The 67,800-nt window shown below is 39.0% G+C and overlaps 1 protein-coding gene across 9 annotated transcripts; it reads right to left on the bottom strand.

Annotated features, from left to right (window-relative positions):
- Positions 1–9,464: 9,464 nt before the first annotated feature.
- CAPRIN2 (caprin family member 2) lies at positions 9,465–50,964 on the bottom strand. Of its 9 annotated transcripts, none has more exons than XM_046679972.1 (19): positions 50,787–50,964; positions 49,375–49,640; positions 47,363–47,425; positions 38,807–38,893; positions 34,397–34,635; positions 33,069–33,151; positions 30,829–30,996; positions 29,745–29,788; positions 28,158–28,835; positions 25,312–25,434; positions 24,148–24,229; positions 23,009–23,064; positions 20,214–20,318; positions 18,785–18,931; positions 16,136–16,304; positions 14,364–14,546; positions 13,505–13,605; positions 11,562–11,625; positions 9,465–10,381 (listed from the first exon to the last, which is right to left on the bottom strand). In XM_046679972.1, the coding sequence occupies exons 2-19, from the start codon at positions 49,624–49,626 to the stop codon at positions 9,813–9,815; spliced, it is 3,213 nt and encodes a 1,070-aa protein (XP_046535928.1). In that variant the 5' UTR covers positions 49,627–49,640; positions 50,787–50,964; the 3' UTR covers positions 9,465–9,812. The 9 variants fall into 9 exon arrangements, with proteins under 9 accessions (XP_046535928.1, XP_046535901.1, XP_046535891.1 ...); XM_046679945.1 differs by having other exon boundaries at positions 9,465–10,378; positions 50,787–50,918; XM_046679935.1 differs by having other exon boundaries at positions 14,364–14,543; positions 50,787–50,918.
- Between the last annotated feature and the right edge of the window lie 16,836 nt (positions 50,965–67,800).

Here is a 67,800-nt window from a genome sequence, read left to right as displayed (position 1 = left end):
GCACCCCTTCAGGGTCTTTTGAAACATAGTGCCTTTCATCTCCACACTATTTCATTACACTCTCTAATTTAATACTCCTTAACTTCTGAAATCTTAACTCCTATATATATATGTTGGTGAGGAAGATTCTTGCTAATATCTGTGCCAATGTTCCTCTACTTTGTACGTGGGATGCCACCACAGCACAGTTTCATGAATGGTGTGTAGGTCCACACGTGGGATCCAGGCCTGTGAACCCTGGTCCACCAAAGCAGAGCACATGAACTTAACCACTACGCCACTGGGCCAGCCCCACCAATATCTTCTTTTTAAGTTAGGGTATATTCTTCCATCTCTCTCTCAATAATTCTACACCTATTTTCCAACTCAACCACTTTTTCAGTTCTCCTTAGTCTATCCATTCCTGACTACACTTCCTTCTCTGCTATTAAACTCCCAATTCAACTTCTCAAGTCTATCCTTGACCCATTGGACAAACTGATGCCACTAAAAATGTGTGTTCTTTTCTCAGACTCAGTTCTATTCCTTGTCTTTGATCAGCACTATCTTCCATTCCTTCAGCGACTGTTCCAACCCTCAAGACTCTTCTCAAACTCCCTACCCCTTCTCGCAGAGCCCTGCAAAGATGAGCAAAGCCAACAGGCTCAACTCACTCAAACACAAATTAATCTCTGCTTCCCCCCTTCACTTCCTTCCCTCCAGTCGGAACCCAGTCCTCTCCCATCTCCTCTGGGACCTTGCTCCACAAATCTCTCTCCTCTCTTCTTTATATTTTTTCATTAAAATAAATTTTAGGTATTATTACATGCTCATTGTTGACAATTTGTAAAACTTTGTCATATATTTTCAGCCTCTTTCTCTCCAATGATTCATCCTCGGCCTAAAAACATTTCCCCCAGTTAAAAAACAATCTTTCTTCAGTAATGCCCTCTAATTATTGTTCTTTCTTTTTCACTCCAAAGAATGGTCATTGTCTCTACTTCCTTACTTCCTATTCATGCTTCAATCAGCCATCCCCAGGCTTTTGCCTTCATTTCCCCCACTGAGATTGCCAAGCAAAAATCAACACTGACCCTCAGACACCAAAGGCAAGAGACATTTTCAGTTCTCATTTCAAAATGTCTCTGATATCTGACACTGTATAATATGCTTTATTAAAAATACCTCTTTCCTTGTTTTCTCTTAAAGAGTATATTCCTAACCCTTTGATGACTCACTTGATCAGCCAACTCTTAAACATCGGTGCTTCTCAGGACTCTGTCCTCAGCCCTCTTCTCTTTCTCCTCCATCCATTCTGCTTTAGTAATTTCATCTACTTGTATAACTATAGCCATCAACTCAACAGGGACAACTTACAAAATTGCTTCTAGCTAAGATCTCTTTTCTTAAACTAGACGTATCCAAATTTCTACTTGGATGTACCCAAATCCTTTAAGGCATATGTCTAAACTGAACTCTGGTAGCACTAAGGATGGTTTGGAGTAGGGACAGACTTGATGCAGTCATTCCAATAATGTAAAAGGAGAGAAGAGATGTACAAAATAGTGACACCACCAAATGCTGGCGAGGATGCAGAGAAACGGGAGCACTCACATATTGCTGGTAGGAGTGTGAAATGGTACACCCTCTCTGGAAAACAGCAGTTAAACAAACTGTGGCACATGTGTAACCATGGACTTCTACTGATCAATAAAAAGGAATGATACATGCAACAACCTGGATAAGTCTTCAGAGAATTATGCTAAGTGAAAAATGCCAATCCCAAAAGGTCACATACTATCATTCCATTTATATAACATTCTTAAACTGACAGATTATAGAAAGAACAGGTCAGTGGTTGTGAGGGGTTAAAGTGGGGGTGGGGATAACAGGGAAGTGACTATAAAAGGGCAACATGAGGGATCCCTGTGTGATGGAAATGTTCTGTATCTTGACTGTATCAGTGTCAATATCCTCGTTGTGATATTGTACTATAGTTTCGCAAGATGTTACCACTGAGGGAAATTGGATAAAGGGTACACAGGATCCATCTGTATTATTTCTTACAAGTGCATGACAATCGACAATTATCTCGAAGGAAAAATTTTAACAACAAAATGTGTAATTAAAAAGAGAGTTGATATTCCCATGCAAACTTCACATGCTTTGGAAAGACTTAGTGAAAACAAGTGACTAAAAAATAATGCTGTCAAATTTCCAGTTGTCTCGGACACTGCTAAACACCTATAAGCATCTATGATTCTGCTCTCAGATTTCTTACGTTTTAAAATAGCTTTCCCTAAACTATGTTATGTTTAATTCATATATTGTTGTTTGAGTCTCCTTTTTTATTACTGTGCATAATATGAGAGGATGTCTATACTTATTGATATTCTCACCTTGTTTAAGGTAGAATTTGAGCCAGCTATGTTGTCTTGTATTACCATGGTTGGCATATACCTCACCTCTCTGTGCCTGTTCCCTCATCTGCTTCCAAAAGCTGTTGTGAAGACTAAATGAGATAAGCACATTGCTCATGCTACAGGCTCAATACTAACTATTATCATTGTATTCTATTTAAAAGAGACAAGAGAGACGTTACTCAACTTTTGATGGAATGTGACATAGAACAACACAGTCTCCCACTATGCCTGGCACATAATAAGCAATAAATAAGTACTGGTGGGATGAATAAATGAATGCATGTGACAGAAAATAAGGGGTCTGCAATAGGATACCCACAGTAGGAATAACGAAGACAGATATGAGACATTTCACAGGTTGAATCAACAAGAATTTGTGATTGATTAAATACATAAAGTAACAAAGAGCAGTCAAGAATGATTCTAAAGTTTCAGGCTTTGAATACCTATGGAAGTCATTAGCCAGGGAAAATGCAAGGCAGATTAGATTTTGGAAGGACGAGTTTGCCTTTGGAAATGTTGAACTAGAAGTGCTTATGAGTTATACAACTAGAGATTCCCAGTGACAATTGGAAATCCACATCTGGCACTCACAAAAGAGGTGGGTGAAAAGGCAGGAAGTACGGCAGGGGAAAGAAGGAGTAAAGGGATGGAGTTAGAGAATTGTGAGTCATCTGTGTACCATGTAGGTTAGTTGACACCATAGAAGTGGATGACATTACCCTAGAAATATAGCATAGAGAATAACCAGCATGATTACAGCTCAAGTTACAGAACGTAATTTCTTACTCCAAGCACTGCCTCCGTGGCCTTTTTTGAGATTTAACATTTTAGTCTTCTAAATGCAATATCACACAGCTGTCCTTCCATCTGTTGGACCCAGCTCATCTGCTGGTCTGTTAGTAGGCTTGAATCTAGTCCATACAGTTAAGAGAAAATGGAAGCTACAACCCAATGCACAAAAATCCGAATCTGAAAGTTTAACAATACATCTTTTAAACTATGTTAAATAATCCATAAGAGAATACTGTAAAGCTTATGATTAAACACCTCTACTTCACACGTATCTATACTGGCAGAGCTCTATATCATACACCTGAAATATATCAAGAGTATATGCATATATCTTGCAAATGTAAGCTCTTTAGTATTTTGTTAATATAATAGAAATCAGGAGTAATCTTTAAAACGTCACATGTAACCAAAAGCCCTGAGACTTTTCTAAAAGAATGTGACAGACCTCTCAGTTAAAGAGAAATAAAAATTTTTAAAAATCAGTTATATACAAGCAAAGTGATAGGTGCTTAGGAAGTTTCTGAACAAAAGTCAGAAACTTCATTCTCCAAGAGGCCAAAATGGTAGTGTTGGGGGGTTGGGGGAGAGAGAGCAGCGAAAGATAGTAGTATTAGCTAGGACTAAAGAAATATTTACTTTCTAATCAGTTTTTTTCCTCAAAATGTTCTGTTTCTTCCTCAGGCTTTCCACATTTCGCACTGGAAAAGGAGTTATTTTGCCTCAACTTCAGGACCTGTGAGAAACTAAAACTTAAGACAGCCTCCCAGGAGTCCAGTTGGTCCAGTTCATAAAGCATTTAGTCTGCCACAGCAAAGCTTAGCAGTGCACCGATCATATGTGTGCTGTTACAAAACAGCGATGAAAAATATAAAGGCAACAGCACCTGAGAACTAAAGAAGAGGAAAAAGTACTGCAGAAAATGCCATGCCGTACTTGGACTCGTGCGAGCCCAGCCTGGCTCAGGCACTTCTGCTCGTGGCCTTAGAAAGTCAATCTCCAGAAAGTCTCAATTTTCTTATCCCTTAAAACAGTATCTACCCCTCCAGGGCCATTGTGAGGATCAAATAAGATGACATAGATGAGAGTACTCTGTAAATTATGAGGGGAAATGTAAATATCAGCAAAAGGTGGAAGGTATTTAGGTTTTTATGGTAAAACTTTCGCATATGTTATCCAAGGCTTAACGATAATTAAACCCTCAAACTCTGTCCAAGGAAAGACAAGGCAGGGTAAGTACACTTCAGGTTCTACAGTAAGATTCAGAATGTAAAGTAAAAATCTTCCTCCCTCCTACTACAACCCCCTTGGCCTTAAAGCCAACACTATCAAATTTCTTGTACATACCACCAGAAAAAAATGACTCAAGTAATCACATACACATGCTTTTACAAATTGTTACATAAATGACACTGCACACTCTGCTCTGTATCTTCTGACTTAAACAATTCCCTAGTGAGAGGCATCTAAGTTGTTTCTCATTTTTGCTAGTATAACTGATGCTATACAAAATTGCTCTATGTGTCTATCTCAGCATAATTCCATAACTATTTGTTAATTCCTAGCAGTGGAATTTCTGGGTCAAAAAGCGTGTACTTTATCTTGATAGTTACTGCCAATTTACTCTCCAAAAATGTACCAATTTTATTCCCATCTACACTGTGAGTGCCCATTTCCCCACATGCTTGTCAAAATGTGCACTTTAAAACGTTACATATGCTTATTGATCTTTTTTTTTGTATTATGAACTGCCTCTTCACATCTGTTGCCCTTTGTTTGGCCATCATTTTCTTACAGATTTCCTCCCACTGCAGGTGGTCATTTGTCTTTCGACATTATTTCCCCTAAATAGAAGTTCTAGGGGGATAAAAGTCAATGTGTCAAATTTATCCACCCTTTACGGCTTCTGGGTTTTGTGTCCCACTTAGAAAGCTCTTCCATACTCCCACATTGATGTTCTCCCTACCAAAAAAATCACGCCGCCATGAAGGCCAAAGTGAACCAGTCCCGCCTCCACATTCAAAGTTTCCAGTCACTTTTTTACTGCTCCATTCTTAAATATGAACAGTCAACCAATTATCACAAGATTGTGAGCAAATATAACAATACAGATAAGAGATCAGAACAAAGGGGGGAAAGTGTAAGAAATAGACTACAGAGGGAAGAAAACTTCAAAAAAAAATACTTTATCCTTAGAATTAGAAAATAATGCAATCACGAAACAAGAACAGAATACATATACGTAGGGAATGTTCAGATAACAGAAATGTACTTATAAATTTTAAATGTCGCAGAAACTTAAAACTCTGTAAAAAGGTAGGAGGATAAAATAAATCTCCCAGAAAGTCAAACTTAGAAACAAAAGATGAGAAAATTAAATTACTGGTCCAAGGAAGTTTAGCTTCTGAATAGCAGATGTTCCAGATATAAAACAGAAAAAATAGGGGTGTGCTAGAAATCAAAGAAATAACTCAAGAAGAGATTTTCTCTCAGCAGATAAAATTGATATGCCCGATGTGTCTAAATATCTGAACATCACCCATCTTTGCAGCCTCAGAGCCAGGTACAAATTAGCTAACTCACATATTTGAAAGACTAATTATTGATTGCAAGGTATGAGGCCTTTGAAATAAAAGGAGTAAAGGAATAAGGCTTGATGGGAAACTTAGAATTTGTGAGCCTAAGGCCTCTTGGTATTGACAATAGGTAACGATATTTTACAATCTGGCATTCAACGCCTTGCACTGGTAGCTAGTGAGCTATACCTAGCAGTTGTCAACACCTACCCAAAAGCTGAAAAATGAGGACAAAGCTATTGCCCTAATCATTAAAGTGGTGATTAAGATAGCCCTGAGATAGATTAGCAGGTAGAGGACCGAGAGAGACAAACCTAAATTTTTTTCATCAAAATAAAGTGTTTGGCAGGGGAGCAGAGTGGAGTTCATATGGAAAAACTTCGATGTCTATATGCCAGCTATTATTTCACCTTATAAAATATCATCCTAGTTTTATCACAAGGATCACAACAGAACATCAGTCATTAAAGCTAAGGAATTAAAACTTTGCAAACAGGAAAAATTAAAAGATAAAAACACAGTATGTGATGTCAAAGCACTGTAAAAACACAGCTATTATGGAGTTGAGAAAGTTAAACAAAAAAATGGGATAGTTGACAGATCCCTGTTACAGGAGACAGGTGAGCAACCTCTCAAAAAACATTTCCTGCCTTAAACACCTGCATTTACTTACTAAATCATTTTAGAGGAGATAAGAGACAGCAGCTCAGAATTCTTGCAGGGAGAACTGAATTAAAAGACTAATAGATTTAAAGTGAAAGAAAAAAACTCAAAGAATTTAGTAAATAGGAAAAGCTACGTCACCCTCCCCCATCTCCACCTCCAGAAAGACACAACTAGGTATCTACATATTCAGGGACTACACTGTAATTATATGGAATGTCTTTCCACTTTGGTCATATCTACAACAAGATCTTCCCAATAAAATATAAGTTCTTTACACAAGACCCATAAATGGGCTTTACATATCTATGGATCCCTCCCCCCCCCCATCTCTAGCAAATGTATCTAAAATCTGTGCATGTATATATCTTTCTGTAAAGACATCTGGACTTTTACTAAAAGCCTTCAGAACTGTTTTCAAAAAGTTATATTGCTCTGAATGAAAAACCTTCTCCATTCATTCTCCTACGTCTAAGAATAGTTAATTTCTATTGTCTTTACCCTTAGGAAAACAGTATTTCATTTAAAGTACTCTTCTACAGAAAAGGAAACCCTTATACACTGTTGGTGGGAGTGCAAACTGGTGCAGCCACTATGGAAAACAGTATGGAGATTCCTCAAAAAATTCAAAATAAAAATACCATAAGACCCAACTATCCCACTACTTGGTCTTTATCCAAAGAACATGACATCAACAATTCAAAGAAATTTATGCACCCCTATGTTCACTGCAGCATTATTCACAATAGCCAAGATGTGGAAGCAACCCAAGTGCCCATCAACAGATGAATGGATAACAATGTGGTATATATATACAATGGAATACTACTCAGGCATAAAAAAAAAAGAAAATCATGCCATTTTGACCAGGCAGAAAAAAAAGAAAATCACACCACTTTTGACAACATGGATGGACCCTGAGGGTACTACACTAAGCAAAATAAGTCGAAGACAGACAAATATTGTATGATTTCACTCATATGTGTAAGATAAATAAACACATGGATAAAGAGAATAGATTAGTGGTTACTAAATGGCAAGGGGGTAGGGGGAGGGTAAAAGGGGTAAAGGGGCATATAAGTATGGTGATGGATAAAAACTAGACTATTGGCGGTGAATATGATGCAATCTATACAGAAACTGATATGATAACGTACACCTGAAATTTACACAATGTTATAAGACAATACGACCTTGATTTTTAAAAAAGACATATATAAATCAAGGAAATAGAATTCAGAGTCCAGAAATTTTTTTAAAAAATATTCTCCTAAAACACGACTATTGTCAGGAGGGGTACTCTTGTCGTTGGACGCTTACCTTAGAAAACAAAGAATCACTTAAAATACTTAAACATTGATTGTGTGCAGGGGAAAAGACTAAGCTAAAGATCCTAAGGCAGCAGAAAATATAATGGCTACAAAAGGCCTCCTTGAACCTGCTAACGACTTTCTTAAACATCAAGTTTTCCCCTCAATCGTTTAATCATCTCTCTGCTTTTCTGCATACATTGTAGTTTGTGTTCTGGCCATAAAAGCTATGAACTAATTTATTTAACTGGAATACTAACATCCCTACCCCACAAAGTACCTACCATGAGTTGAAGAAGTTCTGTGAAACAGGGAATCACATTACATCCTCTATCTTGAGAACACTATACCAACATTTAACATCACAGAGAGTTAAACATGGCTTCCAGGTTTACTGCTAAACCCACACTCAACTCAAAAATATTAACTATAATAACTTAATGTTCTATACCATCTTCCTGAGTTTAACAACTCAAAGTGAGACAAGGACCAAAACAAGAACTTTCTGCCTTAGTAAGTGACTTGCCTTGGTTGCAGAGGAAGAATGCCCTTCTCCAACCCTTAATATATTCCAGAATATTGCAACCAAAATGCTTACTTTTAAAAACTGTCCCTTAACGTAACCGAGCAACAAAATATTTATTAAGTTTTTATTAATGAGAAACATATGCAAGCTTAAATTGTGAAGTGTGAGAAAATGATGTATGTCTAGAATGGATACTAAACTCTAGCAGTGCCTGCTATACTGCATAAGACAGTATACACACACACATAGAACCCTTAAGTTTTCAGCATGAGAAAAAACCATCAAGCATCTAACACTTCTTACATGCTTATGTGCCAGGCACTGTGTTAACTCTTTTAGATACATTGTTTTGTTTCTTTGTGAGGAAGACTGGCCCTGAGCTAACATCTGTGTGCATCTTCCTCTATTTTATGTGGGATGCTGCCATAGCATGGCTTGACAAGCAGTGCTAGGTCCAAGCCCGGGATCCGAACCTGCAAACCCCAGGCCACCGAAGTGGACCACATGAAGTTAACCACTATGCCACTGGGCCAGCCCTAGATATAGTCTCAGTTGAACTTCACAACTGCCCTCTGAGGTTGATCTATCATCATCGCCAATTTACATTTGGGGAAACAGTCTTAAAAAAAAAAAACAACAACAGTGATCTTAGAGGTAAGATAACTTGCCCAAGATCAGTTACTAAATAGAGATCTTAGAGGTAAAATAATTTGCCAGGAGCAGAACAAGGACTCAGACACAGCATTGCCTGACCACAGAACTATGCTTTCCAATGATTAAACATTTTGCCCACTCAAATTAAATTGAGAATCCACTACAAAATGTAAGACTTACTGATGGCGGACCAGTAGTACTACCTGTGTATCTCTTATTGTATCCTATATTATTACACATGTGGTAGGTACTTGAAGACAGCTAACTAAAGGACAGCACATGCCCTACCACAAAACAGCTTCAAGGAGAATATGTGATTTGGCTAATTGAAAACAGATGAAATCGCCTGATGAATGACATGTAAATATCAGAGAAAAGTAACTCTAAAAGGAGCTGTTATATATAAAAGGCTTATTTTAAAATAATAGCATGAACTCATGAATAAATACCCATTCAAGAGTTATCAGTGATGACTACTGTAAATTAGATATTTTACCTCTCAACTAAACGTTTAATCAAATAAGAACACTGAAGGTGCAGATAACTTTTTTATTGAGGCACAACAAGGCATTATAACTTGCCCGAACTTGAGGCAGTCAGTTTAGTAAGCTGAACGTTAATACAGTTAAGGGTTAAGTGCAAACAATATACATTCACAGCTTGACTAGCGAGGCTACATCACAATTTATAAAGTGCCAGATTAGTGCTAATGGTCATTCAGCTTGAAATTTTTCACCTTGGGGAGGAAAACAAAAAAGTAAGGACCTTCTCCTTCCTCTAGGAATGAAAATATTTTCCTAAACCAATCAGTTGCAAGGGCAAGGACTACTTTTTCTTTAATCCCACTAATTAGAACACCATCCTTTTATTGTCAATTCTGAACTGACTTTCAATCTTGATAAAGAAGATAGCCTGAAAACGTAGAGTATTTCCAACTACTTCCATAAATGGCTCCCCTGTGCAAACGTAACCATATCTGGTCTCCCTGGAAGAGCTGAAGAATCGCATGATTGCTAGCAGTTTCGTGGTCTGGAGCACCATCATTGGCATAGGCAGATACCAAGACCTCTTCATTCTTCATGAGGTTGACATACAGTGGCACATTCACTGCCAGCTTTAGCATGTGAAAAATGAAAACATAAGTGCCATTCACCGGACAATTAAATCTACCAAGCTGAAGATCGAAAGTTTCTCCCAAGTTGTTCAGAAGAAGATCAAACACAATAGGTTGGTCTAAAGTTCCAGGAGCGAGATTAGAGGTTCTGGCTGCTGAGAAGGCAACTCGCATCTGCTGAGGCAGGGGATAGACGTGTACTGGCAGTATGGTGGCTGCTGGATTTGTCACTGGCACATCCACAGGGGTCATGCTACGGGAGTCTCCTTGTCCAGAGTCACCACTGTTAAAGGTTTCGTTGTCTCTTTCTGGGCTGCTCACCTGAGAAGAATCACTCCACCCTGCTGTTTTATTAGCAACAGTGAGTTTCTCATAATGAAGCAGTTAGCTTTGAACACAATATTTAACATTAGTCGGCTACTGAAACACAGATAAAGGTACATTTTATAGTAAATTCCAAAAAAAAAAACAATAAAGTATAGCTGCAGTACACTCTTCTAGATTTTTCTGGTAAAAGGCTTTTCTATTACTATTCTAAAGGCAGAAGGGACCTAGATGATCTTGTCTAGTAGCCTTTTTTTTAAGATTAAGAAAATGAGGGCTCCAAAGTTTGGATAACTTACCACTAGTTAAGGTTAGCAAAGTCTAAAGCCCAGGTTTGAACTCTCTTTTTATTTATCTTTCTCCCATAGTTCTCACTCAGTTCTTAATTCCTCAGTGATAAATCTACTCAAAGTATCTAATGTAGAAGGACTCAAGAAAACTGAGGTAACATAAAAGAACCAACTTTTAGAACTACTAGCCACTAGCCATTCAAAGACCTCTCCCCATGATGAATGCTTGTTCTTTATTTCCAAGTTAATGTGATGCCATGACATTTTAATGCTTTCAGTACTGTTCAAAAACACTGCTCATATATATACGAGCATATATATATATGAGTATATACATATATATATATGCAATATAAAGCAAAGGCAATGAGAATATTGGTGACTTTCTTAAAATGAAAAAAATTCTGTTTTCCTGTGACAAAGCTAATCTTCGGTAATTCTTGATTTTCTCAGTTACCCTGAATCTTTTAGTAGTTACATTTTAAGAAGTACTACAAGTATCCTGCTTTTGTTTCAAGTCATTGTGTCTTAATTGTTGCTTATTCCTATCTATCAATGTCATGACACTGGAGTATCTAGAAGTGCCCATTATTACAAAAACCATAATCCTGAAACATCACATGAAACTATTTGAAGTCAGCATAATATGTCTCAGGTCAAATTATGCTCCAGTGTCAAGCAAATTTTTAAAAACACACACACACACTTCTAATTAAATTGACAAGTGATTTGCACAGCCTCTCTCGTAGTCTAATACCTTCCTCAGATCTTCAGTACTACACTGAAGCAACTGAACACCTCAAAAGATAAATGCTGCAAACAACGTACTTCGGGGAGAACGTGACAGAAGATGAAGAAAGATCTAGAGGTATGTTCTGGGTAGGTAAACTACTCAGTTAATTATCCTCACCTCTTGAATTTGCCCGAGGACCGCCAGATGTCCCTCCTCGCTTGTAACACTGCTGAAAATTATCCTAAAATGAACACATAATATTTACCTTGGCATCAAACATGCAAGACAATAATTAGTTATTACCCAGAATTACTGGCTGGTAAATTTGTAAGATTAAAGTCCACTTAGCCCTTTATTTGGCTTCTCCAGCAGCAAAGAAGCTCAGATGTCTCCAAACACCAGGAAAAACAAAGCAAAGGCAACAACAGCAATACTTGATTCATCTGTTAATTAACTTAACCATTTAGATATGTTAATACTTGCAAAAACAATAAAGCATCTAGACAACACTATACAAAAGATACAATGCCAGAGAGTGATAGAAATTCAGAAATGTGCCATGGTCCTCTGTCATCTCAATACAAAAGGAGGGAATAAAGCAAGAACACAGACTTTTTCAATCTTGCTCAATTTTAAACCAAACTGTGGAGACAATTACAAACTATGTTAGGGTTTGGTTTGGTTTGGTTTTGACAGAGGACTTGATAAGAATTATATAGTATGAATGCATTATTGCCTGGAAATGTAATCTAAGATCTTCAAGAAAAAATCTTCAAGAGGCAACGTTTCAAACTGACTCCCAAGTGTGGTGAAAGTCAGCCTCCATACAACTCATGAAAAGAATTATTAGTGTAATTAGATTAATACATGTAATAAAAGATTTAAACAGAACAAGTATGCAATAAATATAATAAAGTCTCCTAGCTCAGATGCCTAGCCCTCTTCCCAACAGCTACCACTGTTATTAGGATCTTCTATTTCCTCAGGAAGAAATTTAAAGGAGCACACAAAAACACCAGCACATTGGTGTTAAGGACAGATAGCTCCACTACTGAAGTCTCTATTAATCAATGCACTGCCTGCACACTCGGTACCTGAGGACCATGTACTAACAGCTAGTATTAGCATGCTTGATAGACATCTGGCATCATGGTGCTCAGCACTTATACGTATTAGTTCATTTAATCCTCAGAATATCTCAGAAAGTAATCCTCACAACACTTCAGAGTAAGATGAGTAACTTTAACAGATGAGTCTTCATCTAACAGATGAGGAACTAGAGCTCAGAAAGTTTAAGTAATATGTCCAAGGTCACACAACAAGAGAAGTGGTGAAATCAGGAGTCAAACCCGAGTCATACAGGTGACTTGGTGTGGTCTCCAAGGTGTATCCTTCACCCCTTTTCAATACTGCCTCTATACAGACGTCTATCTTACCTCATGTAACTAAGCTCTTCAAGTACAGGTAACTTTATACGTTACTAACAGAACTCAGTATGATGCCATATATATATTTAAATGCTTGTAAAACTTCAAAACTGAAAATGCTGATGCAGTATAAATTCATATCCACACGTGACCAATGACAGGGAGTTCCCAAGGTTTTGTTACAGTGGAATGTCTAACATCCTCCTATTGGTCTTCTATCATACGTAGTTAAGAAAATCTGCTGAGCCATTCAAATCAGAATAGACATAAATTAAACTTATAAAAAAGGGCTTTGCTGTACTCCTATCTAGAAAAGTTAAATTGAAGGCAATATAGAAGAGTTAGGATCACGGGCTCTGGAGTTAAGAAACTTGCATCTAACTTAGTTCTACCATTTACTTGCTGAATGACCTTAGACACGTTATTTAACTTATTTCTGAACCCCAGTTTCTTTTATGGGGGGAGGTAATTGAGTTAACGCGAACAACTTCATTAATACAGTCCTTAAGACCTTCAAAGTTCTGTATAAAGGGTAGTTATCATTTATCCTCCTTGAGTTATTGGAAAAGCTTCCAACTCAACTCTCTATAGTACTTACAAGCAGTTCTAAAACTATGAGTGCCTTATACAAAACAAATTATGACTCTGCTAAAGTTTAATCCCCAGCTTAACAACTGTGACAAATATTCTTACCCTTTGGGAATAAGATGTTCCAGGATACTCTCTAGCTTGGAACTGTAGCTGGCTATAATTCCCATTGGAGATCGAAGGAGGTCCTCTATAATTATCAAAACCTAATAAACAAACAACTTAGATAAAATTATGGGCAAAATTATACTAAACTTTTAAATAGTTAATTCTATACCACTTTAAAATTTAAATTGATCCCATAATATCATTAGATTTCTGCCTTCTTTAAACAAACTCTACTAATATCGCTTCCACAATAAAACAAACATTTGTAAAATATCACTAACACATGTAGAATATTTTAGAAATTTCTATGCAGAAATTCACTATTGCTGGGATGCAGGTGGGTGTGGGAGGGGCGGTGGGAGGGCAGTGAGGCAGTCAAGGCCTCTGTCTTGAGTACTTTTGCTGATACCAAGTAGTGATGAGAATACTGGAACCATATCTAAAATTTAAGACTAACACAATTATAGTCTCAAAGTTTATGTTTTCATCTGGGATACACTCTTATAGACAGATAACTAGAAAATGGGCATTGTCTCATTATAACATATTTTAAGCAGTCAAGTCAATTAACAAAAGAAAGAAATTCTTCAAATATGAAAACCAAAATTCATCCCTGGAAAAACAAGACACTCAACTTTTCACTTCAATAAGTCACAGGATCAATGTGTTTTTCATACAAAAAAGTTCCTTTATTATAGATGATAAGTATACTAAAAATACTGTATTTTGCAGAAATAGGGAATTCTCTACTACATTATAAATGGCAACTACAAAAAGGAACAAAGCAAAAATACTTTGAGTCAAGTAAATATATAGACAAAATAATTCAGTATAATTAAATTTATTCAAAGCATACCTTTATAACCACCAGGGGACCGATACGAATTGGTTAGTAATCTCCCACCACGAGTACATCCTCTAACAGATCCCCGGCTATTGACAAATGGTTGAGAGGGTCTGGGAAATACATTCGTCTGTGCTGGGTAAAAGGCAAGGCTACCATTGCTTACTTGAATAGTTCCATCAGGATAACTTGCTGCTTAAGGAAACAGTTTTAGAGTCCAAGAGTTAAATGGTAATAAATATTATTTATACTTAAAAGTCAGTGTATAGCAAAACCTTTAATATAATTTTCTCCCTTTAGAAAGAAAACAGGTGCTATGTATATGTATGTATACACAGAGAGAGAGGTTAGACCCAGACCCAGATCCACATCTCTCTCTATATAAGTAATAGATTATCATAAAAAGGAAGGAAATTCTGACACACGCTACAACATGGATGAGACTTGAAGACATTTTGCTGAGTGAAATAGGCTAGTCACAAAAGGACAAATATTATATGATTCCACTTACATAAGGTAAGTACAGTCATGTGTTGCTTAACAATGGGGACGCATTCTGAGAAATGCATTGTTAGGCAATTTCCTCGTGCCAACATCATGGAGTGCACTTACACAAACCTAGATGGTATAGCCTACTACACCGCTAGGCTATATGGCACTAATCTAGGTGGTCCGTCGTTGGCCAAAATGTGGTTCGTTATGCAGCACTTGACTGTACCTAGAGTCATCAAATTCTTAGAGACAGAGTAGAAGTGGTTGCCCAGGGTTGGAGAGAGAGGGGAATGGGGAGTTAGTTTTAAATGGTTAGAGTTTCAGTTCGGGAAGACAAAAAAAGTCCCAGAAATGGATAGTGGTGATGGCCGCACAACAATCTGGATGAATGTAATGCCACAAAACCGTACACATAAAAATGGTTAAAATGGTAAATTTTATGCTATGCATATTTTACCACAATTAAAGAAAAAAAGAGGCTAAATATTCCAGATCAAGGAGTAAAAGATAATGAATTTTAATTAATACTATAATTGAGAAGGCATATGACAAAAATATTCTTTATGTAAATCACCTGCCTTATGTTTTCACAGTACAGGTGAGAACAGAATGAGGTCACTTGTGGCGAGCTCCAGAGATTTACATTTACTACCTCTTGGGAATAACCAAGTACCCAGAACGCTCAATTCATCTGCTCAGGATTAAATTTTAGAAAACTCAACAGGGGTCTGAAACAACAACACTAAAAATCTACAAGCGCTTCTTAAATTAGGAAATAACTATAAAATTCCCTATTCTTTCATGTATTAGAATAGCAAGAGAGAACAAAATAGTCTCCCATCTCTAAGCAAACAGCGGAATAAGCACCCTAGTTCTATCTTCTCATTAATCACTGCTTTTGTTGTAAGAGGGAAGAAAAGAGAAAAAGCCAGATAGCCACCTGTCTGTACTAAACGACTTAACAGAATGGTTTCACAACCTTCATAAAAGCAGCCAGATAGCGCCCTGTCTACCTTTATCACCATCAATGGGAACCAAAGTGATCAGATTTAAAATATGAGCCTACTTTAAGGTTAAATCAACCATCTAAGTTCTACCCCTACAGAAGTTAAAATTAATAAGTGAACTTAACTAAACAGAGGAAAGGGCATTAAGTATTTCTTAACACTTGAACATGTGAAGAGACAATGCTAACTATTCAGGAGAGAACCTCTAAAAGTGTCACTACAGGCTAGCTTTGCATTCAATTAGCTGTCGTCTAGGTCTTCAAAATACCGTATGAAAGATCTTACCAGACTCTTGAGAAAGGACAGTCTGTTCTACGTGTATAGCTGGCAGTTGGCACTGGGGTGGTGTTTGTGTACTTGCTGTAGTAAAACTTTGATTGTAGCCAGATGAATAAGGGGATTCTTTTACTTCCTGTTCTTTCCGTGGAGGCAGAGGTGCATTAACATTAAATACCTTAAAAGACAAGGGTTCACTGAGTCATTTGTGCAGTTTCATAGAAAATGATTAAGGGTAACATCCTGCAAAACTCTGCAACATTCAAAAACTTCTATTTGATGGGCAAAGGACTTGAACAGACATTTCTCCAAAGAAGATAAATGGGCAATAAGCACATGAAAAGATGTTCAACATCATTAGTCATTAAGGAAATATAAACCAAAACCACAATGAGATATTACTTCATACCCATTAGGATGGCTATTATCAAAAAACAGAAAACCTAAGTGTTGGTGAGGATGTGGTGAAACTGGAACCTCGTGCATTGCTGGTAGCAATGTAAAACGGTGCAGACACTACAGAAAACAGTATAGCAGTTCCTCAAAGAGCTAAACATAGAATTACCATATGATCCAGCAATCCCACCACTAGGTATACACCCAAAACAACTGACAGCAGAGGCTCCAATAAATATTTGTACACCAACGTTCAAAGCAGCATTATTCATAATAGCCAAAAGGTGAAAACAACCCAAGTGTTCATCAACAGATGAATGGATAAACAAAATATGACATATAAGTACAACAGAATATTATTTAGCCATAAAAGGAACGAAATTGTGATCCACACTACCACATGGATGAACCTTGAAAACATTATGCTAAGTGAAACAAGCCAGACACAAACAGACAAATATTGTCATTCTGCTTATATGAGGTACCTAGAATAGGTAAATTCAGAGACAAAAAGTAGAAGAGAGCCTGCCAAGGGCTGGGAGAGGGAGGGACGAGGAGTTATTGTTTAACGGGTACAGAGTTTCTGTTCAGGAACTTTCACAGAAAAAGTTCTATAAACAGATGGTGGTGATGGTTGTAGAACGCTGTGGATGTACTTAATGCCGCTGAACTATACACTTAAAAATGGTTAAAATGGTAAATTTTATATTATACATATCTTACCACAGTGAAAAGAAAATTTCCATTTGATTTCTGACAGAATTCAAACCCAAGTACAAAAATTCATCTTGCTGCTATTATGCTACCATAATAATGCTTACTGAGAAGGAAAGCTAAATAAGGGAAGAGGGCACTTTTTCAAAAACTAAACATGAATGAAAAAATTTGCCATTTACTGAATTTCTACTATATGGTAGGCAAATGACCTGTCCAGAGCCTGGCCACTGTCTATCAAATAGCACTTCTATTACTCTCTAGCCCCCTTATCCTACTTCATTTTTCTTCACAACACATAGCACTTGATGTATTACATCTATAAATATTTTTCTCTCTAGCCCTCCTCCCTCTATAACAAAACATAAGCTTCTTGAGCAGAAAGACTGATCTCTTTTTCATTGCTACAACCCCACTGATTAAGAATAGCACCTGGCTTCCTAGCTACCTGTTGAATGAATGAATGAACGAACAAACAAGAACCGATTTGTACTGGACAGGATTCAACCAGGTAGAGAAGACTAGAATGAGCAAAAAAGGTATTATGATAAGATTGTACAAGGCAAGCCCAGGAGACTTGTCTGGCAGTTTATACCAAACTTCAAAAGTTATTGTCAGGCAAAGTACTTTCAATTTCACTTAATGGACTACTGTTTGCTTTTAATTAGGAATAAGAAAAAGTTAGCAAAACCAATGTGGCAATACTGTGCAGGATTGCCAAAAAAGAGGGAAAGAGCCAGGAAACTAAGCTGTTTTAAGTGGCCAAGCAGGAAGTGACGAGATGAGTGAATGCAGGTGTCTGAATTCACCAGCTTGTCTCCTTGCACTGTGCCTGCTTTCCACTGCCACTCCACTGGCCCCACCATCATTCAAAAGTACCTGGAGTGGGACATTAAGCACCATTGGGAAAGGTACTTATTGGCTAAGACTTTTTGTTTTTTTTTTTTAAAGAACTGTGTTTATACTATTCTGTGTTTAGAGAAGAAATATACAAACCTAGTTGTAATATTACCTTAAAAAAAAGTTTTAAACTGCAATTTGTAGAAGAATATGTAATTCAAAATACCACACAAATCTGAACTATTCTCCAAAAACCAGCATGAGATCAAGATGAAATCAAAAGAAAGTTTCAACAATGACAGAACCACCAAGTACGTGTCCTGTATTTCAGGTCATTGATGCTATGGAACATCATTAGTGTGATATTAGTAATGTTAGTGTTACATTAAACAATTTATAGAAAATTATGTTTCTCACCCACACATTTCATTTGTTTAATATGAGTCCTCGGCTTTGCCTGCTACTAATTTTCAGAGAGGGGAAAGTGCTCTGATAATATATCCATGCAAAATTCTTGAGGCTCTGGATATAATACTCTTTTGCCACAAACAATATTTCCATTGGACAAATGCAAATTCTACCAGCCCAAATAAGAGTAACAAAAAAGGCAAATTTTTTCACATAGTACTCAAAAATGGATGTAAGAGAAACAATGGTTTTTTAACAGGAATAATGAACTGCAATCACCATTGACCGTTTCATACTCACTGTCTGCATGGCTTGAAAGGGCGCTGTGTTAATGGTTACTGAACTACTACTCGCTGGAGGTGACTGGAAGCCCTGTTCAGAGCCCTTTGACAGGGGAGGATTTGGAGAAGCTAGTGAAGACGGTTGCTTGCTTGGGGGAACTGCTGCCTGGGGAGGAGAAATGCAGCATCAGCCAACCACCTGCCATATAACAAGCAGATAACTTACACTAAACCCCAGACTGGCATCAGTCAGCAAGTTCTATAGGATGACATTTGGACACAGGAATGCAAGAGAATAGCTTTTGCTTACAATTTCAAATCTCAACTGCTGAGGATGCACACCAGCATTTGCTTTGCACAGCTTGCTGACTAAGTGAGAGAGTCTTACTATTAATCAGATGAGGGACTGAACTTTTATGAGCACCCAGTCCTTTTCAAACCATGAAATGGTATTTTCCAGTTAAGAATCTAATATCATTCCAAATTTATACAGAAGAATTAGGCTTAAGAAAAACTTTCGGTTAGTTGCTTAGTCAGTGTTAATTTTTCTCTATTTTAAAGTCTTATTAGTGGATTTCTAAGTTAGCTGCCTAAAAAAGAAAACCAAACCTGATCTATTTTAAATAATTACTATTTAAGAGAATAAGCAAGGCCTCGATATAACAGAATATAAATCCAAAGGCTTAAAAAGATAGCTAAAATCAGCGCCAATCAGATTACGAAGCAGATAGCTGTGACTCACTTGAACAGAAACACCTCCTCTTCTTGAAAGGAGGAACCAAGTAATTTCAATTCAGACCAAGTCAGCACCATAAGGACTAATGCTCATCTACATTCTTATATTTTATAATGAATACATATTCTTGCATAATAGTTAACAAAAGAGTAAAACATAACAGCTGCTAAATTAATCCAAAAAATCATTTTATCTTGCTATATCTATCTCAAGGATTTGCTCAAACTTAGCAAAAATTATCACTTTAGAATTGAAAGCACAAACATAATACTGTCAAAATGCTTTTGACAAAATTAGCCAAAAAGAGAGTGCAAGTCATTCCAATTGAGTCAGTGCTAATATTAACACTATGAAGTTACTGAGTCTTCAGCTATATGGATGAAAAGATTTTTCTTGTAATGATTCTTTCAATATAAATATAGCAAGAAACTTGACCTAACCCTACTCAGAGCTTTTCATCCTTCTTGGCATCAGCAATTTGGACGTATTTCTTGCGCTCATAAGGTAACACACTATTAAGTCTGCTTGTACGGCAAAGTCACAATAAAGTTACCCGCATAAGTTTTCGGACTACAACATCTACAGAAAGCAATACATTAGCAAAGTAGAAATGCTAAATCAGTCAACAGATCATGCCTGTAATTCATAAGATAAGCTGGTTCTGCTATTCTTTAAGACAGAAAAGAAATTAAGACAATTGGTCTCTCTTTACCTCAGGAGTCTCTGAGGTCCTAAACTCTGTTTCAGATCCCGAAGAAGCCTGATCGGTAGTAACCAAGCAAGCATTTGAGCTACAAGTAACTGGAGAAGAAGCAGCCTAGACACAGGAAGATACAAAACATTGTAAAAGGCACATTTGGTTCACTTCGTATTTCTCGGACCCTGGGCTCCTTAAAATGTTACTCTTATTGAGCACTCACTAGTGCCAAATACTATGTGAAACGCTTCACATGTATTAATACATTTAATCCTAAAAATACCCCTATGAGGTTGGTACAACTATCCCCATTTGATTGACAATCTGATAGCGGCAAAGCAAGGTTAAGTAACTGATCCAAGATCACACTAAAATTAAGTGGCAGAGCTGAGATTCAAACCCAAGCAGTCAGCTACATTGCCTTTCCCGGCCTGGTCACCAAAGCTACATATCTAATCGCATCCTCACTTATCAAGATTCTTGGCCCTGGAAACCAAGGGCCAGATTTTCCATCTGGCACCCAATACAGTTCACTGGAAGACGAGCTCAGGGTACATTTAACACTCTAGGCACAGCTCTGCCAGGGATCATAATAACTATGCTTTTACTCTAAGTGTTCTCAGTCTCTTAAAGAGGTAGGTAGAAGTAGTATAAATAGAAAGGATAACCTCCACCTAAAACACAATGGCACCAAAATTCTAACCAAAAAACGAAGCTAATAATATGTATAAATTAAAAATTGGGAGAAAGCACAGTAGGAACTAAGGCTATAACAACTGTAATCAATAAAGATTGATCAATAAGAGTGGCTAGGAAGGAATTCTGTGGCACAATATAAGAGAGAGACCCATAAAAATCAAGCAGTCAGTGAATCTACTCCTTGTATGTAAATGCTTGGATATGGTTTTCAGAGTCCAAGTGATAAAAGGGGTGAATTGGGAACTAATTAATAGTAACCAAATATCAGAGCAGTTATGTTTCAGTGACCTTCTAGAAGGGGTCATCATGATATGCCACTTCCTGGAAAGGAGACAGGGACCAAGTTAAAAAAAACAATCTTATGGGAAAAAAATTTTGAAATCCTTTAGAATATTTTATATACCTAAATAAATAGGTATAATTTAGATTTGGCCAAAATATTAGAACTATTATGAGATTGATGTGTTTCTAAAACTAGGCCTTTCTTCTGCCCCTCTAATTAAAATAATGAGACAACTGCCCAAAATAAGTGGGACTGGCTGTTGTGGGGAGTCTTGCCACAGAAAGATTCACAAATACTAAGTTCAGGCAACTCAGGCCACTTGATAGTTAAGACTTAAAAGACTTCTGAACTTTAGTTAAAAGCTTCATTTAACAACAAAAAAGATAAAGACACATTCTTTAGTATTTATCTAGAAGTTATGGTAGTTCTTGCTTCCAACTTATTGCTCTTTAAATAGACCAGCTGGAGGTGGTTTTTTTTTTTTTTTTTAAAGATTTTTTTTTAATTTTTTCCTTTTTTTTTTCTCCCCAAAAGCCCCCCGGTACATAGTTGTGTATTCTTCATTGTGGGTTCCTCTAGTTGTGGCATGTGGGACACTGCCTCAGCGTGGTCTGACGAGCAGTGCCATGTCCGCGCCCAGGATTCGAACCGACGAAACACTGGGCCGCCTGCAGCGGAGCGCGCGAACTTAACCACTCGGCCACGGGGCCAGCCCCAGCTGGAGGTGGTTTTAAGAATTGGTGAGTAAACACGATGTTGGAGACCAGCGGTTCCAAAAAACAGATGTGCAGATTCACCCAGGGAGCTTATTAAAAATATAGGTGACTAGATAACAGCCCTGGAAATTCTGAACCAACAGGTCTAAAGTGATACTTAGGAATATATATTTTTATTAAAGTAACCGAGTGATTCTGATGCAGCCATCCACAGGCCTGCTTGTACAAGTACTAAATTAGACCAGTAGCTTTTCAAAAATCATTTAACTTGTCACTTGAAAGCCTCGTGTAAATCCCTAATAGCCGAAACAGGTAAAACGGAACTTTTTAGCTACAGCAGTGAGTGGGGTGAGGGACCTTGCTCGACAAATACATTTTGAAAATTGAGCCACACCTTATCAAACTAAATATAAATCACTGTAAACAAACGGTATTTACTCAGAAGTTTTTGGAAGGGAAGGCAACAACTGTTGAACCACCTGGTCAAAATATTGAACCTACTGTCAAAGCAGCTACTGTTAAGAAAATTGCCATAAGGTTTACAGAGGGATCCTGAGCAGTTGTTTTAAAAAGGAAATGACCAGAAAACTAGCAAACTTTGAACTTACTATTGAAGGAAATGCACTGCGGCATTTAGAGAGCTCAATGAGCGAGTCCCTTTATATCTCTAGGTGTGTTCTGTGAAAATTAGTTCCTCAGAATGTTAACTATTACATGGTGGGGGTTGGGGGGCGGGGACTGGCTAACCATGGGTTAAACAAACTTAGTCTCTTTCTTTAGACCCTTTACTGCGCGGACACGCAGGGCAACTTAAGTAGCTCAATAGCAAAGTAAAATTCCCAGACAAGGTAACTGTGCATTCTTCAGGCTTGCTCTTTCCCTACTAAAGTTAGCCAACAGTCTCTATTACAACAGATATCTTCCCTCTGGTCATTAAGGAATCTTTTGAGGACCAGTTGTACTTAATCTAAGAAACCAGATAACCTTAGAACACTGTGAGTAATTCAGCAGGACATATTAGATTCACTAAGTCTGATCATTCTTGCCAAAGCAAAAGTTTCTTACCTGAAGAGCAAAGAAGAGTAAAGGAAAGATTAATTTGGAGACGTTACCTGTAATGGCTCTTGAAGAAAATCGCTTTGATTGGATACATTTTGTTCTGTAGATGCTGCAGAGAGTGAAATCAACAGTAAACAACCGAGGGAAGAGAAAAATTTATGCATATCAACTGGGCGGAAACTAAAGTTTACACTTTACAAAGAAAGCCAGGGGCTGGAAGGACGAGGTCTCAAGTCCATCAAGATCTTTCTGTGAGAGCTCTAAAAGAGTCAGGGAGGATTGTAGAAGAATAGAACACTAGTTCCATCTGTGATACATAATGATTTCTTAAGGTTAAATGGGCAAAAGCAGCATTTCAAGGTTTCCAAAAGAAAGGAACTATGACTTTCAAAAATAACTGGAAATAGTAATCTGGAAGATAAAAATCGGAGCTATCATGAATAGTAATTAACTGATATACTTAAGTTTCAAGTTTCTAAGTAAGTCTTAGCTGGCTCATCCGTCTCCTCTGTGTTTTTTTTTTCTTTGATCATGTATATTGATATACTTTTCAATTACATAGCTTCGGTTTGGTTTCTCCTTATTAATGTCTATCACTTTTGTTAAGTACTCTCTATTCTCCTTATTGCACCCAGGAATTACTGCACCAATCTTCCAGTTGGTGTATACTGCTCACTACAGCTGGACTATGGCTTTGATTACGTCACTCCTGGACCCGAGATAGACCAGCATAGAGCAAAAGCCTAAAGATTGAAGCATAAAACCAGATTCAAACCGAGGCTCCAGCGTTAGACACTGTGCTAATCAGTGTACTAAATATCACTGAGGTCATTTCACTCAGAGTTAGGATCCAAAAGCCTCAACACTAGATTTGTAGAGTCAAAAGAAGTCAAGCAAGTTCTAGTCAGAATTCACTCCAAGAAGAACAGAAAGAATTGCAAAAACAGCTCTTGCACATTTCCACTCACCCATTTGGAAACTTACTCTAAAATGCAAACAGGTCAGTTAAGTATACTAATATCCTAATGGTAATTTACCCATACATAACTCTGATAACATATAGATACCTTCAGAATAAATTAACACATAGGCATACTTTAACCCTTAAAATATTTAGAGTAAAATTATTCATAAAAGAAACAACTGTGAGACCTACAGCTGTTTGTTCCAAGTCTTAAGAATGATTACATACCTACTGGGCTACCTGGAGCAGCTGAAGGCGGCTGTGACGATGGAATTGCACTTGAAGGTTTGTCAAAATCCAGAATAGATTCCTAAGGACAAGATTTTAAATGAGTAGAAACAAAGATTATTCATTTTAAAGCTATTACCATTATTCATGATATTGCCCATTGATTATAAGCTACAGAAATCTAGCTAATAACTAACTCAAGATATTAATAACGTAATAACTTAGTCTTTACAGGAGAAGAAATTGAGTTAAAAATAAAATCTAAAGTAACTGTCAAACTGTTAAGTTGCATCATGTTAAAACTATACTCATAATTCCAAGGCCTAACTTGGAAAAGAAAACTCCAGACCTCAGGTCTTAAACACAAGCATTAATCCTCGTGTAGACTGAACTCTTATTTTATTATAACCAAGCAATGAGAGGGTCTAATTATTTTATCTCAACCACTAAACCAGCTCGTGCTCTGAAACGTTTTCATGATGAGAAGTCACTCTCTTCTCCCATCCGCCCATCTTGGTTCTCCCAGAAATGCTTCCAGCATTTTGAGTACTTCAACTACACCCTTGCAGTGATCATTTTAGTTCTTTATCTTCAAATAATCTGAAGGAGCAAGCAATTCATTCATTTTACAAATAAGTACAGAGTTGGAGGCTAAATAAATTGTCACAAATTATACAGCTGGTGAATGGTAGAAACATGATACAATGCAGGTCTAATTCCAAAGTTCAAGATCTTTTTACCACACAAAAATATCTTATTTGTCTACTTCATCCCTCAGTAATATTATACTGCTCTGAAACTCTGTAACAGAATTTCATGAATGAAATGGCACCTACCCGAATACCAAGCATAGAGCAGTGTCGCACAGTCTGAGGAGAAACTACTGAGGATCCACAGCAGTAACATTTGAGCACTTCAAGCTTTTTACATGTTTAATTCATTTCATTCCTCACCAAACATATAAGAATAGGAACTATTATCCTCATTTTTCAAAAAAGAAACAGGCAGAGAGTTAAGTACCTTCCTAAATTCTCAGAGCCAGGATTCGTACTCATTCTGGACACCAGAATCTAAGCTCTTAACAACTTCACTATAATGCTCCTGATCAGAAACTACTAGCCCCAGGAATATTATTTTTAAGACTCATTTAAGAATGACTCATACTTGCATAAAGTTACAAGTTCCTTGAATCTGGGTCATCAGATCCTGCAGTTTCTCTTTCCTCAACACTGGATCCTTTGGAAGGGCAGAGGAAGAAGCTACAGACTGATGCAGAGGCTTAGGCACCTACAAAGTAAACCCACAACGCATAAGAGTGAAGTGCGAATTCAACAGCCTACCGAGGACACTCAGACTATGACTACATCGTAATGAAATCAACACACGTAACAATGCTCATTTACCAGATTTCTCTCAGGTAAAGAATTTCCACATAAATACATTTTCTAAATAATTTAAACAAATTTTAAACACTTTTTTCCCTTCGGAACAACTTTAACGGAAATCTTTCTAAAACATCATCTTTTTAAAGGAAGATTCAGAATAACAGCACTTCCTTGATAAGAAGTTCTTTCATTATAAACATCAGTTATCACTTGTCCTCAATAAGATGCCATTGACTCTAAGACACACTAATGATTTGGTTTTTTTCTAGGGAAAAAATTATTACTATCATATTAAATATACATCCCATTTTTAAGATGTATCTATTTTCAGAAACATTAAGATGTAAAAACGTATACATATACATCCTAGAATTGAGAAAATAAACTATCATATTTTGTTATAAAGAAAGCATACTTTGGGGGGCTACTGACATTTACAAAGTGGTTAACCCTCAAGTTAAAATGCTTACGATTGCTGCCCAGCCTGAATTAGACCTAATGTTTATAACTACTTCTTACAGCTGTCAGTGTGCCCTGTCCCTATCAGCTCCTCTTCTCCACCTTCTAATTCACTGGCAAGTCATATAGCTGAGCTTGTCAAAAGTGTCATATAAAGTAAGAGTTAAGAGACCCTAAATGAAATAAGAAAAGCTCTTTTAGCAGAAAAGTACGAGCTTTAGTGATTAATTTCATGTTATCTAGTCTTTCGGCTGTGAACTCTATTTTGCCCTCGACTGTACTTAGTCATGTTTGGGACAGCTGAGACTGCAAGACAGATAAACACGGTATTATATAGAGAAGTGTCTTCTCAGTCACTGAAAGACCTTGCAACTTCAATATAATGCTGTCTGTGACATAAAAGCAAATTAAATATGAGTTCTGACCTTTCCAACTAAGCACCCCTGATTTTAAATCAACAAATAGCGTGGTATCAATATTCTGGTACCATAAAGGCTCGGCATTGCTATACCTAGCGGAATTTTAAATTGGGTTTTTTTAAACAGCTTTATTGAGGTATTCAATTGGGTTTTTAAATACAAGTTTCTCAAAACAGCTGTCATATTACAATTACTGTTGTGTGATATCTGGTTAATGAAAAAAGACTATCCATCTTCTGCAGGGTCAGGAAGAACCTAAAATTAATATTAGCACTTGAAAAAAAGAGGAAGAAAGGAAATAAATAACTCTAAAATTTTCTTCCTGTAAGGTAGAACTGAAGTAGGGGTAATTTATTTATAAAATGCAATGCTTTGACTTCCCCAAGCAAAATGTTTTTCACATTGTTAGAGGATCAAAGATTTATCAGAAGGCCTTTGGCTAAAATGGCATGGAAGTGCAAGGAACACTACTTAAGAGAGATGGAGAACACTGGGAAGATAAGAAGTTCACATTTCTTAGCAAACAAGGTGGTAACAACTTTCTATTTAAATAGTGGTAAATGATTTATAATTTAATAAAAGGAAACACTAACTAGCATTGCATCCAAGAATTATTCATTATAAGCTGCCTTTTTTTTTTTCTGAGGAAGATCATCCCTGAGCTAACATCTGTGCCCATCTTCCTCTACTTTATATGTGAGATGCCTACCACAGCATGGCTTGCCGAGCGATGCCATGTCCACACCCAGGATCCGAACTGGTGAACCCTGGGCTGCCAAAGTGGAACGTGTGCACTTAACCACTGTGCCACCCAGCTGGCCCCTAACCTGCTTTTTTTTTTTTGAGGAAGATTGGTCCTGAGCTATCATCTGCTGCCAATCCTCCTCTTTTTGCTGAGGAAGATTGGCCCTGAGCTAATATCCATGCCTATTTTCCTCTATTTATGTGTGACACGCCTGCCACAGCATGGCTTGACAAGCAGTGCATAGGTCTGCACCCAGGATCCAAACCGGGGAACCCCAGGCCACTGAATCAGAAAGTGCAAACTTAACCACTGTACCACTGGGTTGGCCCTTTTATAAGCCTTCTTATCTTCCTGAAATAGGTTATTTATCATCAACAGAATGAGGCCTTATATTTAAACTACATCTCATACTCTAAAACCTGATTACAGAATATACAACATCTATAGTTTCCATCTCCAGAAAACTCTTATTTTGAAACAGAAATAGAGAACTAATTCAGATCCTTCCCCAACTACTGGAATATCTGCAACCACCACACACCTTCTTCAAAGAGTACAGGCTAATTAGAGTGACTACAAATGAGTGAGAGGGAAGCAAGAGAATACAGAAAAATGTAACTTCTGTCAGAAAAAGTAACCCTTGTGCCAGGAGGAAGATAACGAGATACAGTGTAACACGTCCCCTACTCTGTGACATGCATTTACATTTCCCACTTGTTCACATTATGGTCTTGTCTGAACTAACCACTATTTTGAGGTCACCTATCATTAAAATTCTGGCATTAAACAATATTCCCTAATTGTGAAAATTTCATCTCAGGGTACGCTCAAAAGACAGACTAAGTCTACTTACAATTTTCTAGGAGTTAAGTGAAATACTTTATAAATTAATTTACATGGGTTTTGTTGATTTTTTTTTTAAGACAACTAACGAGTTATCATTACCACAACTCCTTATTTATGCCTACACTGACAGAAGCAGACCGACACAGATCAACTCACATCTTTGGGTTCTGTATTAAACTTCCTGGGCAGGAGCTGGTCATTTGGTATGAGGCTTGCTGTAGCTACCCCCCAGGACTTTGGAGAAATCTGTGATTGTGGTGTTAAAGGGTGTTTTTGACTCTCAACATTGTTTTCCCAGGATTTGGGAGTCTCTGGTTGTCTTGAATCCTGTTCTTCACACATGGGAGTGGTCCATGACTTGGTGATGTCTTGTTCACTCTGCATAGAAGGGGTCCAAGACTTTGGGGTTTGCTTCTTTGGATCCTGTTCTTTCTGTAGCTGAACTGGCCAGGGCTTTGGTGTCTCCTGCTTCTTCTGTTCCTCTTGAATGTATCCTGCTTTGGATTTAGGAGTTTCTTGCTTCCACTGGCTAGGAGTTGGCTTGGGTTTGGAGACGTCCTGCTTCTTCTGCTCTTCCTGCAGAGTGGACCTGAGTTTTGGAATCTCTTGTTTCCTCTGTTCTAAGGAAACTGCAGGCTTTGATACCTCCTGGTGCTTAACAGAAGACTCCCAGGACTTGAAGGACTCCTGTTTCTTCTCCTGACCATCTGGTTCAGTAGGCATATCCCAACACTTAGGGAGATTTGGTTTTCTAGCATAATCTGCTTCCCAAGATTGCTCTTCATCTTGTTTGCTTGCATAATCTACTTCCGTCATGTAGCGTCTGTTAAGAAACTAGACCAGAGAAAAAATGTGCTTGAGTCACAAAATTTGTGGAAGACCTTAAGGGGAATATGGAACTGTATTAATGTTCCTCCATCCACTGGTCTGAGTCACTGTGCTAACTTCTGTCCTTATCCTACTTGAAAAGACTGTCCTACTTTTCGTCTATTCCTTTTCCCTCAATTAATGGAAATACAAACTTCAATACTTCAAAAATAGCAATCTATGTTTGACTCACCTAAGACTTTTTTTAAGAAGTGCATGTTGTGGTGCCACATTTGCTTGATCCAGGCTCTTTTACCAAGGTTATTATTTCACCTCTGCCCGCCTTAGGACCACTCTACCCACCTGATTCCCTTAAACGTGAAGGCAGAGGATAGTTCAACTATACAAAGTTACACTGTTTAACTTTAAGCCTCATGTTTCCAGCCTTTCCTTTGTTTCCATTATATATCAATCATATTGTGGTTTTGCCTCTTTCATTCTTTTCAGCTTCTATTAATTTCAATGTGACTCAGAGAACAAATGCCCTTTTTGATTACCAATGTGAGTAAATTCTGGAGAGAGAAAAATCATACCCATCTTAAATTCTAACACAGGGGCCAAAAACAACAATAACAACTAAAATTTGAGCAGTTATTGTGGGCCAGGCCAAATTCTCAGTAATTTAGAATTTAAGTTAACTCCTTTAATCATCACAATAACCACATGAGGCGGGCATTATTATTATCATCCCCATTTTATGGATGAGGATAACAGACACAGCTGGGCTAGATATCTTGCCCAAAGTCACTAAGCCAGTAAGCTGCAGTGCCAGGCTTCAAGCTTAAGCAGTCCAGCTCCAGAGCCTCGGCTCCTAACCACAACACTATACAAAAGTCTCAAAAACCAAAATCAGCAAATTACCTTGTAGTATCTTACCTCTTGTGGTTGGATCTCTGGCTGTGCAAGTTCCATAAGAGACTCTGGGAAGATAAAAGGAATATGAAATAAAAACTAGATAAACTATAAGTTTGTAGACTGAATACAACTGTAACTCATTCTAGCAACATATTTCAGAAGAATGATAGAAAGAGAATAGTACAATTAAGTATATTCATGGCAGAAGTAATTCTCACTGTTGCTTGTTGATCACAAACAGGTAGTCTGAGGCCAACTGAAGCTAGTGGCTCTCTTTATATTAGATGCTTTTCTAAAGTCAAGTGCAGTGAAAACTTGATTTCTGACTGAAAACAAGACTCTCTCCTCTTACACACAAACACAGCTTCTTTCAAGTTGGAATTATAGCTTCAGTCCCATGGGGTAAAAATTAGTCATCTCAGCTTGAAACAGAGCCCTTACACGCTTCTCCAACAAGCCGGCTGAAGGTTGGGAGCGGGGTAATGGAGTGGAGAGACTGAAGCACTGGACTCAGTATGAAGAACTAAGAGGAGTGAACATGAAAAACGACTCGAATCTTGCTAACAGCTCCCAAAACCCTGCAGGGACTACCTCCTTAGAAGTGATAGTTCTTAAAGAAATCCAGCCTCAAACAAAAACAAAAGTGTCATTTATTCAAAGTATTTCTTCCTCAAGAAAAGTGGAATTTTGAAAAGTATATTTCCTTCACTGATTTGGGTAATTTTTTTCCTGAGTCAATATATTAACCTTAGGTTATTTACATTCTCATTCCACTACAGTATTGGATTCTACTAGAACTTACATTTTAAACAACAATTTTAAATGGAATTATCCTACTAATAGTTTAACAAAGAGGTTCATTCAAATTCCAGTGTACTATCTCGTAACAAAGAATAACCTCATGTTTCTATTAAGGTTCACTCTATAAATCACGGTAATAAAGCCTAGAGATGCTTTCTAAACCTAGACTTATCCTGCAGCAAGCAAAGATTTCCATGCAAGCAGAATCTAACAGAATAAGACAATCATTTCACAACCATTTGACTCATTCGGGTAAGTGTTAAAAATGCAACCACTGTAAAGAATTTCAGAGATCTCAACAAACCTGACTCTTTGACAGATTCAGTCTTCAATAACTGTTTTTTCTTCTCTGATTTTATTAGCATTTCTTCCTCTAATGATACTTCTTTTTCCTTAGCATTTTTTGGAACTGGGATACTTTCGAAATAGCCTGAGTTCAGCAATTTAGACAGTAGATCTTTCATGTGTTTGTCTAAGAAAGAGTGATGAAGACATAGTTATCACATAAACTAATAGTTCATGGAAAATTATTTGAAATAGAAATCCTAATATCATTTTATTCCAGTTAAAGTATGTCATTATAATATTCCACATTAGGAAGGATTCAAAGAACCAGGCAGCACCATGAAAAGTAAATATGTAGTCCATCTTTATGTCATGCTGAATCAATATAAATTTTAAAGATCAGAATCCCAAAGTTTTATATAAGTCACTTAAGTGTCTCTGGGCCTCCATTTCCACTATTTGGAAAACGACTAAAAATCAGAGACCCTAATCAAAGACTCTAATATGTTACAAAAGCACACACCTATTCCTTGAGATTGCAGAGAAGTCATTTCTCCCATCTGTCCCCAAGACATCACAACGAGCAATTACTCTATCTCCCCCAAGTAATTAAGTCTTCAGAGAAATAACAGTTCCTCAAACATAACCATCAGAAAATCCTATCTCGGACAATCTCTAAAGGATTTTTAAACTACAAAATTCCATGATTAACACGGGAGTTATGCTGTATGCCACTCCCAGTATATCATCATTTGAGAATCAAGAAAAATCTTAAAATGATGTTAAAGTCACTGCACCACAAATGGGTCTAAAGTCTATTTCATTTTTAATATCCACTAAAACCATAATTACCATGATAGAGAACATTTTCAACAACTCAAAAAGTCCCCTCATGCCCCTTCTGTAATCAATCCCCTCCCCCTATTCCCTGGCAACCACTAACCTGCTATCATTTTAGTTATGTCTTTCCTAGAATTTCATATAAATTGAATCATACAATATGTACTCCTTTTTTGTCTGGCTTCTTTCACTCAGCATAATTACTTTGAGATTCATCCATGTTGTTGCATGTATCAATAGTTCATTCCGTTTTTTATTACTGAGCAGATTCCACTGTATGGATATACCACATCTTGTTTATCAATTATCAGTTGATGTACATCTGAGCTGGGTTCACTTGAGGCTATTATGAACAAAGCCAGTGTGAACATCCATGTACAAGTACCTATGTGATATGTTTGTTTTGTTTTGGTTTGGTTTTGCTGAGGAAGATTTGTCCTGAGCTAACATCTGTAGCCAATCTTCCTCTATTTTGTATATGGGTCACTGCCACAGCATGGCTGATGAGTGGTGCAGGTCTGTGCCCAGGATCTGAGCCCACGAACCCAGGCTGCCAGAGCAGAGCGTGCTGAACTTAAGTACTACACCACTGGGCCAAACTTGTAACGTAAGCTTTCAATTCTCTTGGGTACTAGGAATGTGACTGCTCGGTTGTCCAGTAAGTGTATGCTTAATTGTATAAGAAACTGCCAAACTATCTTCCAAAGTATTTGTATTATTTTGCATTCTAACCAAGAAATAAATGTCTGTGATTTAAACTTGAAAGGACTTAGAAATTTTGAGATTATACATACTTATATATTTTTTAAAAGGAAGCAATAACTAGTAACAAAAATGTTTACCAGCTTCTAGTGAGTTTTCATTATCCTAAGCTAGCTAGTACAGAAAACTATGTACTTCATGTCCAGCCATTTGTACTTGGTCATTTGGCCAATGTCTATTTAGGAAGCCAAAAGGACTCTCTCCAGATCATTTTCAGATTGATACACAACAATGCTTCAACAGATTATATAGCCAAACATTCATATTTTCTTAGGCAGATCTGGTAGATAAGCCTTGATATTAACAATGTGTGAATTTAAGATTGTGAAATAGAATGGGTTCTACTATGCAGAATAGAGAAGTGAACCCCAAAATGGTCAAGCTAATGTTGAAGCCAGCACTAGTCCTCAGCTCTTGTTCTCAAATCATAGTGACGTGCCACTTCAAAATTCTCCCTAGGTTCTATTTTAGTGAGTATAATTATACAATAGCTGCTTTTAACAGAACTAAACAAAGAGATCATTCTCCCGATGAATACAGTATTGTCAGACATGTAAGTTCTGATGGACTGACACAGTTTCAGCCCTCAATATCATACTAAACTTCTAACATAAAGTTTAGTATTTACTGTATAAGTCCAGAGTAGAGAAAACTCACATGTCGTTCCTACCACTGCTTTCTCACTACCTTCCAAAAGGTCCCAAAAGTACAAGGATGACTGCTCCATCTGGTCTTCAACACTGACAAGGAAAAGCAGCAGCAGAACAAAGTGGCTTTAGAGGTACACGTATACATGTATTTGGAGCCGTACAATTTATACAGTATAACCCATCAACAGTCAAGACATTCAATGTTAATTTTGTCTTTTTACTCTTTGGAAATAAAAAAATGAAATTTTATAAAAGACGACTAAATGCCTATTTATGGATTTCAAATGTAAGCATTTTTCCTTAAAACAACTAAAATAAAGATTTTACCAAATACAGCTACTAAAGAATAGGCCAAAAACAGTTTAAAGTTGTCAATGCAGTATCATTCATTATCCAGTATATGTCCGAGTGAAAGAACAGTGGAATGGAAATATCAAGAAAAGAGCTGCATTTGACTTTAAAGAGAACAGCTTATTTTTCAAATTATGTTTCACTTCCATTTCACATATCAAAGTAAGCTACATTTCCTGAGTCCACTAACGTGAAGTTGGAGAAGGAAGCAACCAAATAGGTAATGACGATGGAGGAGACCATCAGAATGGGAATAAAAAAATATATATGGCTATATCTAGGTAATTGAGAGTTTTATAGGTTTCTTCCTGATACAGGGCTTATTTCTAGTAACAGCTGAAATCTGACTCTGCTTTAGCATAGCTAACAGACACAACATTGAAACAACCTGTATCTCACAAAGCAGAAGCATAGGGAGCTGTTCATTAGCTGATTTACTCCATCAAAGCAAAAACAGCAAATGGATAAGGGAAAGAAAATTGGGTAGTCTCAATTTGCTGGGTTTGTATTTTAAATTATTAAATTTGTTTCTCAGTATTTATTCACAGCATAACAACACCAAATGATTCTTACTTCGAAAGTTTAATGATATCGGCCAAGTTAAATTTTATTTGCCTCCACTTAAGTACAACAGGAGTAAGAAGGCAAAGACTCTCAGGTAATAAACAGCCTGAGATAATCACAAAAAAAATTTTTAAGAATATACCTAATTAGTATTATGGTTAATACTTGAATGAAGTTGAAATTTGATGATCAGACATTATTCTTAAAATCACTCTTACAATAAAGTATATTAATGAGGTCATTCGAACTCACTTTCTTTCTAGAAAGTCTATCAACTCTGTAAGAGTCTGGGCCAGCCAACATTTCCCACGTTGAATCAAATTAATGTTTTCTTAGTTAATTACTAAATACACATATAATTAAAAAGCTAGACTCAAGTGTTATGTGTTCTATTTTAGGAAAATATTTTTATTAGCTTACCTCAGACTTTCATTTCTTTCAGGGCAGGTCAGTTTTGAAAATTTAATGAGGTAGTCAAGTTCTTTTAAAGGCAAATACACTGCACCATTCAAGCCCCCTTTGAAGTCTTTCTGTACATGTTCCTGTGTCAAATTCTGTAATACATACTGAACTTGAAGTATAGTGCGAAGTTTTTTCTTCTCAGCCTCAAGTTTTAGCATGTGCTCCCTTCTCTGGGCCTTCTTCTGCGCTTTAAGCAGCTGTTAAAACAAACGCTAATTAAGGCTGACAACTCTCCACCATCCCATATTAGCAATTCATAGTCTACAAAAGCGTAATGCCAAAGAGGTGAAGTTAGATGACAAATCTCATATAACAACACTGACTGTGAAGCTCACAAGTTCATTGAACCCCTGCATCCTCTTTCAGATAAGTCACTGAGTAAGAAACTGGTTTGTCTCAAGTAACCAGAGCCGAGGGAGTCCTAACATCTGACTCCAACTCCAGGCTGAATCTAGCACCTGTGATAAGACCATGATGAGAAGCAAAGTACCTATCACTGATGTCCATATTAATTCCAAGGTTTTACTTTTCCATATTTATGCATATCAAGTCTTTTTAGGCCAAATATTTTAAGAAAAAGCTTTAGTTTAGTCTTGGGTTTCTTTTAAATCTCATGTTCCAGGAGAAGAATATTTAAACAAAAATGGTCAGTTTTCAACCAACCAAAGAAGACCAGCTAAGGCATACGGAATTGAAAACCAAACAGAAATAAAATATTTTACAAATGTAATGTCAAAAAACAGCCATGACAAACAGGTTTCTGGTTTGTTTGTTTTTTAAAGTAAAATTAAGAGATATTTTCATAATAGTTTGTCAGCCTGGATGGAGCTGTATCTTCCAATATGTAGCTGACAAAACACATAAGGAAAATTAGCAGAACCTAAGTTTTCCCTCAAATTAATGCATGTGTGTAAAATGAGCAGCTCTGAGTCTACTCCCAAGCTCAGAACTATAATACCTTAAAGTCTGACGTGATACATGGGTCCCAGAAGCAGCTTCCCATTTATAAAATACCAATCACTAAAACATACCATCCATTTCCACTAAGAAACCTAAAAGGTCTTTTCTCCCTATAGGTGTTTTTCTGATTGTAACGTTTCCATCATATTGGATATTTTCCAAGGTATGGAGATTAAGAGAACAAAAAAAAATCTAAAAGAAGATTTTTCCTATCAATAGGTGAAAGTACTGTGACCCATATAGCATCATATTTAAAACTCTACAATGGGGATGTTCATAAATCCTAACAGATTAAGATTGGGGGGGAGAAATGTAAGGAAAAAGATTTGTTATGGCATTATTAATTTCTTTCTAGGGGGTATGAAAGCAACTTAATAAATTTGACTTGTGCTACCACCAGGGACAAGAGACAATGGGTGAATATAAAATTTTGAGAATGAGAAACAGACTGGTTGGGGGTTATGTGGGCAAGGATGTTTTCTTCAGGGTGGCAAAAGCTCAGAAAAGCTTTTTCCAAGACCTCAATATGGACTTACACCAATAACACTTACCAAAACTACAGGATTATCACTTTCTGCTGGAGAGGAAGAAAGCAGAGAGGTGGCAATTCTAGCTCTCCAAGACGTGGGAGTGTCTTGGACACAGTTTCATGATGGTACAGGAAAAGGCAACTGATGCTGAGGGCATCTTCAGCACTATAGCACACAATTACCTCAGATGTCTCTCTTGCCACCTCCCAAGGTTGGATTAGGTGTTCTTCTTGGCCCATGCCACCCTGAACTTCCCCATCAAAGGATCTATTACACTAAATGGTTATCCTTTTATTTATCTGCATCCCTTTTAGACTGCAGCTCCATGACGACAGGCACTATATCTCCGCTGTTCACCAATATACCACTAGTGCCCAGCATATAGCCTGACACGTGACAAGACCTCAAATATTTGTTGAATCAATCAAGTATCAAGTAAGAAATATGGTTCTCCTAGATCATATTCAGATGTCATGAAAACCACTGACAAGAACCTATTTCTCCTTATTTATGTGGAAATTAAGAAGGCAGGTTCATCTTCTCTTTTTCCACTCCAGAAGGACCAGTTTGGAAAGGAGACCATATGAAGTAAACTGTTATCAAGCAAGAGTACTGAATAATAAAGCTTATTTTCTGAACCATGACTTAGAATGATAAATCTCCACCAAGGCACAGAGCTCCATATCATGAAGACAAAGAGAAATGTGGCTGGGCTGAACGGGAACACTTTCAACTTTAGTCTGAAGAGAAAGAAGAAAATGTACAAACTGCAAAACTGGCTATCCTAGAAGAGGTCTGACAAAAGAAAGACTTTAGTAAAACAAGAGCCCAAAAATGACTAGGCTGGAAGGTACTGGCAAGCAGTTTTGGGGTCTTGATTCATTACCGCAAGCTCCAAAGTACTTTAGCACCTCACCTAAAGTGAAAGCAAATCTACAGTACATATAAGAAAAAATAATCTCATGGGTATCAACAAAGTTTGGTGAGCTGGGAGCTACCTCTAGACTACAGCAGCGGAAGACCATGTAAAGAGAAAGATACCATATCCATGGTATAACATGAGGAACACCGTTTTTAGGGGCAAAAAGTAGCTAGGGTCCTATCTTCACTCTACCACTTACTGGCCATATGACTTTGAAGGAGTTCCTTTTGTTATGAGTTTCAGATTCCTTATCTGTAAAATGGGTCTACTTATTTTGACTTTCTAGATTGCTATAAAAATCAAATGGACTTACAGAGGTGCCTGGCACATGGAAGGTATTTACAAAGAGGTTTAAATCTAAAAAGAAGAATATCATACATTTAAAGAATAAACACCTGAATGGAAAACTAAAACTTAATAGAGTAACTTTGAGTAAAGAGAGTTAATGGAAAATTTTAAGTATTATACAAGTATATCTCCAATCAGAGGGAAGATATGAAAGATCTTTTTGCAGTAAAATGGACCAAAACTAAATAAACATATGGGGAGGGGAGAGGAAGAATCAATCATACAAGTATAAGAAAAAAATTGACTTAAAAGTACTGTATCTAAAATAGCCTAGAAAGGGGTTGGCCCCATGGCCGAGTGGCTAAATTCGTGCGCTCCACTTCGGTGGCCTGGGGTTTCACTGGTTCAGATCCTGGGCACGGACCACCCACCACTCATCAAGCCATGCTGAGGCAGCGTCCCACATAGCAGAGCCAGAAGGGCCTACAACTAGAATATGTAACTATGTAGTGGGGGGCTTTGGGGAGAAGAAGAAGAAAAAAGAAAAGAAGATTGGCAACAGATGTTAACTCAGGTGCCAATCTTGATAAAATAGCCTAGAAATATTTAATAACTGAAATTAACAAACTACTAAAATTAAGTGATAAATGCGTGAATATGAGTTACAATATGCTATGACTGACAAAGAGCTAATATCATCTTAGAATTGCATTAACAGAGGTATCCGGAAAACTGAAGGTAGTGGCTCTGTACTAGGCTATTTTAGATCTACACACAACCTTTTAAGAGTTAATTACATCAGACGTCCAGAAAAGAGCAATTCAGAACTATATTACAAGGATTAAGATGGCAAACGGTTTTAGCCTAGAAACGATGTTTGGGGTTTGTTTTTATTTTTTTATTGTTTTGATACCAGAGGAATGGAGAAGAAAATCTTAGTTCACCCTACAAGAAGAAAATATCCAAAACAGTAAAAGAGACTACCTTACGAGGCATGGTCGCCACCCTAGAAATGAATTTACAAAAATACTTCCTCAACTCTTAGAACACAATCTTTAAAGGGCTTTCTAATACAAGATTCTGAAACAGTGAAGAATATTCACTAATGAATGCTCAGACTTCCTATTTCTTACTGATTAAATCTGACAGAGGTTAGAAGTTTGCATTGCCAACATAGAGAACCTAACAAGCAGCGAGATGAGACTTACATGCAACATGAATCACAAGTTTTCCTGGTAACAACTGTCACGGTCTCCAGAAGAGTCTACCAATTCTGTTTCCTAATATGTTAAATAACGCTAAACTTATAAGCCTATTTTATATAAATTTACAAACCTATATTCTAAAACATCTTTAATAAATGTATCTGTCAAATAGTTTTTATTCTCCCTCGTGATAACTTCTATAATTCCATAGTGAAATAATACATATTAGATAACTAAAACTTTATTCACAATGTCTCATATTCAGAGACCATTTGTACTCTCTTGCGACTCCAGAAATCTGAAAACATTAGTTCTTCAGTAACCATCCTCAACCTCACATGCCCAATAAAATATCAGCAGGAATGAGATGGATGGTAACCAAGCACCATTATTAGACACTGACATTTTATTCAAGATCGAGTAAGTAAACTGGTTTCAGGAAAAGCAAAGAAAACATACTTACATCTTGGCTCAGTCCAGAAAAGGTTTTCTGAAGCTCCTTGGCAAATTCTAAGTTATGTAGCACTTCTTCATACTTATCTACTGCTTCCTACCAAATAAGATAAGAAAACATCAATTCTGTGGACTTCTAAGTACAAATATGTCAAAATAAGTGTTCCTTAAAAGTAGTAGAGGAGATTTAAGACTTCATGAACTAGCCAATTACTATACATACTCAAAAAAGTAGGGAGAAAAGTATTTAGTAGAAGTTATACTAAGTTGCTTTAAAAGTTCAATTTTTATACTAGAAATCTGAGCCATAATAATAATAATAATAATAATAATAATAATAATGATAGGGCTGACTCCCTATCTATAAAGTCTACAGTCAGAGAGGCCTGTGGGTTTTGAGAGCACTGAGCCAATAGGATTCCTCTGTCAACACTCACTCACTACTCAAAGGCATTACACAAGTAGCATAGCGAGGATGACACAGATGAATAAGCAACTTCAAGAAGTTTACACTAGGAGGGAAAAGACTTGTAAACAATTACCTATAACAGATAAAACTAAGTATCATAACAGAAATATTGCAAATTTAAAGGAGCAAATTTTTTTAAGATTTCACAAAGTTGCTAATTAGAGAAGAGGCGGGTTTTTTATGGGACTTATACTAACTCAAATCTATACAGAGGAACAAAGGGCTAATATGAAATAGAACAAGGTGGAAAACTTCTCCAACCAGATAAAGACATACTATAAAGACTCTATAATTAAATTTATAGTATTCCACTTCTAGGTACCTTCCCAAAAGAAATGAAAACATATGTTCACATCAAGGCTTGTATCCAAATGTATATGGCAGCATTATTCATTAAAGCTCAAAATAAAAAAATCCACATATCCAGCAACTGGTAAATGGATTAAAAAAACGTAGTATAACGATACAAAGGAACAGTAGTCAGTAATAAAAAGAAATGAATTACTGATACATGCTATAAGATGGATGAACCTCAAAAACATAATGCTAAGTCAAAGAGCCAGATGCAAAAGACTCTATTTTATATGAAATATCCAGAAAAAACAAATTTGTAGAGCTAGGAAGCAAACGGCACAAAAGGGAACTTGTAGGGGTTGTGGAAATGTTTTAAAACTACATTGTCATGATAGTTGCATAACTCTACAAATTTACTATAAATCACTGAATTGTACATTTACAATGGGTTAATTTTATGATATGTGCATGATACTGCAATAAAACTTTTTTAAAAAATAGCCTGATTATAAGTCTTTACAAAGGTATAGAGCAACATGAATTTCTGTGTATTAGCAGTATTGGCATAAATTGGTACAATAATTTTGGAAAACAGTTTGGCATTTTTACCCATGAAGTTAACTAGGGGCATACCCAACAGCCCAATAATAGGTATATACCCTGAAAAAAATATTTCACCTATGTCTCAACTGCACATATAAGATTGGTCAAAGTAGAATACCAAAAAATACCAAGCAACTCAACCATCCATCTATTTACAGACTACTACTGAGGAGAGAAAAGCAAATGAACTATAGCTACTTGCAGCAATCTAAAAAACCTAAACATAATGAGTGAAAAAGGCAAACTACAGAATCTATAGTATGGTAACATTTATTATAAGGTACGACAAAGCAACCCTAACAGATTTAAAGGCAGCAAACAAGTGCTATTAAAATAAAAGCAAGGGAAGGAGAGGGGAAAAGTTCAGGGTCAAGTTATAGGAAAGAGAAAGTACTGGAAGGAGCTTCAAAGGTGCTGGTAACCAATATTTGAGTTAAGTGGTGGGTTCTGATGCTTGCTTTATTATGCATCATAACTTAATGCAACATTTTGTTTGTACCATATATTTCATAATAAAAAAGGTAGAGAGGCCTTCCAAATACAGAACCAAGAATGCACAGACAACACAAGCATAGTATACAGTCCTCAGCGGGATGTAAAACTAGAAAGGAATACCCCTCCATATCTACTCCCAAATGGTATTAACTTTGACTCAAGAAAAGCAGGATCAAATGGGAATGACCTCAACTTCCCACCATCATATGTGGATCCATCCTTTCTTTTTCCCTTCCTTTACAGTGAAGGAGATCTCCTCCTACCCGTGCCCTGGATCCTATCCACTCTGCCTTCATAGGAAATCTCACTCTATGATTCTCTCTTTAATGTCTTGAGCTTCTCCTGCTGTTGACGCTTAAACCAGCATTTAAAAAGTTCAAGTCTCCCCAAGCTAAACAAGAAAAACAAAAAGTGCCTTTCTGGCAACCGCCTCCTTCCAGTCTCAGACAAATTTCAAAAATGTCTACACACTCTCCATTTCCTCTTCAGCTCTATCAACCTGGATTCTGTTTCCACCATTCCCCTAGAACTGTCCTAGCTGAAGTCAGCAATGTCAACCCCATCCTTTAAAGCTAAGGATCTTTTATAGCTCTCATTTTAGTTGACGTCTCAGAAGACTTAACATAAAGGCACCCTCCTGCTCTACAAACATGTCTTGTTTTTTACAACATTAAACTTCCATTTCCTCCCATTTCTCCAGCTGCAATAATTTTTCCATTAACTTATAAATCACTCAGAATGATGTCTGACCCTAAAGTAAGTTCACTATAAATATTTTTGGCCATTATTATCCAAATGTTAAATGTTAGATTTCCTCAGCACTCTGTCCTAGGCCTCTTTTCTACTTTCTATACTCTCACCCAAGACAGTCTCTTCATTTCTCATGGCTTCAATCAGCAGCCATAGAGGTGACATATCTATATACTAAACTTCTCTATGTTCCAGACTTGTACCTTAAATACTTACTAGACATCACCCCTAATACCTGACAGGCACATTAAAATCAATGGTCAAAAATTGAGCTCTTCATCCCATTCTCTCAAACCTTCCTCTCCTGCAGTGTTTCCAAGCCCAATAGATGGTTTTGCCATCCACGCAACTGTTCAAGCCAGAAACCTGGAAACCACTCTTGGCTTTTCCCTCTACTCTTACATCCAGTTACCAGGCTATGTTGATTTTACCTCTCAAATCCAGCTACTTTGTGTTTGTGTTTGTGTGTGTGTGCGTGTGTGAGGAAGATTCACTCTGAGATACCATCCGTTGCCAATCCTTTTTTTTTCCCTTGAGGAAGATTAGCCCTGAGCTAACACCTGTGCCAATCTTCCCCTACTTTGCAGGTAGGATGCCTCTACAGACCGGCCAACGAGTGGAGTAGGTCCACACCTGGGAGCCAAACCCACAAACCCTGGGCCACCAAAGCGGAGCACTGAACTTTAACCACTTGGCCATGGGGCCAGCCGCCAAATCCAGCTACTTTTACTCAAAATCTCTCTGCCTCTACCTTAATCTCTGAGCTAGACTACAGCCAACCCTTATCTAGTCTCCTTATATCCATCCATCCTTACCAGCTCCAAACCAGTCTTCACACTGCAAAGTGATTTTCTTAAACTACAAATCTGTAGTTATTCACTGCTTAAAACACACCTATATCATTTCTGACGCCCTTAGGAAAAAGCACAAAGTCTTTAAATGGTATACAAAGATCTGTGTAATGTGGCTTCCCCCTCCAGCTTCATCACTCCATCCATACTGGCCTTCTTCCCAATTTCTCAGAAAGGCTTTTTGTAAAAACATTCTTTTCCTTCTCAGGGCCTTTCCACATACTAGCACCTGCCTAGTCTGCTCTTCTTCCTCTTTCTCCACTTTAAGTGGCTAAGTCCTACTCATGTTTTAGGTCTTAATAAAGCCCTTCTTTCTCAAGGAAGCTGTCCTCAACTCTCCAGACTAAGTTAGATTCCTCGTTACAATTCATTATCATTCCATACTTCACCTGAACATTCATCACGTTTATATTTGCTTATTTCCTGCCTCTCTTCCCCATTACATTTATTCATGGAGGCAAGGATCATATTTGTCCCTTAGGTACTATATCCATAGCATTAAGCACAGCACCTCCCAGAGTAGGTACTTAATGCATTTTTGTTGAACAAATAAAAGGTATTTCAGAACATGATCTTAGAGAGCCTCAAATATGCTAAAGATTCTGAAGAGAATTTAAAACTTCTGAATAGATTCATATGCTGAGATTTCTGTTTCAAGAAAAAAACACTAGAGGGAGTAGGACTGGTGAATTGGAAAGGAAGGTCTCAAAACAAGGAGATTAATTAGGAAGCTTACGTAACATTTAGGTGGCTTGCCTTGACTAGGTCAACAGCAGTGGGACCACAAAGGAGAAAAGATTCCGTATTATGTAATGAGTTCAGCATTATGCATTAACTATAACATAGGTCAGAGTTTAGCAACAAGGGATGGTTATCAAATCCTAATTCTTCAACGGTAAAAATCTCAGTGGAGCTGAAATCATCAAGTGCCCCTGGCCTTGTGCTCACGCACTCACTTGAATCTCAGGTCTCCATTCAAATCCAGATCTGAACCAAAACAGATATTGAAGTTACAAATGGGACTCTCAACTTCACGAAGACATTCATCTTCTATTTCAAAGGAGAAATCTAGGTTTATGTTAGCAATGATAGCGAAATCTTAGAGGCCTGTAGCTTAGTCCTGATAGGTTACTTAAGAGTTATTACTAAAGTCTACAACAGCCATGCAGATCACAGAAAGCTTTATTTACAAATATCTGTTGAGTGAAAGAAAAAATACCAACCGAAAATACAAAATGTCCAACCAACAATATTGAAAACACAGTATCAAACCTACAGTATACAGCTAAAGCAGTGCTTGAAGGAAAATTTACAGTGGGGGGAAAAAAGGAAAGAAATGAATTAAGCCCTCGACTCAAAGTTAAAAAATGAAGCAAAGGAAACCAAAGGAAAGCAGCAAGATAAAAAGAATAGAAGAGGGGCTGGCCCCGTGGCCAAGTGGTTAAGTTCGCGCGCTCCGCTGCAGGCGGCCCAGTGTTTCGTTGGTTCGAATCCTGGGCGCGGACATGGCACTGCTCATCAAACCACGCTGAGGCAGTGCCCCACATGCCACAACTAGAAGGACCCACAATAAAGAATATACAACTACGTACCGGGGGGGCTTTGGGGAGAAAAAGGAAAAAAATAAAATCTTTAAAAACAAAAAGAACAGAAGAGAAAAAATAAAATAAATCCAAAAGCAGGCTTAAAAACCCCACAAACTTAATTAAGAGTAAACTGAGGAAATACAACCACACAAAATTAGAAATACACAGAAGAAACACAGAAACAGACTTTTATAAAGTTACTTGGCCCCAATCTATGCAAATAAATTTTTTAAACTAGATAAAATAAATGATTTTCAAGTAAAAGTTTGAAAAGTTGACTTCAAAAAAAGAAAAAAAAAATCTAAACAAATCAATTTCCAAAGGAAAAATAGGGGATATTTTCAAAGAACTCCTACTCAAAAAATAACTAGGCTCAGAGAGTTCACCAAACAATTCAACCCAACTTTAAAGACCATGCATCATGGAAACACTGACATGATATTAAAAAAGGAAAGGGCAGGTGAACAGGCAGAGCACAGAGGACTTTTAGGGCAGTGAAACTACTCTATATGATACCACAGTGGTGGATACGTGCCATTCCACATTTGTCAACACCCACAGAATGTACACCACCAAGGGTGAACCCTAATGTACACTACAGACTTTGGGTGATGATGATGTGTCAACATAGGTTTGACTGTAACAGACGTCCCACTCTGGGAAGCAAAGTTGACAGTGAAGGAGGCTGTGTGTGTGTCAGGTCTGGAGGGACACGGGAACTTGCTATCTTTCTGCTCAATTTTGCTGTGAAGCCATAACTGCTCAAAATATAAAGTCTATTAAAAAAAAAAAGGAAGAGGCAAAAATAAAGGCTCAAAAAGTATCTATATTAAGCTAAGTTGTATAGAAAATGGAGAGAGAGGAGACAGGGAGAAAAGTATTTGTTTATAAAGGCTTAAAGAAACTCTGGATGGATACATAAGACTCTATTAGCAATTATTATTTTGTAAGGGGAGAAGTGGACAGAGGAAGGATAGAGTAAAAGAAAAATTGCATCTTTTTTAGTATTTCCTAATTTCTGAACTATGTGAATTATTACCAATTTAAAAAACTAAACTTAGAGCTTTGAAATTAAACACTATACTACTGACAACAGCTCTCTGCAGGGTCAGATTATAGATTTTTTCCGACATACCTGCATTTTCTAAATTTCTACCTTAAATATAGATTGCTTGTACAAGATGTTATTTCTCAAAAGTACCACAAACTATATGCTTAATCACATCTAAAAATCTAATATTCAATCATTTTATGTTTAGTAAATCTAAATGTAATAAATATCTTACATGCCTACTATATGCTATACACTATTCTAAGTACTAAGAAAACAGCAATGAACAGAAAAAATCTGTACTTTAATGGAACTTATATCATAAGGGAAGGAGAGACTAACAAAATAAAACTTTACAGTTTGTCAGAAAAGTGCTTCTATTAAGAAAATTAAAGCAAGGAGTAGAGCTAAGGAATGTGAATGGGAGGATGGAGGTACTGTGTTGTCAGGACAAGCTTCACTGAGCTGACCTTCAAATAAAAAGCTGAAGGAGGTTTGGACTTGAGCCATTTAGGCATCTGGGAAAAAGCATCCCAGGCAGTAGGAACAACGCGTACAAAGCCCTGAAGTGGATGTGTGCCTGCGATGTTTGAGGAACAGCACGAAGGCCAGTGTAGCTGGAACGAAGCTAGCAAGGGAGAGCAGCGTAGGAAATGCAATAAAGATGTAAAAGGAAGCAGGGAGCGTATTTGTAGGGTTTCTTACAGGCCATAGTAAGGACATTTTGCCACCTTGATGGGAAGCAATGGGAACTTTTGAGCAGGGAATGAACATCTGACTTACATGTGAACAGGATTACTGAGGCCACTGTGTTGAGAACAGAGAGAGAGCAGAAAGAGAAAAATCTGTGAGGAAGCTATTACAGGAATGCAGATGAAAGATGATGTGTCTTGGACCAGGATGGCAGAAGTGGAATTTATGAACAATGGTCAGTTTCTGGATTTATTCTGAAGATAGAACTGACCAGACCTGCTGATGGGCTACAAGTGAGGTATGAGGAGAAAGATGAGAAATTCTCCAAGGTTTTTGGCAACCCCATCCTTCTAGTGCATCAAGCGTTTAACTGACATAGCTAAGATTAAAGGAGGAACAGGCTTTGGGGGGCAGGGTGAAGTCAGGAGATGTCAAACAGGCAACTGGATTTAGGAATCTAGAGTTCAGAGGACTGATCTATTGCAATATAAATTCAGCAGCTGTCAGCATATTACTTGAGAAATCAAAGTTAATATTATAGAAGCAACGTGTGGTTATGAAGACAGGAAAGAAATATTGAGATTAAAGTTTGCCCGGCTGAAGCTCTGAAAAATATAGCATGTCCTTGACATTTCTTAGAGAGCTACCATGAGAATCACCAACCTTCCCACCCCCACCCTCCATATTTCCCCCAAATCAAAAACACTAATAGAACACTTCCTTCAAGGTTATTTATGCAAACAAAAGTTTCATCATTTTAAAAGTTACTGAACATAACATGACTACTTGAAAACAAAGCCACGTTGAAATGCTGGATATCCAGCTAAGTCCTCTCACCAGCTATGCGAGCACATCATGCTCTGAGCTAACACAATTCAAACCTGTGCCTCAGCAAAATTATAATTTACTACATCACAAAAATTCTAGGTCAGTGAAGAGCCAATACGGCAAGGGAAAAGTCCTTGAAGGCCAGTATCTACGATATACAACTAAAAATCTTCGTTGGGAAAGATAAAAGACAATAGATCTACAAGCTGGATCAAATAACTTTTAGATTAATTTTATTCCTTCTTAGCAAGGAGATGTGATCAGGTCAAAGTGGAAAATATCAATGAAGCATTTTTTTTATTTCCATATTGCAAAAACTCTTTGCCAAATTAGATAAAATTTGCAATTATCAGGTATACCATGGACAAGTTAAACTTTAAAAGTTGTAAACAGTCTAATATTTACAGTAAGGTTTAAACAACAACAACAACAAAAGGTCACATCTCTATCAGATAAACATGCCTCCTGAGAGGGGACATGGCAATCCAGGATCGAAAAGTAGGGAGAAACCATAAAAGGAATTAAGGGGATGCAGCTGGAGAAAAAGAAGACAAGATAGAGTAAATATTCTTTTACATTTTGGAGTAGAAAGATGTCAGCTTTAGAATATACGAGAACAGTAGAAATCTAGAGTACTCTCTCCTCTTCTCCTCAGCCCACCCTAGCAAAAGTTTAATTAAATCCATATGTTAACTTTTAGTGATAGTCTACATTTTCACTCTTACTTAACAACTCACATCCCCATCCACACCATCTGCTAGTGCAAAAGAAGTAGAGTCAAATCTATAAGATCTAACAGGCAAAGAAGACAACGTCTTTTGAAAAATCCAGATGTTTCTCACTCTTCTTTTCTGGCCTATCAAATCTTTGATCTCACCAAATCCACCCAGAGTTTTATTAAGAAAAGGAAACCAGCAAGTCCGACCAAGGATCACAAGCCACTTACCAACTGGTCTGGATTAAGTTGCTCTCCATTTTTCAGGCGATCTTTGTAATCTTCTAGTTTGAGCTACAAAAGAGAAACTTGTATCTACCATAGTCTGATACAAAATCCTGAAGCAAAAAAAAAAAAAAATACCAGACCTTGTTTCTTATGAAAACAAAGTTCTTGAGGTAAGCTATCAGACTGCAAGTTCCTAGTACAAGGCAGGCAGCAACTGTAGATGAATTCCAGTCAGGGGGGAAAAATATTACACACAATCAACTTTAGTCTGGAATTACAAAAGCTAAGCAGTAAGAAAACCCTTTTCTCTTAACAGCCTCTATTTATAATCAGACTACCTAACGCACTGGGACTTAACTAGTCAATCATATGCCCCTCACCCAGTGGTTCTCAATCAGGGGCAATTTTCCCTCGCAGGGATATCTGGTAATGTCTGGAGATATTTTTGGTTATCTCCAAATTACAACTTGGGAGACAGGAGGGAGGTGGAGGGGTCTACTGGCATCTTGTGGGTAGAGGCCAGGGATGCTGCTAAACACCCTACAATGCACAGGACACTCCCCCATAAGAAAGAATTATCCAGCACCAAATGTTAAGAGCGTTGAGGCTGAGAAATTCTGCTCTAACCTCATGCTTAAACTATTAGTTACCTGTTGAATTATGTGGCGTTTGTCTGATAGGAAACTTTCTAATGAAGTACAGAAATGCGAAAGATTTCTTTCCTAGCATTATAGTAGCCTCAACTTGAAGCTATTTTTCATGTTAAATTTGATGTTTAAGTAAATACATGACAAACAAACTGCATTTATTGTCCCCATAATGACGACTTGACCCCCTATAGTATTCCAAAAGTAATGTCTAGGCTCCTTCCATATTGGCTTTATAGCTTTAAAATGCTTTCCCAGAAGCTTGAAACAAAAGCATTGCTACTGTCAGATAGGCATTCAAAACTAAAGAGGTACCACAGTTAAGCTAGAGTAAAGTACACATATAGATAGTTCACCGACAGACCCTGCTTTGAATAGATCCTGCTTTGACTAGTTTCCCACAGTGGCCGGGAATTTGTGCTGACCAAGGCACACTCACCGTATCATACTTGCGATCAACTGCAAGCATTGAAAAGACAACTGATGAGAGCTAGGGCCAGAGAGAAACTACTAGTTACTAGCCCTCCTTCACTACCTTCCCTACCTTCCTAGTGTATAAAAAAGAAAAGAGAGGAAAAGAAACGGAGTCAACTAGACTCTTAAAAATCTCTTCACACTCCTCCATTAAAAGCAACTTTCCTAAGGTTTAACTAGGTCTTAGCATAAAAATATGGAAGAGTTCCTAGGTCCAGATAGTTAATCACTCACCTTACGCTCACAGGCAAAAGAGAATCATGACACAACAAAGCAATGTGCAGTACTGTTTCACAGGCTACATGACTCAGGAGATGAGGAATGATTTGGATCTCTACATCAGCATTTACTGTAACGTTAGGTTGATTATAATCCCGAGTCTCTTAACAAGGCTCTCGACGATGCTTTCATCTACCAATCTTAAATGATCACCTAGCAACACAAAAATCAGTGCTAAAACATTTTCTGGCTCTATCACCGTTAAAGCTTCCAATGACTGCAGCAGCTATACTGCATTACCAAGTGCTGCAGAGTCACAAGGAAAACAAGCTAAAAAATCAGGCTATTGCTCATCTCTGAAAAGAAACGTTAATACTCAACTCAAGGAATCCACCTAACCTAAAGTATCAATACTTTTCAAGTATTTCAACAGTAGCATGTATAATAATTTTACTATGAAGAATATTTTTATTCAGTTATGCTGACAAATCAAACAGAAAATATTTAATATATCCAAGATTCAGCCTGCTCGCATGTTTTCAGCCAGCTAAATCCCAAGGTTAGTTAAATCTTTAGGAAGGAAAACCTATGCGCCCTGATAGGAAGGAAAAATGTCAGTTCCTTAACCCTGTTTTAAGATGGTGCATATACAGAGCTGGGAGGAAAGAAAGTTACCTTCTTTTTCTCGATGTTTCTAATTTTGTGTTTAAGGCATATGAGTCCATTATCAATATAGGTCTCATATGCTTGGGAAGGAGAAGCAGCGGAACTGAGAGCAGACTGCAAGGGGCTCATGGCCCGCTGACTTTCCCCATGCTGACTGTGGTTCACTTGGGGCTTGGCTGACTTCATAGTCCCCTCTCTTCCCTCCTCTGAATGGCCTGAAGGTGACTGGTAACCAAAAGGAGATGAAGAGAGTTGCACCATTGAAACAGATGAGGCTGAAGGAAGGAAGAAGAAAAGAAGTTACATACAGAAGTAAATCAGGTCGACAGGAACACACTGAGGCTTTAACTTCCCTGAAAAGTCTAGACCCACTCCCTCAAAATTCTCTTCCACAGAAGTGAGCTCAAACCCCAATGGTGCTTTAGCTACCGTGCTTCCGTCTCACTACTTTTAAGGCAATTAGTGCCAAGCACTAGCGCCTTTACGTAGGCAAAATCTATAACACGGGAGATGTTTCCAGAAATTCAATTTTCCACCCAGGGAGGAGAAACTGCTAATCAAGCAACGGCTTCAGAGCGCCTCTCTTCTCATGAGGGCAATCCACATTCCGAATAATTTCTATGGTCAAGTGATGACACGTAAAAATAAGCTTTCCACATTGGGATCTTAAGGCAGCCATTCGAACCTCTGTACATTACCCCTCACCACCACCAGCCCTAACCCCAACCATTAACAATGACATTCAGAAGAAAATGCTGAACACACACGATTCTTTTGGAGCTCTCACTCACTAACTGAAGAGTGGCTTCGTGAACAAGAATGCTAACTTCCCTTTGATTGCTCTAGGGCCTACAACGCCAGTCCATCCCTCCTGGACATTAGTGAGGTACTCTCTCACTCTGTGAGCGCCCCGAATTCGGTTTCTGTTTTGTTAGACTAACCGGTAACCACTCACACCCAACCAGGTTAAGGGCTCATGCTAGCCAGCCTTACACGCCCTAGTCAGTGGCCCTTGCACCCCCTTCGCGCCCGCGCATCGGAGGTCTCCATCCCTCTCCCCTTGGAAGCGCCCCCAAAGCAAGGGCATAACAGGCCTGGTGCACACCAGCGCTGATGCCCAGTCCCCGCAGGGGCCCACGCGAGAGGCGCCTCTACCCAGCGGGCACTCAAGGCCGGAGGGCCCCGACCCCCGCCTTTCCCACTACCCTGTGGACGCCGAGGCACCGGGCCTGGACCACCACGGCAGGTGCCGCTCGGGAGGCCGACCCGGAGGAAAACGCCCGGGCCACCCGCCCTCGAGGGGCCCGCCCCTCCCCAAGGATGCTGAGCCGCCCCTCCACCTCCCCGCCGCGGCGGCCGCCCAGCCCTGCCCTCCCTCGCCGGGCCGGCCGCCTCCCCCCGCCGCCGCAGCCCGGCTTCACCTCCGCAGGCCACCGAGGCCGCTGCCGCTGCCGCAGCCCGGGCCCGCCTTCGAAAGCCGGCGGGAGCCAGGAGAGCTGCGGAGGTGGACCGGCGCCACCCCGCACTCGCGTCTCCTCCTCCCGTCTCCTCCCTCTCCCCGCCCCAGCCCCGCTGGCGGCGTCCGCGGCGCCCGGCGCTCCGCCGACTCAGCCGCTCTCGCCCAGGCCCGCCCTTTCCGCCGCGCGGGGCTTATATAGGCTCGCCCCGCCCCCACCCGCCCGCGCGCGCAGCCTCGGGCCGCCCGACACCGCCCCCTTCCGGTGGGCCCGGCCCCGGCCTCCGCTGGTCGCCGCCGGCGGGCGTTTATTCCAGGCCCGGCTGCGGCGGGAAATCGGTCGCGAGGGGGCGCATTCTCCCCGCGATTGCGCAGACGGCGGGGCACCAGGTGGGCCCGGTGTGACGCCAAGAGCCGCCCGCTGTCGACTCCGCGGCGCGGCCCGGCCTTGCTGATTACAGCCTGTAACGATTGGATGGGCGACCTTGAACAGGTGATTCCCATCCCTCGAACAGGGCAGCGCGCCCTCTGTGGAACTGCCAGTTAAAGCAGCTTGAGCCTCTGAGGTCTAAGCACTCTTGAAATGCAGGGGCGCGCTTGCCTCTCAGATTCCCTCTTTCACAGTAGGATTAGGAAAAATCACCGTTTCCCCAGAAAGGACTCAGCCTGTAAGAGCAGAAAGCCCCAAATCAACATTGCCATAAAAACAGAGTGGGTAACCCCGCATCCCTCAATAGTAAGATTGTGTTTGTTTAGGCTGTGTTATTTCTTGCTTTGAAACAGATGAATTCCTTGGTACACAGAGGAAAAGCTGATAAAAATTTTCAGGTTGGATAAAATCAATGGAAAAGGCTGGAAATACATCACTGTTTCTCAAGGAAGGGATGGTGTTTCTCGTACCAAGCGAATTAAGAGAAAGAAAAAACCAAAACACCCAGCAAGACCTCAGCCTCAACATGTGTTCACCGATTGCAACGAATTGAATTGGCCCTGAAGCTCTGATAAAAATTGTCTAGACTAAGAAGAGGAGAGAAAAATCAGGAGTATAATCCAGGAAACAAAGTTCCAGTTTAAAAAGTGTTGGCTGAGCCCACACAAAAATTATCATGATTTTTAACAGTTCTTGATACAGTATTTTGCCAGTTATTATCTGTGTTCTTTTCAGTCCCTGTTGCTGTAATGTACCTTAATGTTGCATTTTAGCTTTGAATCTCTGAATTGCATGTGGGACCTTGAGTGTCAGACAAATATTAGATTGTCCATTTGTTTCAGTGTTTATAACCAGAGAAAGAACAGAAACTGCCGAACATGAGGGGAGGAAGGCTATGCCTTCAACCTTGATTATACGAAAAACAATGGGCATGGTGAAAAAAATGTGAAGTAAAAAAATGTGAATCAATGAGTAGGCAGCAAGTTCCAGCACAGGTATACCAGTTGTAGCCTGAGCTAATAATGAACCTAAGAATGGTATTTCAGTCATCTTAATCATGAAATGTTGGCCTTCTAATTAACTAAGAAAGAATTATCCCTTGGGTCATATAGATCTGGCTGTAGATGCTAAATGTTCCACTAAATGGAATAATTCTGAGTAAATCTATACAGAATTATTTCTCAACGTGGGTTCAGAAAACGAATCAAGAAAGAATGTAAAAGCAAAAGTAATTAAATGTGGAGTCCGGTAAGATACAGTCTGTATAGCATAACGTTTGTAGGAGATTGTACCTCAGTAGATAATACTGCTGTGATGCCTTCTGAACAAGTGAAAAAGATGAATCCAAAAAGAGCTTTCCCGCTGGAAAAGATCGTTTTTTTTTAAGATTGGCACCTGAGCTAACATCTGTTGCCAATCTTCTTTGTTTCTCTCTCTTTCTTCTTCCTCAAAGCCCCCAAATACATAGTTGTATATTCTAGCCGTAGGTCCTTCTAGTTGTGGCATGTGGGATGCCGCCTCAGCGTGGCTTGATGAGCGGCACCATGTCTGCACCCAGGATTCGAACCGGAGATGGAATTTCATATGATTTTAATTTTCTTTTTACTTTACTGTGGACATGTTAGAAATTAGAAAAATAAATAAATAACGCTTTTAAGTGACACCTCGTTATTTAACAGAAATGTTACTTGTCCAAATGGGAACCACAACAATAATATATAATAGTAATTATTTGAATAAATGGTAATCTGCATAATTCTTCCTCCCATAAAAGGATAAGAATCCTAAATGAAAGACGAAAAAGTTATCCTAAAAGGAAAGCCTAATATAGTACAGTTTATTTTGTCATTGGAAAAAATACTTCTTATCCACCATTATATTGTTACCCCAGAATTTCTCACATAAATTATTTACTCATTTTTAATAAGCAATACGTCTTAAAAGTTCAGTTTCTTAGATGTGACACCAAGAGCACAGCAACAAAAGAAAAAAATAGGTAAATCGGACTTAATCAAAATTGAAAACACTTTGTACTTCAAAGGACACCATCCAGAAAATGAAAAGACAGGGGCAGGCCCCATGGCCAAGTAGTTAAGTTTGCGTGCTCCTCTTCAGTGGCCCAGGATTTCACTGGTTTGGATCCTGGGTGCGGACATGGCACTGCTTGTCAGGCAACGCCGAGGCAGCATCCCACATGCCACAACCAGACTGACCCACAACTAAAATATACAACTATGTACTGGGGGATTTGGGGAGAAAAAGCAGAAAGAAAAAAAAAGAGATTGGCAACAGTTGTTAGCTCAGGTGCCAATCTTTAAAAGAAAAAAAAAGAAAGAAAATGAAAAGACAATCTATAGAATTGGAGAAAATATTTGCAAATCACATATCTGATAAGGTACTTGTTCCAACAATAATATATATTATAGATATACAATATGTTATATGTTTTTATATATTATAAGAATATATGAAGAACTCTTAAAACTAAATAATAAAAAGACAAGTAAACCAACTTAAAAATGAGGGAAGAATCTGCAGAGCCCTTTCTCCAAAGAAGAAATACAAATAGCCAATAAGTACATGAAAAGATGCTCAACATCACTAGTCTTCTGGAAAATGCAAATCAAAACACAGTGAGATACCACTTCACACCTACTAGAATGCCTAGAATCAAAAAGACAGAGAATAAGAAATGTTGATGGGAATGGGGAGAAATTGATTGGAACGCTGGTATACTGCTGGTCAGAATGTAAAATAGTGTAGCCGCTTTGGAAAACAGTCTGGGAATTCCTCAAACAGTTAAACATACGGTTTCCATATGACCTAGCAATTCCAAGTATATACTTCTAGGTATATACTCAAGACAAGTGAGAACATATTTTTACAAAAATTTGAACACCAATTTTCATAGCAGCTTATTCAAATAACCAAAAAGTAGAAACAACCCAAGTGTCTATCAACTGATGAGTGGATGAATAAAATGTGGTATACCCATACAAAGGAATACTATTCAACCATAAAAAGGAATAAAGTACCGAATATGCTACAGCATGGATGAACTGGAAAACATACTCCGTGAGAAAAGCCAGACACAAAAGGCCACATAGTCTATTATTCCATTTACGTGAAATGTCCAAAATAGGCAAACATATGGAGACAGAAAGCAGATTAATGGTTGCCTAGCACTTGGGGGAAGTTTTAGGAGGAAATGGAGAGTGACGGCTACTGTGCACGGGGTTTTTACATGGAGTGATGAAAATGTTCTAAAGTTGATAGTGGTGATGGTTGCACAATTCTGTGAATATGCTAAAAACCATTGAACTGTACGCTTTAAACGGGTGAATCGTCTCATGTGGGTTAATTTGCGTCTTCAGAGAGATATGTTGAAGTCGTAAGCCCCAGTACCTGTGAATGTAACCTTACCTGGAAATAAGATCCCTGCAGACGTAATCAAATTAAGATGAGGTCATACTGGAGGAGGGTGATTCGTCCCCAGAGCCTTTGGCGGGTCCATGGCCCTTCTGACACCTTGATTTTGAGCTTCTAGTCTCTAGAACTGTGAGCAAATAAATTTCTGTTGTTTTAAGCCACATAGTTTGTGGTAATTTGTTATGGGGGCCCTAGGAAATTAACACATACGGTATGTGAATTTTATCCTCATAAAACTGTTTTGTTTGTTTGGTTTTTTTTTAAGGGCTCTGGGTTTAGTTTTGTCGTAAGTGGAAATGTATATACTCTCATGGCAGAGAGCAGTGGAAGTCTGGAAGAAAAAGAAGGCCCTAACCACGCAGATTTCTCTGGGGGACATGAACTCATGTTTTATGCATATGTAGCTGGCTTGGCTGCCAGGCAGTCTAATTCAGTATGGTTCCTGGGTCTTTTATTCTTTCTTATCTCAGGAACCCTTCTCCCACCCATGTTTAATTCTGTTACTGGCCCACAAATAAAGCAATCTGGTTCTCTCTATTTTCTTACTTTACTTATTTTTTCAGTTTATTACAGATTCTCAGATTTCTTAGGAAGAGATGGGACTAGAGGCTAGTCTAAGATACTGTGCATTCTTCTCCACACAAAAATTTCCCCCAAGTAATGTTTATTATCCAAAATTGGATACTATCTCACTTGTACCATGGAATTTTAATTTATGGAGGTGAGTGAGTGACAACCTAGAGAGGTCAGTGCCATTGAAAGAAGATTTTTATTACTTATATTTGCTGAGAAGAGGGGTATGCCACACCACACAGGGCCACGTGGGAAGCCACAGGTTTGGGTAAGGAGGCAGAAGCAGTAGCGAGGGGAAGGCGTAGGCCGGAGCTTTAACTGAGGTTTCTGCAGGAAAGGCAAGGCAGAGCAGAGTCAACAGCCTAGGATTGGCTAGTTTGCATCATTTCAGTGGGCTTTGGGCTGTAGTGGGGGGTCTCTTATTGCCAGGGGATGATTTAGGGCAGGGGAAATAGTGGCTTGGCGTGTGAGAGTTAGATAAGAAAGTGTGTAAGTTCCAGACAAGCTGACTTGCAGGAGAGAAGTAAACACTTTGGCCTTGATTAGTGGATGCTGAATAGACATACAGAATCTAAGAACACAGTTAGAACAGGTACCCTGTTACTTTTTATCTTCAGACAGAGTCCTCAGTCTACTCAAGTACACTGCCTGGGAGGTTAACAGCTAAATAATATTCCCCAATTGTATGGAGCCTTGGCCCTGGGAACTAAACTTTTGTTCCTACTCGATCCAGGCATTCTCTCTCCCTTTAGGCTCCCTGAAACCCTGCATCCCTCCCAACTAACTGCCAGTCTATCCCAACAGATCTGATCATCTCACTCCTCTATAATCAATGAGAGGTCAAAACAAAATTTTAGTAGCTCACTACTGCCCTCGAGATAAAATGTTCTTGGACTGGCCCTGTAGCCAAGTGGTTGAGTTCACACGCTCTGCTTCAGCGACTCAGGGTTTCGCGGGTTCGGATCCTGGGCACAGACCTAGCTCTGCTCATAGAGCCATGCTGAGGCAGTGTCCCACATGCCACAAATAGAAGGACCCACAACTATGATATACAACTATGTACTGAGGGGCTTTTGGGAGAAGAAGGAAAAATACAAATAAATAGCTAAAAAAAAATTTATAAAAAAGATAAATTGTTCTTTGTAAGTTATTTAAATTTTATTTTTGAATAGCTAATGCAATACAGCCACTTTACAGAAGGAAAAGTCTCCCTCACTCTTATCCTCAGTTCCCTTCCTCCAAGGCAATCAGTGTTAAGTGTTTCTTTCGTATCTTTCCATAGATTTTTAGGCACACACAACAGATACATATAGTCTCTCACCACCACCATCTTTTTTAGCCAAATATTCACATACAAACACTGCTGCATCTTGCTTTTTTCTCCTAACAGTGTATCTTTTCCATCATTCCATATCGCTATACAAGGAGCTTCCTCCTTCTTTCAAACCAGCTTAGCGTTGCATGGTATAAACTATCACTGTGTCAATTTGTTTAACCCCCTTTAGTGAAGTACACTTCACTAAGGACATTTCCCACCTTGTGCCGTTACAAACAGTGCTGCAATGAATAGTCTTATTCAGCTATCATTTTGCAGTTTTGTGAGTGTGTCTGAAGGAGAAATCCGTAGAAGCAGACTCACTGAATCAATTGTGTTTCTGACAGGTGTTTCCAAATCGCTGAAATGCATATGTAGCATTTGCCGCCTGTGCCCAGCTCGCATTCCGAGGACCTCTCAGTGTGTTTCTGTGACTTCCAACGGTCAGTATCTGCATCCTTGTGCCTGAGGGTCCACCCTCCCCATTGCCGATTGCAGAAGGTTTTCTGTGGGATTGTGGAGGTCATGAGGACAGAAAATTACCCACCACACACACACACACACACACACACACACACACACACACAACCGTCATCCATGACTCTTCAGCTCCCCATCCCTCCAGTGGGATAATTCTGAGGTTTGTATGTTGTATTATCTTCCAGAGTTTTCCCACAAGGTAGCAGGTTTAATAATGCACCTTTCAGTAGCTGCCTTACTTTTTCTATGTCTCTTCCCTACTTCCCTTTCCAGTGTCCTCTACCAGTGGCCCAATTTGAGGCGCCTTCCTTGCATTCTTTTTGTTTGGAATTACAATCCGGCAAAAGTGAGGTGAGCAAGCTCCCCCTCCCCAAAGGCAATTGAGTTACTTCCTGTTGTTTGATCCGAATGTTCCTACCTCTGTTTCACACTCGTCACAATGTTGATATTTTTCAGTCTTTGGAAACTAGCTTCTTTAAAACTATGCTGCTATAATGAAAGCTTTAAAGCAGATGTCTCTGCCAGAATAAATTCAGTGAATCACCTATTTTAAAACTAACAATATTTACCCTAATCTCAGGAGGAATCCTGAAAGAATGAATATTCTCTTCCTGTAGCTTGGCAATGAAATGGTTCTTGGGCCATGGAGAAGAAAGAGAAAAAAAGTGTCAACTTTAATAGAAAATAGAAAAAAAGATACAGACTTTTAAAACCTTCCTAACATATATATATATTTTAATGCCTAACAGCTACAAGTTAACATAAGGGGAAAAGAGACTAAGCCAACTTCACTTAAATGTTTCTCCATTGATGTAATTTTTTTTTTCTAGGAAAGAGATTTACATTTAGGCACAGGTGGGTAAGAGCACTAGCTAAGTCTAAGTCAGCTCCTTCAACTTCAGTTTTATTACCTCTAAAATGGGAAAGTAATTCACAAAGCTGTTTTGATGATTAAATGAGCTAATAGATGGAAAGTACTTAGCACATTGCCTGTCATATAGTAAAGACTCAATTATTCAGTTATTCCTACGAAAACAGTTTCCCTTCTTGTGTCATTGTCTACTCTAGAAGAGTAGTAAGGACCTAGAAGAACGCATGCCGTGAGGGACAGCCTAGGGAAGGAAGTGAGCACTACACAGTGTCCATCCGACAGAAACCCCACATCTCAGGAGACAGCACAGGCTCCTTTGCCACACTTTGCATCACTCAGGTTGTCCAGACTTCTACTATGAATGTGTAGTGGGGGCATCACAAGAGTTGCAACATACAGGAATATATGGGGCCTCTTGCCAATACTGGAGTAGGCAAATCCTCCTCTCTGAGACCATTGTGTTTGCTACCCCTACGTACCACTAGCATTATTGCTACCAATGCCAAAAACATCTTTTAGAGTTGCAGCAACACCATCTCTCCTTCAAAGCAGTCTGTGTATGTTTGTTTGTTAAAAGCGAAATTTGGGGGGGAGAGGGAGAGGGTAGGAAATTGGAGTCAGTAGAGAGAGTATGTACTGTGTATATCATGGCATAATGGCATAGTAGAAAGAGAACTGGACTAAGAACTAGGCAGGCAGAGTTCTAATTCTGGCTCTTCCAGTGACAAAGTTTGTGAACTTGGGAAAACTACTTAATTTGTCTGAGAACAGCCCCACGATAAATCATTGAGTGCTGTCAACTCTACCTCCAGAGCATATCTCAATCCTACCCACTTTTCTCTGTATATACTACCACCTAAGCCCAGCCACTATCATCTCCTATCTAGGATATAGCAGCAGCCTCCTCTGAATTTCTTGCTTACCTTCTGGCCCCACTACAATTTATCCTAAGCACTGAAGCAGAGGAATTAAGAATTTTAAATCTGATATAATTCCCTGCTCAAAACTCTTAACGGTTTTCCACCCCATTTAGAAAAAAATCCATATTACTTACAATGGCCGTCATGATACCACCGCCACCCCCACCACCTCTCTTACCTTACTGTGGTGGGCAGACTCTAAGGTGGCCCCATGCTCTCCACCTCATGGTAGTCATACCTTATATAGTCCTCTCCCCTTGAGTGGGTGAGACCTGGACATGTTTTTACCCAATAGAATACAGCAAAGATGATGGGCTGTCACTTCCCTAATAACAGCACATAAGATCTTAACTCTTGCTAGGAGACTCTCTCCCTCGTTGGCTTTGAGGAAGCAAGCAGCCATGTTGGGAAGGCCCACATAACAAGGAACTGAGGGCAGCCTCCAGCTGACAGCCAACAAGAAAGGAAGGCCCTCAGTCCATCAGCCTGCAAGGAACTGAAATCTGCCAATAACTTCATGAGCTTGGAAGTTGGCCCTCAGAAGAGCCTCAGATGAGAACCCAGCTCTCGCCAGCACCTTGACTGCAGCTCTGCAGAAGACCGAACTAAGCTGTGCCTGGACTTCTGATCCAAAGAATCTGTGTCATTTTAAGATGCTAAATTTGTGTAACATTGTCATGCAGCAATACTTTGTTCTTATCTTCCACCACATTCATCATCTTCTGCCGTCTACTACACTGGGCCTTCTTGCTGCTGTCTCCATATGTCAAGGTTATTCCCTCCTAAGGACTTTTACACTTATGGTGCCTTCTGCCTAGAAGGCTCTTAACCTAACTCTTCACTTAGCTGACTTTTTCTTGTTATTCAAGTCTTAGCTCTAATGTACATTCTTATCTATTTATCTAATGTTCATCATCTACTTATCTCTTCTTATTTAATATTGATTCTTATCTAAGTAGCCACTCTGACTGTTTTAATTTTCTACATAGGGCTTTTCACTACCTCTAAAAATTTATTTATTCTGTTTCCTTACCCTAGAATGTGAGCTATTTGAGAGCAAGGACCTTGTCTATCTTGTTTCCCACTGTATACCAACAACCTAAAACAGTGCCTGGTTCTATAGTAACATCCAGAAAATACTAGTTAATTATCATTAAATGAGCATTGGGCAATATTTAAGCTCCATCCAGTGCTAAAATGATCTCAGGTCCACAAAGGGACATATGCAAAGATGGTCATTGTAACAATACTTATGGTGCAGTGAGTGAGAGATAATCTGGGTGTCCATCACTGGGAGAGTAGGTAGTATAGTATGCCGTGTGGTTGAGGCACACATGGAGTAGTGAGTGGCAAAGAGAAGCAACAGATCAGGTGTACACACTGAACACGGCTGGACTGAAAACATAGTACCCAAGACTAAGATGCGTAAGATGCACATTTTTTGTGAACAAAAACACCTCTGCACACAAAAATACATATTTTATATGAACAATACAAACAAATAAAACCACATTAAATAGATTAGAATGCTTTCCTACAGGAGGGGAAGGAGATGTAAGTAGGAAATGAGGTTACAAGGGAATAAATAAAACAAGAGAAGGACCTTGCACAGACTAATGATGATAATGTGCTCGGAATTTGGGCTGTATGATTAATTCAATCTTCTGCAACTGAGAGCCAAAATTAAGGCCAAACAAAACTGTGTGACTCAGAGATCATAGGAGATATCATAGGGCGTCACCAGCCTGAAGATAAGAAGTGTTGGATTAAATTCTAGAAGGCTCACTGTCATTGTTGACTAACTTCCCCTCTCCCTCCTTATGGAACCAGGCATCTGGGTGCTTTCGAATTTTCTCTTAAATTAGTCTCCACCTCTCTTGGGTCTCCGTCGTGATTACTCTTAGGTTCAATTTTCTTGACACTGCTGCTTCACAGGCAGTGCCATGCTCTTCTACTGGGAAGTATGTGAAGTCTGATTCTCTCTCTGTGTGAGGTTAGAGCTGGTAATGGTCAATGCCACAGTCTTTATGTCAGATCTCTTTAGTCATTTTGATTTTGCGAGACTAATTTTCTAGCATATTCCTCAGGGAAAGTTCATGGGAACAATATTCTCTGAGTGTTTAAATGTTCAGAACAGTTTGCTTATAGCCTTTATACTTAAAGGTCAACTTGCAGTATATAAATCCTTGGCTCACATTTTCTTTGCTTAACATGTGATGAACTTTCAGACCTCTATGTTTCAGCTTACACTTTTCTCCACCTGGAATATCCTTCCCACTTGTCACCTGCCAAACTCTATTCAGTGATGGGCCCATTGGTGGCTTTCTCTACTATGAAGCCTTTCCTATCTCCTTCTGACAGAATTAAGTGTTCAATAGCTTTCTTATGCAAATTTATACATTTCTCCATTACATCACTTAACACCTCATACAAAGCTTCAACTTATTAAGCGATTACTATGTGCCAGGCACAGCTGAGCCATGTAGTGGACTAATTAACATGTAATGTACTATGATTTTATTATACTTCTCTTCTTGTATACTTGTGTGTTTGCTCTGGGATTAAAAACTGCCTAATGTCTTTGTCTAGTTTCATAGGCAAACAAAAGAAGTTTTTCTTTGGTGACTTCATTTAATTTTCAATCACTATATCATCCCTAAACTCTCACCAATTTGTCTCTATTTCAGTACGTGTCAGCACTTCAGGCACTCTAGGATTCCGTTCTCCTGGAGCTCTCTCTCAGAGCTTTCCTACCTGCCTGGTCTGGACTGCTGGCTCTCTGCTCTTCCCATCTGTCTAACGGTTACCTTCACCGACACCCTGGGAGTTCCCTTTGCCTCTTTTGTGTGTGTGTGTGTGATAGATTTCCTATTTTCTGGATCTTATGTTATCCCTTTTCTTGAGTTCCTTTCCTGTAACTTTCTGAAAAAAAGGGACATGAGAGGTGAACTCTTAGAGAGTAAAATTTACTCTATCCTCACATGTGATTGACAGAGTGCCTACTTTATAATTCCAGGTTGATAATATCTTTCCTCTCAGAATTTTGAAGACATTGTTCTATTGTCTTCCAGTTGCCAGTGTTGCTGTTGAGTAGCCAATGCCATTACGATTCTGAATCCTTTACATGTGACTTTTTTTCCAACCTGGAAGCTTTTATGATCCTCTTTTTATCCCGAAGGTTCTGAAATTTCAAGAGAGGTTACCTTGGTGCACTCAGTGGGCCCTATCAATCAGAAATTCAATTCTGAGAAATTTTTAAAAATTATTTCTCTAACTTCCTCCCTTATATTTATTTATTTATCTCTCTCTCTCTCACTCTGGTGTGCTGTCTCTGTCTCTGTCACTCCTATTATTCAGATGTTGTATCTCCTGGGCTGATCTTCCTAATTTTCTTATATTTGCTTTCCTGTTTTCAGTCTGTTTGTCTTTTTGTTCTACTTTCTGAGAGACTTACTCATCTTTGATACAATCTTACTTTTTAAAAAGTTTCTCAAACAGTTATTTCTATATTTTTTAAAGTGCAATTATTAAAACACCAGATACAAGCGCCTGACACATGAGAGTAGGTGCTGAGCAGACAGTTTTTTGAAAAATGAATGGATTTCAACCCCCAACCTGCCACTTCCAGTTTAGGGGTCAAAACAGCTGACAATAGCTTTTTTCCATCCTCCACGCTTCCTGCCTCTGGCTGTACGGCCTGCGTGCTCTCCTGGGCACCATGCCTCACAAAATTGAGGAAATCAAAGACTTTCTGCTCACAACCAGGTGAAAGGATGTCAAATCTGTAAGATCAAGAAAAATGAGGAGGGGCCGGCCCCATGGCTGAGTGGTTAAGTTCGCTGGTCTGCTTCAGCAGCCCAGGGTTTTGCCGGTTCGGATCCTGGGTGCAGACATGCCACCGCTCATCAGGCTGAGGTGGTGTCCCACATAGCACAACCAGAAGGATCTACAGCTAAAAAATACAACTATGTACTGGGGGGCTTTGGGGAGAAGAATAAGGAAAAAAAAAAAGAAGAAGAAGATTGGCAACAGATGTTAGGTCCGGTGCCAATCTTTAAAAAAAAATTTTTTAAGAAAAAGAAGGATAATGTGAAGTTTAAAGTTTGATACAGCAGATACTTTTATACCTTGGTCATCAGAGACACAGAGAAGGCAGAAAAACTGAAGTAGTCCCTGCCCCCAGGTTTGGTAGCGAAGGAGCTGAAATGAACCAGGCACTCTGATTTGAACTACACTAAAATTTTTAAATTCTTAAAAAATACTGACAATAGGCTTCATGAATTTCCCATTGCCCTCTTTTTCTTGGAAATAATTATTACTGGTTTAGTTTTAAAAGTACTTTTGAATTACATAACTTGCTTTTCCATTTTCTATAGGCTAGTTTTTTCTAAGAAACCAATAAATTAAAAAGTAGCAATTATTCAAATAAGCTTATTTACAAGCTAAACCTAAACAACGAAAGTATCTGCTCTGCTATAATATGGTAAAATAGCAAGTGAAAAAATCATGTAGCAGTAACTGTGTGCTCATTTCATGTCCTACATCATTTACTACTCATGACAACCCTATGAGTTAGTTTTGTTATCCTCATTTTGTATAAAAGGAAAGTAAGACACAGAGGTTGAATAACATCCCCAAAGTCATGGAACTATTGTGACATCTACTGATTTTTAAAATTTCTATTAATTTTTTATTTCTATCATGATTTTTATTTTCAAGAGATCTTTTTATCCTCTACACCTGGCTTTTTTTTTTTTTAAAGATTGGCAGCTGAGCTAACATCTGTTGCCAATCTTCTTTTTTATTTTCCTTATTTTTCTCCCCAAAGCCCCCCAGTACATAGTAGTATATTGTAATTGTAGGTTCTTCTGGCTGTGCTATGTGGGACACCGCCTCAGCATGGCTTGATGAGCGGTGCTGTGTCCACACCCAGGATCCAAACCAGCGAAACCCTGGGGCGCCGAAGCAGAGTGTATGAATTTAACCACTCGGCCACAGGCCTGGACCCTACATCTGGCTTTTTAAAAACATCTCATTCTTTCTTCATGAATACAATAGCTTCTTTTATCACTGAGACCATAACTTGTAGGTCTTAATTTTTCTGATTCCTCTAAATTCTTTTCTGTTTGTTTTTATCTCTACTTTTTCATGATGGAGACTTTCTTCAAATATCTGGGAATTCTTATTTATTTATATTTAAGAGTGACGCACTAAAACCTAGTATGATCTGTGTGGGGAAGTGGGACATACCGAGTTGTAGACTTCATTGCAGAATGATTGGGCAGGGACCCAGGCATTCCCTCAGGGACACCTCCCCACAAACGTGTCAGCATCTCTAGCTCTTTCTTCCTGGGATGGTCATTTTTCCCTAGGGAGAAATTCTGTCTCTAGCTCCTTACCTTGGCGGGAGTCATGCTGGCTGCCAGCCTTCTGGGAGCCAAGTTAGGAAAAGAGGCTTTAGAGTATTACTTTGCAGGACATTAATTTCCCCTGAATTCCCCTGCTTTCTGCAGAGCTCCCTGCCTTTCCACTCTGCCTAAACTTGGAGTCCCTCAATTCAATACCCTCCCACTTTCTGCTGGGGTGGGTTGCTTGGTTTCCTGTTTTGCAGAAAGCAATATAAGGGCCTAACTGCTCCATTTACAGAATTTCAACCCATCTTTCTGTTTTCAGCCCTACCCCTCACTCTGGCCTTCAAAGATAACTGGAACCACAATTCTTGAGATTTTCCAGAGCTCTAAAGCCGGGTTTTTCTTCCTGGCTTCCCTCTCTGCAGTCAGTGTGGTTTCAGCTTCCTCTGCCCTGCTAGATCAGTTAGTGATTGCCCATCTGCTTTTTGGCTTCCAAAATTTGATTGACATCTCTCAACTGCTCTTCTACTCTCTACTCTTGTCTCCCCTCATGGTCTCTTCTTCCTCGTAGGTTTATGTCTTTTTCAATTCCTTAAGTATCATCTGGGTGGAGATTCAGGATGGAGTAGAGGTAAATGCAGGTAATCAATCTTCCATGCTTAGCAGGAAGGCTGTGCTTTTGACCTCCCTGTTAGCTGTCTCTGTGTATAGCTTACACATCCATCCTCCACATAGATATAATTTTCTTGAAGGCAGAGGCCTGAAAATAAAAGACTTCCCAACTTCCAGGAAAAGATAAAATGTTCTGTAGTTATGGCAACAAGTAACCACCAGAACCAGTTCTAAACTGGTTTAATGGATCAATGACAGCTTGCCTCAGTGTAATGAATCAATGGCAACTTGCCTAAGTGAACACACTTCTGAAAGTCAGCCAGAAACAGCCCCATGCTTTCAAAAGCCAGCCAATCCACACCATTCTCATCTGAACAACCAGGTTTCCAAGCTGGCATCAACCTCCTTCTGCCTCTGAAAGTGCACCAATCCCTCAATTCCATACTTCCCAAACCCTATATAAGACCAGCTCCCTGGGGCCAGTCTGGTGGCACAGCAGTTAAGTGTGCACGTTCCACTTCGGCAGCCCAGGGTTCACCAGTTTGGATTCCAGGTGCAGACATGATACTGCTTGGCAAAGCCATGCTGTGGTAGCTGTCCCACATATAAAGTAGAGGAAGATGGGCATGGATGTTAGCTCAGGGCCAGTCTTCCTCAGAAAAAAAAAACCACCAGCTTCCTGCTTTGCTGCAAGACTGTGCTTCAGGAAGTATTAAATGTGGCTTTCTGTTTACATATTGAGTGGTAATCTTTTCCTTCAACAGACCCCAGCAGCTACCACTTATGTGGAACATGGGAGGTTCTCAGTGGGCAGATAAGGGAAGGTACCGAGGCAACTGTGTCCAAAATAAAAAAGGGCCTGAGCTGTTTGCCCTAGGGAGCCCAGCGGCAAGGCCAAGCAGGTATAAAATTCATTCAACATTCATTCATCAATCCAAATTTATAGGTACCTGAGATATGAGGAATATACGTATCTGCATCCAGAAGCAATTATGTGTCCCTGCCACCTTTGAGTCCTACAGTTAACCCTTTGAAATCTGAACAATGAACGGAGGTTAACCGCTTAATAGGTGAGGGTTTTTTGTTTTGTTTTATTGTATTTTCAACAATGTTTTCTTTATCCTAGAATAAAGAAGGAAGGGAGCATCTCCCCTCAACAGAGATCACATTTTCAGTAGCAAAAGTGATTCTAACAGATAGACACAAAATATCCCGTATGGAACTTAATTTACTGCAGGGTTAAATGTTCTCCAAGTAACACCTCTGGGAGAACATGTGCACTTTGGAAATTAACTTTTTTCTGAGAATCAAAATTCACTTGCGTCTAGGATCCCTGAGAAGGTACAGCAGAAGTTTCTTCCAGGAATGAAAAACAGGACTGTGGACTTAGAGTAGCAGAGAGGGGACAGCTATTACTGTCGCAAGAACCTCCCATCTGAAAAGGAAATCTGGAGAGCCGGCCCCAGCACCAGGCTCTGTGGATGCCGCCGCGTGGGGAAGCGGAGACGCCACTCTGGCCATCGCTTCAGCCACGGCAGCCCTTTGGACCTCCTTTTCCTGGATTTTCTTGACATCCCTTCCTGCTCCGTCTTTATTGGAGCTGCAGGTCCTCCAGCCGAGATGGAGGCCCTTCCCGGGGGAGACAACCAGAACCCTGGTTTCCCCTCCCCCAGTGCCTCCCAACCCGGAAAGCCGCGCGCCCTTGCTCTAGGCTTCCGGCCTTGCCCGCCGCACCCCCGGCAGGTCCCCGCCGCGCCTCGGGCAAAGGGATGTGCCTTCTGATCCGGTGCTGTAGCTTGGCACCTTGCCGCTTTCTTTTCTAACAATTAACTGGTTTCAAAGACTTGGTAATTCTAGAAACTGCAGCCGTGACCTCCAGTAGAGGAAGTCTGGCACGGTTCTGTTGGGAGGGCCTGTGCCCCTGATTATCCCTCGCAAGTTCTCTTACACCCCACATCGTGGATGCTGGTTTGCCCACGGGGCTGCACGTGCTTCTCAGAAGAGGCTCCTGCCCACTTAGGCGTCAGTGAAGGAAGTCTGGAGGAGGCAGGACAAGTTAATTTTGGAAAAATGGGATTCCCTTCTTCCTATGTCCTTTTCACAGGTTTTCAGAAGTGGAATGGAAGGAAGGACCTAAGACACTATCCCCACCCCTGGGGTGAGTCACCATCCATATGCGGATGATTCCCGAAGCTTTCTAAGCACAAATCTTTCCCCTGACTCCAGACCCATAAATCCAAATCCCTATTAATCAGCTGCCACAAGGAGCCGCCAAACCCAATATGTCTAACCTTGACTTCTTTACACAGCCAACACTGCTCTCTGTAATTTCCTGTCTCCAGATAGGAAGCCTGCCAGTCATCCCTGACTTCCTCTTGATCAGCTGCCCCCACCGCCACCACACGCGCACACACACACACACACACACACACACACACGCTGTAAATCCCCAAAACCTGTCTCTTTAACAGCATTCAATTCCATCCTTTTTTTTTTTTTTTGAGGAAGATTAGCCCTGAGCTAACATCTGCTCCCAATCTTCCTCTTTTTTTTTGCTGAGGAAGATTGACCCTGAGCTAACATCCATGCCCATCTTCCTCTACTTTATATGTGGGATGCCTGCCGAAGCATGACTTGACAAGCTGTGCATAGGTCGGCACCGGGGATCTGAACTGGCAAACCCCAGGCCACCGAAGTGGAACGTATGAACTTAACCACTGCGCCCCCAGGCTGGTCCCTGATTCTTTTTTTTTTTTTTTTTCACTTCCTTACTCACACAACATTAGCTTAGATCATCATTTTATCATATGCCCCACCACTTTCACTCCTAGATATACGCCCAAGAGAAATGAAAACATATGTCTGCACAGTAACTTGTACACAAATGTTCATAATGACAGTATTCATAGTAGCCAAAAGGTGGAAACAACCCAAACACGCACCAAGAAAGACATGCATAAACAATTTGTGGTAAATACATAAGATGGAATATAGTTTA

This window comes from Equus quagga, chromosome 1, assembly GCF_021613505.1.
Source record: "Equus quagga isolate Etosha38 chromosome 1, UCLA_HA_Equagga_1.0, whole genome shotgun sequence".
Classification (NCBI taxonomy): Eukaryota; Metazoa; Chordata; class Mammalia; order Perissodactyla; family Equidae; genus Equus; species Equus quagga.
This window is presented reverse-complemented; position numbering and strand designations above follow the sequence as displayed.

What these genes read in the sequence shown, in the direction of transcription:
- CAPRIN2 (XM_046679972.1), bottom strand. Translation starts at nt 49,626, where the DNA reads ATGGTGCAACTCTCTTCATCTCCTTTTGGTTACCAGTCACCTTCAGGC. An exon ending in GAAAGAAATGAAAGTCTGAG is followed by an intron (nt 33,152 to 34,396) that starts GTAAGCTAATAA and finishes TTTCCTTGTCAG; the next exon opens with TGTTGAAGACCAGATGGAGC. An exon ending in AGCAGTGGTAGGAACGACAT is followed by an intron (nt 30,997 to 33,068) that starts GTGAGTTTTCTC and finishes ACTCTTTCTTAG; the next exon opens with ACAAACACATGAAAGATCTA.